Genomic DNA, 72,089 nt, shown 5'->3' with positions numbered 1-72,089 from the left:
CCATTTTCACGATGTTGAATTCGGAATTCATAAATTTTTGGTTCGCTTCGAACGGCATTTTCATTTTGTACCGTTTTTTCTATACATTAGTACATATTAAGTTCAGTTTCGTGACATTTCCGGCATTTGTTGACATTTTTGTCACATAGTGCACATACGTGGCAGACTGTCAAGAGTAACGTTTAACACTAGATAATTTATTTCTATGACTATATGATTGGATATCTAAAGAAATCATGCATTTAATTCATTCGTCATGGAAATGATTTACCTGATATGCGAAATCTTGTCAAGACATTATTCTTTCACACAATTTTAAAACCATAACCTTATAAACAGATTTTTGGCGAACTTTTATTTTTTATTGTTCAAATTCTTAACGTTCTTTCTGGATTTTTCAATCTGTTCTGCGATAAATATTTTCAAGAAAATTTATTTGCATACTTTCTATTTCAGTAGGATACTGTAGTAACAAAGGTTATTTAAATCATTTATGTGGAATTAGGTTAAGGAAAAGTGTCCAGTCAATGTTGTTAAGTTCGTTTTTTTTTCTTCATCGAATTGAAAACTGATATTTATTCAAATTCACTCAGAACAAAATAAATAAAATGGGTACTCACAGTTTATATATAGTGGTAGTTTTCTTTTCAGTTGATTGACCATTATTTCTTTTTACTTATCGAATTCTGTAATCTTACTATCATTTTATTCCACTCATGATAAAAATTAAAAATGGTTTAACTAAAAACGCGAAATCTCGCCAAGGCTACTTTGCTCGCACAATTTCAAAACTATAACCCTAAACAAATTTGGCGAAACCTTTCAGCTGAGAATAAAAGGAAAGTAAATTCTTTCTCGGTTAAACATTTTTCATTTTGTTCTACGATAATAAATTCAAGAAAATATTTTGCATACTGTCCATTCCAACTAAATGCTGCTGTAAAATATGATTAGTTAAGTTAATTTAAGATTAAAAAAAACTCATATTCTTACAAATTCATACAAAACAATAAAAAATTTTACCTGGTATAACGTTATCCAATTTTGTTAATCCAGAGTTTTCTGGTTTACGCTTCCACCATTTAATACTTTTTTGAAAGAAATAAGGAAAACTAACATTATTTTGAGAAGCTCGAGAATACTACTAAGGGACGAATTAATTTCTGTTGTTGAAGGCGTTCTTAGACATGTTGAATGCGTTACTCAGAACAAACTGACCGCGTTTACGTCAACAGATACACGTGGAGCGCAACGTGGCAATGTTTTAGTTGCATTCGCAGTTTTATAAATCACCGCAAGGTAGCGTATTCGAGCGCTGGAGTTCCGAATTCGCTGTCGACCAAAAGTTGAGATGAAGTACTGAATAATGATTTGAATGGAGGAAAGCCTTTGAAAATAAGGGATTTAAATTTCTATGACAGGTTTTAATTTCACATATATTAAGGGGTTTTAATTAATTTCTCCCGAACTAATTGATCTTTCAAAAAATCCTTTCTTAGTGGATACTTTCGTAATCATGTGGACATGCCTGCCAAATTTCAAGTCTGAGGCTTCATCGGTATTGGCTGTGCGTTGATATATATATATATATATATATATATATATATATATGTTATCTCAGGACATTGATTTTTATGTATTAAGATTTTTTTTTACTGCGCAATCACCAATTGTTGAGCCAGTTGACCGTAGTTGTTGTTTCTTTGATTTTTCAGATTGACAAAGACATTTGGATTTTTTACCATGGGGCGACGGAAACTAACTGATGAAGAACGCGTAGCTGCAAGGAAAAGAAACTTGGAAAAGACTAAACAACGTAATAAATCTGAAAAATATCGTGAAAAAGATAGGATGAGAAACCTTTTATCCATGCGCAGAAAGAGATCCGATTCAAAAACTCGTGAACATAACAATCAATTACAACGAGATCGTCGTGAAAGGAAACGCAAACATGAAAGAGACCAGCCATCAACATCTTCTTTGAACAATAGAAAGCCTCCCGTTGACCTTGGGAACATCCCGCACAACTCAAATGGTTTAGACCCTAAGGAAATTCCAGATATCGATGAACGTCATAACAAAAACCATTCTGCTATCGATTCTACACCCAACTCTCGACCCGTCATTGACTTGGACAATTATCTAAACGCACTCTTTACATAAAACGAGTCTCTTTACATGTCAAAGTTGAAGGAGATTAGCCATCAACATCTTCTTTGAGTAATAGAAAGTCTCCCGTAGACCTTGCGAACATCCTGCTTAAATCAAATGGTTTAGGCCCTAAGGAAATTCCAGATATCGATGAACGTCATAACAAAAACCATTCTGCTATCGATTCTACACCCAACTCTCGACCCGTCATTGTCTTGGACAATTATCTAAACGCACTCTTTATATAAAACGAGTCTCTTTACATAACACGTCAAAGTTGAAGGAGACCAACCATCAACATCTTCTTTGAACAATAGAAAGCCTCCCGTTGACCTTGGAAACATCCCGCACAACTCAAATGGTTTAGGCCCTAAGGAAATTCCAGATATCGATGAACGTCATAACAAAAACCATTCTGCTATCGATTCTACACCCAACTCTCGACCCGTCATTGACTTGGACAATTATCTAAACGCACTCTTTACATAAAACGAGTCTCTTTACATGTCAAAGTTGAAGGAGACTAGCCATTAACATCTTCTTTGAACAATAGAAAGTCTCCCGTAGACCTTGCGAACATCCTGCTTAAATCAAATGGTTTAGGCCCTAAGGAAATCCCAGATATCGATGAACGTCATAAAAAAAACCATTCTGCTATCGATTCTACACCCAACTCTCGACCCGTCATTGTCTTGGACAATTATCTAAACGCACTCTTTATATAAAACGAGTATCTTTACATAACACGTCAAAGTTGAAGGAGACCAGCCATCAACATCTTCTTTGAACAATAGAAAGCCTCCCGTTGACCTTGGGAACATCCCGCACAACTCAAATGGTTTAGGCCCTAAGGAAATTCCAGATATCGATGAACGTCATAACAAAAACCATTCTGCTATCGATTCTACACCCAACTCTCGACCCGTCATTGTCTTGGACAATTATCTAAACGTACTCTTTACATAAAACGAGTCTCTTTACATACACGTCAAGGTTGAAGGAGACCAGCCATCAACATCTTCTTTGAACAATAAAACGCCTCCCGTTGACCTTGGAAACATCCCGCACAACTCAAATGGTTTAGGCCCTAAGGAAATTCCAGATATCGATGAACGTCATAACAAAAACCATTCTGCTATCGATTCTACACCCAACTCTCGACCCGTCATTGTCTTGGACAATTATCTAAACGTACTCTTTACATAAAACGAGTCTCTTTACATAACACGTCAAGGTTGAAGGAGACCAGCCATCAACATCTTCTTTGAACAATAGAAAGCCTCCCGTTGACCTTGGAAACATCCCGCACAACTCAAATGGTTTAGGCCCTAAGGAAATTCCAGATATCGATGAACGTCATAACAAAAACCATTCTGCTATCGATTCTACACCCAACTCTCGACCCGTCATTGACTTGGACAATTATCTAAACGCACTCTTTACATAAAACGAGTCTCTTTACATGTCAAAGTTGAAGGAGACTAGCCATTAACATCTTCTTTGAACAATAGAAAGTCTCCCGTAGACCTTGAGAACATCCTGCTTAAATCAAATGGTTTAGGCCCTAAGGAAATCCCAGATATCGATGAACGTCATAAAAAAAACCATTCTGCTATCGATTCTACACCCAACTCTCGACCCGTCATTGTCTTGGACAATTATCTAAACGCACTCTTTATATAAAACGAGTATCTTTACATAACACGTCAAAGTTGAGGGAGACCAGCCATCAACATCTTCTTTGAACAATAGAAAGCCTCCCGTTGACCTTGGAAACATCCCGCACAACTCAAATGGTTTAGGCCCTAAGGAAATTCCAGATATCGATGAACGTCATAACAAAAACCATTCTGCTATCGATTCTACACCCAACTCTCGACCCGTCATTGACTTGGACAATTATCTAAACGCACTCTTTACATAAAACGAGTCTCTTTACATGTCAAAGTTGAAGGAGACTAGCCATTAACATCTTCTTTGAACAATAGAAAGTCTCCCGTAGACCTTGAGAACATCCTGCTTAAATCAAATGGTTTAGGCCCTAAGGAAATCCCAGATATCGATGAACGTCATAAAAAAAACCATTCTGCTATCGATTCTACACCCAACTCTCGACCCGTCATTGTCTTGGACAATTATCTAAACGCACTCTTTATATAAAACGAGTATCTTTACATAACACGTCAAAGTTGAGGGAGACCAGCCATCAACATCTTCTTTGAACAATAGAAAGCCTCCAGTTGACCTTGGGAACATCCCGCACAACTCAAATGGTTTAGGCCCTAAGGAAATTCCAGATATCGATGAACGTCATAACAAAAACCATTCTGCTATCGATTCTACACCCAACTCTCGACCCGTCATTGTCTTGGACAATTATCTAAACGTACTCTTTACATAAAACGAGTCTCTTTACATACACGTCAAGGTTGAAGGAGACCAGCCATCAACATCTTCTTTGAACAATAAAACGCCTCCCGTTGACCTTGGAAACATCCCGCACAACTCAAATGGTTTAGGCCCTAAGGAAATTCCAGATATCGATGAACGTCATAACAAAAACCATTCTGCTATCGATTCTACACCCAACTCTCGACCCGTCATTGTCTTGGACAATTATCTAAACGTACTCTTTACATAAAACGAGTCTCTTTACATAACACGTCAAGGTTGAAGGAGACCAGCCATCAACATCTTCTTTGAACAATAAAAAGCCTCCCGTTGACCTTGGAAACATCCCGCACAACTCAAATGGTTTAGGCCCTAAGGAAATTCCAGATATCGATGAACGTCATAACAAAAACCATTCTGCTATCGATTCTACACCCAACTCTCGACCCGTCATTGTCTTGGACAATTATCTAAACTTACTCTTTACATAAAACGAGTCTCTTTACATAACACGTCAAGGTTGAAGGAGACCAGCCATCAACATCTTCTTTGAACAATAAAAAGCCTCCCGTTGACCTTGGGAACATCCCGCACAACTCAAATGGTTTAGGCCCTAAGGAAATTCCAGATATCGATGAACGTCATAACAAAAACCATTCTGCTATCGATTCTACACCCAACTCTCGACCCATCATTGACTTGGACAATTATCTAAACGCACTCTTTACTTAAAACAAAGTAACTTCGAATCTGTATCGGATGGACTTGTTCATCTCTGCGACTGTTTAAGGTCCATGGATGGACTCATTGAGAAAGTTGGATAAAAGTGATTCTATCAAAAAAATCATTACTGAAGAAGAGGTGAAATTCTTTTTCTATGCTGATGATGGAAATTTTGGATGTTTTTGTCAGAGGTGCATCGCTTTCCCCATAACTTTGGACAAATGCCTGCTTTCTTTGCCAATTACGGATTTTAATAACAATGAGAGACCCAAGGAGTAGGGTTCTATCGCAATTCGTGATTGCGAAAAACATAATTTGAATTCAAGATATCAAAATTCACATTAATGCCAGGAGGGGCTAGACGTTGTATGATTTATGTTTTTTGCCCCACTAACTTTATTGGGATGATTTTATAAACCTTTTCACTCTTTACACTTTACTAGCTTTTTCCCGCAGCTTTGCTCACGTTAATATAGATTATTTTAATCGATTCAGGTTAATGGTCAACATCGCATATATTAAATCGTTACCAAAAAATGGTTGTCCCCAGTTTCTCCAGTTTCACCGACATTTCAAATTCCCCCCCCCCCCCTTTAATATACCAAAAGGACGATTAAATCTGAAAAACGGAGGGGGATGAAATGCCGGCGAAACTGGAGAGTAACCCAAAATATCACACAATATAAATCAGGAAAACATTTAGGAGTAGTAAGGAAGTTAGTACGGGTAATTCTTAAAAATTCCAACTCGAGTGAGTTCAACAATTCTTAAATAAAGTCAAACATTTCCCTTATAATCCCGATCTCCGTCAAATGGTGTCCAGCGCCACGCCAGCTATCTAAATTATTGCTTAGCTTCTTGCCAGAGAAAGGAACGGAGCTATAGTGCCTAGAAAGAGAAGTGTGCAGACCGGCGCTTTTTACCCTGCGATTCTTGAAGACGAATTGTATGAAAACCGCTAGATGGCAGTGCAGTCGAGGTGCACGTTCAATTTCGCGGTGTTTACATTAGTAGACGCGGGATTTTGTTACAATTTAGTTCCGCGTTTCTCTTTTTTACCTTTATTTCGTGAATATTTCATGAAACAGCGTTTAAGGCTTTTAATGGAGCATCAAAGTTGAACATTGGAAGAAATAAAGCTTCATCTTGTTTCGTACCAGGCTACAAAAGTGGGTACAAAACATGCAAGGAAAAAGTCACGGTTTTTAAAGCTCCATTAGATGAAAAAAAACTTAAGTGGAACTCGTTAATTCCCAGGTTAGATAAAGTTTTTTTTATAAATATTGCTCAATTTGTGCTCTGCATTTCGAAAAACATTTTACTGAAACGCATTTTAAGCATATTACTAGCTGCGTGCCCGGCGTTGCACGGGCTACCTAAAAAATGTAAGAGCAGTCCAGTTGATGCTTTTGTAGTACACTGACACTAGTTTCTAACGCGTTAAGGAATAAATAAATGCGCGTAAAGCAAGGTTTGCAAAACACCAGTAAAACATATTTTTGCCAAAACACCTCATCAACGTTAATAATCGTTATCAATGATACAAGTTATGAGTACATTTTCAGTCAGCACAAAAGGGGAAAATATATGCATTATCAACTATAATCTTTACTCACGTTAAACTGAATTACATTTGATAGACTATATCGGAAATATTTATGCACAATAACAATCCGCTTTTTACATAAAATAGTCTACTACCCGGCGTTGCCCGGGTGTTTATTAATGCAACATACCACTCAGATAAATATTTGGATGGATTCTATCCACATGGTCGTACAAGAATTACATCAATCCGTTTTCCAGGTACAAACCCTCAAAGAACTCAAATAACTTGTAAATCACTCATTTACTTTACGACGTGCACGGTCCTCCTCGAAAATGTAAGTTATGTCATGTGACGCGTATTTAACAATCAGGCTTGAACAAAAAAAAAAAAAAAAACAGCAAAATTTTGCTGCAGATTACGGCAAAATAATCGAAAAGTAAACAACTTAAACACCCTGATTACAGGAAAAGCCTTAAAACAAAAGCCTAATTTTATTTCTTTATATTCGAGAAAAAAAATTGCAACAGATGTTTCTTTTCAATGATTTTCTTCACGCTGTAAATTTTAATAAAAGCGTTCATCCGGAAAGTTGAGTTGAAGCACTGAATAATAATTTGAATGGAGGAAAGCCTTCGAAAAATATGGATTTTATTTTGAAATCTAAGAGTCATAATTAATAATTTTTAATTGATATCTCCGCTAATTATTATCGGAGGATTATGTTAAATAGCCAAACATGAAGACGGGAAGATGAAGAATCCATCGATACCTGGTTCGATGGTCAGTTCACTGTCGTTCGGGAGAAGAAGCTTGGACATAGATAGATAGATAGATACTCAGATTTTATATGTATAAGATAAATGGTGAGGAAGTTTTGATTCCTCGGGGAAAAACTTTTTTGAAAGATGAGGCAATTCCGACAATTTTCCCTAATCTGCCAACATACTTTACTAAAAAATTACCAAAGAAAAGGTCCATCAGGAATTATGCAGTTAAGAAAAATGTTCCCTATTTGAAAAAAATAAAACTTGATCTTTCCGCAGGTGAAACTGAAATAACCACGTATAAATCTATTATAAATGAAATTGTTCATATTAATTTGCCTAACGAATATTGGGTTTGTATGAAATTTAAAAAATCTCCAAATACTGTAGTTTTTGTATATAATGAAAATTATGTGGAAAATAATATTAACGATAAAAAGATCATTATTGAAGTAGACACACAGACAAGAATGTTTTCAAAACAAAATTTTACACAATTGACTCTGAAAATTTGATACTTGTATTTTAAGGCAAATGTATTATCAATCGAGATGGCTTAGGGCGCAGTTTGTTGTTGTTTTTAATGCCACTTGGGAGACTCAAGCTCCATTCATGTAGCCAGCATGAGTTTAAAGCAGAAAGAAGCGACTCCTGAGTCAATGAGGCCCCTAAATGAGAAAGAGTCCGACTTGGGCACGGTATATGGTAGCACCACCTCTACAGTTTATAGGTCTGGAGAATAGGTTGGGAATCTCCTGCAACGCTACGCCTGGTAAATGTTAGCGACCGACCATAAGACTTTCGGACAAACGGAATCAACGAGCACGTAAATTATATTTAAAAAAAAAAAATTAATTTCAGCCTTTTAAATCCTTTACGAAATTAATAATTTTTATTGTTATCGTCCCCCGTTATCGAGATAAAAGGTATTTAAGTCTCCCGAAATTTTTAGAAAAGTGGCAAATTTAAACACTTTGGGAAGGATTGAATGTACCAAATTCTCACAGACGATTTCCTCGTCTGCATGTGGCAGGACATCCATATCTACAGAGCGTGAAAGATGTCTGTCCCCATCGAAACTCGCTAAATTTGGAACAACGAGACTCGCTTTTCTTAAAATTCCCATAGGCTTTAAAATCTCATATATCGACAACGGGAAAATATTTTTTTGCGTCCAAAAACATGAATCACAATGTTCTTTTGATCGCTACTTATTTAGATTTTTTAATTGTAACACTGTCATGTTGTTTCCTGATTAAGGGTAAGGAGATTCAGAAGCTGCGCTTCCTTTTAAAAGCACATTTTAAAGCTATCATAAGCAATGTTAGACAAAGGAGAGGGACGAGGAGGTTCCCCATTTGTTTTTAGTTTTTAAGGATACATTTCTTTCGCTATTTTACATATGAGATAAAAGATAAAAATACATAAATACTTTTTTTTGACAATGATAACGTCAGATTCAAAAACACTTCTATTTCGATAATTATCGACAACAAAACCGTTTGCTGACAGGTTCTAAAGAACGTTATAAAAAAAAGCAAACTAGCAGTTTGACGTTGATAAATATTACCGAAAATTCAACAAATAATCAAGCCAGCTTTTTGCCAATTGCAGTTATTTGCAAATTAGTATGCAGTTATATACTGCCGTGTGCAGGTAAACGGCAGTATCTGCAGAAATGAGTTTTCGAGATATTTGAAGAAACGCGTTTTGGATTCAATATTAGCTATGGGGAAAGGTTGGAATTAGATGTCTTTTTCGTGCTTTTTTTTCAGTGGAAACAAAATAAACGAGCTTGTACAATAAAGATAACGTAAAACAGATGACAAAAATGCAAAAAAGTGAAAAATGAAAAATTTGCAGTTACTGCCCTTTACCTGCACACGGCAGTATATGTGATCGGAGCAAGTGGCCCTATTTTTTTTTATGTAAGGAAAGTCCTTGAAAATTTAAAAAAAAAAACAGTTCGGAGTCGGTAGGTTTTTCAAGCGACTCCGACTCAGACTGAGAAGTCCTGATAATTTTAATTAGCTTAAGAATTTAGAAGCAGTTTTATTTTGAAACTAGCGGTACCCGCAGGATTTTGCCCGGAGGAGAAAATTAAAAGGTCATTTGATTAGCTTGTATATTTACAAATAATGAATGATGAATTTCTCGCGAATTGGCTATGTTCATTCGCTCTTCCCATGTTACGGTTCCACGTCATGATAATTTCGTAATTAACTCGTCCATCTTATGATAATTTTGCTCCGGAAACTGTTCTTAAAATTGAAATTAAAAAAAAAAATCGAATTTTCGAAAAATCGCTTCGAGGTGCGCACCCCCGTGCTACAAACTAACTTTATCAAATTTTATGAAAATCGGCCGAACGGTCTAGGTGCTGTCCGCGTCACAGAGATTCAGACAGAAATCCGAGCAGAAATCCAGACAGAGAGACTTTCAGCTTTATTATTAGTAGAGAAATGAGAGATGCGCAGTTATTGAATACTTAAGGGCCATTCATTAATTACGTAAGGATGATTTTGGCAATTTTTGATCCCCCTCCCCCCATGTAAGTGTACGTAAGATTTTTCACCCCCCCCCCCCCCCGTTCTTACGTAAGATTCTATTTCGTTTTTCAAAATAACAAATCTTGGAGTCGTTACATCACTGTAATCGTTATTAAATTTACATTATTAAATTAAACCTTTTGCATAAAGAAATAGTTACTGAAAAGTTAGAATCTAAACTAAATGTTTTTTCGACATTTTTTTGTTTTGTTTTTGTTTTGACGCAATATTAATTAAAATTAAAACATGCCTTACACAATGCGACTCTTTTATTATATTTTACACTATTCATTCTTTGTAAAACAAATAAAAAAACATCTTATCCTAACACGTTTCTTACCTTCCAGACGCAAATGGAACATAATCTCTGCCAAATCACTTGACCTCGCATTTTCTAATGTGAAATACCGACTTGGAAAATATTACGTAAGATTGAGTTTGACCCCCCCCCCAGGTAAGGGTACGTAGAGGCTTTTCCAACCCCCTCCCCCTCGGGACCCTTAAGTATTTAATGAATGGCCCCTTATAGTCTACTATTTTCATTGAAGATAAATTAGCATAAGGTAATTTTATATGCTTCAAAAAATAAATGAACACCCATGTAACAATTAGCACTTATTACAGAATTTGTCTTTTGCGCAGAAATAAGTGCAATCCAAAAAAACGGGGCTTTTAAACTGCGAAATCGCATGCAATCGCTGATTTAAAACGAGTCTGATTGAGGAGCTTAACGTACTTCTCGAGCGCAGCGCCATCTGGGTTTTCCTCAGATCTGACCTCACTTTTTCCCGTCGATCGGCACACTACTCTTTCTAGGCACTATAACTATAACGGAGCTCACTAGTCATTAAATCCCGGTTATCACAAATTTGCCATTTCAACTGCGCTTGCGCACGGACTTTGCTTTCTGGGCTTTCTGTTTTAAGATTTCGTGTTGCTTGTTTATATTTAGGCTGAGCTGTCCCAACAATATAATGAATGCGATTAGAATATTTTCACAGCGATTTCGGGATACATTATATGAAACTACGGATATGAGTAAACTGATAATCTTTATAAAGAAAAAAGAAAAATGACACTTCAATATTTATTGGTTTGGAAATATTTATTTAACGTAAACATAAAACATTATGTACTTCAAAAATGATTGGAATATTACAGATATTCGTCTTTTGCGGATATTTTACGTTATATGTAAACAGCTTAGTATTATACATTTGTATTTAGGTTGAGGGTTCGGCTTTGTATTAGAAGTGATGCTGCAATTCGAGTACGCTCTTCTGAGGGTAAAAATTTGGCCCTGAAAAGGGTCTTTGTTTGATAGAAAAATCAGACTCCGAATCTATCTTCTATACATATAATAAAACAAGATGTTTGTTGTGTGTGGGTGTGTGTGTTTGTGGCGCGCATCCTGGAAAACGGTAAGGCCTAGAAAGAAGAAATTTGGTACACAGGTGCAGTTTTTGCTGAAAATGTGCACCTCGGGCTTCGATTTTTGATATTTTAATTAGAAAAAAAAGTTATTTAATGTTTTATGTTATTTTTTAGCACTTTTTAGTACTTTTGACCTCACAGATCCCGAACCAATCGCGCCAGACGGATATTTTTTTGTACTATTGTGTAGGAAATTTAATTTTAAATATGATGAATGAAAAATTTTTGAAGATAGAGCAATTTTTGTATTTTTTATAGATTTTTGAAAAAACCTTTATTTTACATTTTTTTCTGGGTTTAGTTTTTTTCGAAACCCATCCTGCGACAAGTATTGAACCCTCAATTCTAAAATTTTAGTTGGTAATAGTAAAAACATTCCGCCCCCTTCAGAAGAAAAAAGTTTTGAAAAATACGCAATAGTTTTTTTTTTTAACAATTTTTTTAATGGCAGAACACAACGCGAGCTGTTCGCTTGCCGGCTGAACGTTCGGATAAATCTGCAACGGTCTACCACTGACGTCACAGCTACGTTGCCTTATGATGTCATCGGAATGGGTGGAGCTACGTTTTCTTCAGCCGGTCTGAAATAAGCGGATTTACGTTGTTTTAGTCTCGCTGTTTTTGTTTTTTTTTTAACTCATTCATTTCTTTTTTCTTATACTTTTGTAATTTTACTGGTACGACAATGATGTGACACCTATTATTTCCGCAGGAAATAAGAGATGTGCACATGGGTGCCGGCAAGGGTGGGGGGTGCAAGAAGGCTTTCTTATACCTCACGGCTTTTGAAAAAAAAAAAAAAAAAAAAATCAAAAAACAATTTTCAAAAAACATTTTATTTATATTAACTTTTTTACTAGTTATTTATAATAAATTTAAACATATATCACTATGTTTTCTATTATATTTAGGTGTTTATATTATTTTAGGGGCATTCTTCATCCTTGACTTATAAAACTAAATTGGATTAATTAAACATATTAAAAATTTACAAAATATCTTAAAGAACTGCAAAATACATCACGATTAAAATTATTTCATCGCTTATGTTTACCTGAATTGGCAAGAAGTCCCCCCCCCCGTAACTTAAAAAAAAAGTTGCAATAATTTAAAAACAAAAACTTTTTAATACTTTTAAAATATTTTTAAGCATGTTTTTAATGATACTAAATAAGAAAGAAAGTAACTACTTTTACTGAATAAGAAAGAAAGTAAAAATAACTGCATTTTAAGCAGAGGGCAAATACAAAACTGCAGAAATATTGTGATCAGAAAAATGTAACTTTTGAACTGAATAATTAAATAGAAATACGTCTTAGAAGTCGCTTTAAGATAAATTAAATGAATAAATAATTATTCACATAATTTTTTAAAAATTGGAAAATCAATTAATAAATAAAAATTAATTTTAATTTTGACTATGTCTTTCGCAATCACGAGTTTGTGTGTGTATGTAGGCGTGTGCGTGTAAGTCTATCTTCAGACATGTTGTTGTGTGCAGGCGTGTATATGTAGGTGTGTGAGTGTGTGTGTGTGTGCAGGCGCGTGTGTGTGTGTTCAGGCGTGTGTGTGCGTGTAGGCCTCTGCGTGTGTGTAGGCTATGGATGCAACCTGGAGACGGTGTCCGCTGGAGTAGTAGTATGGGGACTGGGGAGGGGGTGGACGAGGTGGAGTCCCTCCAAAAATCCACCGGTGGTGGCAAAAATAAAATCAAAGGACGGACGGACGCCCAAAACGGTCAAGTGAGAACAATAAGTAATTCACAATTGCTGAATTAAAAAAAAAAAGTAAAATAAAAAAGTTTATATAAATATGTTTTTGAGCAATCGCGGTTGTTTATTGTTTTTACTTGACAATAATTGATTTCCTTTGATTGCATTTTTCTATACTTATGATGCAAACTTCTCTGGTGCACGGTCCTCCATGAGCGTGTCCATCTTCTTCAAGGGTGGCGCCCATGTCCTCTGGTCCTCGGGCCTCCGCGAGCATGTCCCTCCTCCTTAGGTGGTGGCGCGTCCATGTCCTCTAGTCCAAGAGCCTCCGCTAGCATGTTCCTCCCCTTGGATGGTAGCGTCCATGCACCTCGAAATCGAATTATTTATTAACGACCTTTTGGATTTCACACATCCTTTTTAAGCGAAAACATTATCCAGCACGCAACATCCAAAACATAACATCTAGTATCAAGTCCCAGGCAATCATTTGAATTTTGAAGTCAAGAATTCAATTACAGCGTTGCGGTAAAATCCATTAGTGGGAAAAAGAAGTCCATTGAGTAGGGTCCCCAGGTAAATGATACAGCGACCTTTGCATGTTCTTAACATGTGGCCATATTCTTCTGATCGGTGGGGCGTTGGATTCGCAACTGCAGGATCGCGGGTTCGATGCAGCTGGTCGGAGATCCTCCGTGTACGCTAATGGTGACAGGTTCACGTCACGTTTAATCAGTCGTGATCACGAAGACCTCCAAGTTTCCATTCCAAATTGATATCTTCGAGGGTGCTGGATCAGGGATTGCCCAGCTCCTGGTCTGGATAAAGAAACTTAACTGTTTTCAGGGTCCTATTTGACCAATGAAACCATGTGTAAGCGGTAGGTACGGGAACATGGGCGCCCATATGCATAATTTTAAAAATAGGGGGGGGGGGGCGCTCAGATATTTTTTCATGGTTTAGCAGGATATATTTTCCCCATAGAAACCGATTTCAGTGCAGATTAGACTTTTTGAAGTGTGACATTTTTAATAAATTATTCATTGATGGCTAGAGAAGAAATGTTTTTTCATTTTTGCAAAGAAAAAGTACTAAAAGCAAGGAGGTTCCAATATCTAAGGGAGGGGGGGAGTTGAGCTCCCACTTTCCCCCCTATATGGGCGCCCTTGACGAGGGAGCCTGGAGTGTAGGCTAGTGTTATTTAACACGTTGACTACGGAGGTATTGCTATTTCTGTTACTTTAATCTGCTATTAATCTATTACCAAGTATTTGCTAGAAAAAAAAAGTTACACTTCCATCTCATTTCATTCCCCCTCCCCCGAAATTTTAAACTTTTTCAATTCGATCCTATATTTACAAGTTTATTCATTTAAAAAACGTATTGCTAGCTTTATATCCTTGAAATTAAAATCAACAAAACTTATGAACTAACAATTGGCACTGGGGTGCTAAAATCAGATGTTCCGGTCAGCCGAACGCGCAGCCCCTAGTGTTTAGGTTCCAAACACGCTTGGTACTCGTTTTATCGACCCACTGAAGAAATGAAAGGCCGAGTTGACCGTGCCGAACTTTGGCATAAAACCCGGGTCTGCGGCGTAGCGAAACGAGCAGGGGACTCTTATTAAAGACATCTTAGTTTATTCCATAAAATAATACAAAAAAAAAAAAAAGAAAAAAAAAACCGAATCTTTGTCGAAAGCAGTCATTTAAAGGAGTTGGAATGCCTGAGCACAAATGCACTAAACTTCAGTAATGTATATTTTTAACACGCTTTTATTAGCTTCACCTGTATGTATGTATGTATGTATGTATGTATGTATCTTGTAACGAAATCTTACAGCTCAAATTTCGCCCACTTCCTGCGATCGGATTCTTTTGAAATTTGGCACGCGACCTCAGACCCGATGACAATGCAATATTCTATAATCAAATTAATTAATTAACTCTTTTAATTGTTAGTTTCCTCCAATTTTAATCAATATTTTAGCATAAATCCAACAATGTGAAAAGGGAAAAAATTTTAAAAAATACATTAAAAAATGCTCGCAAAAAGTATTTCAAAGTATCTACAAAAACCTTTAAATTTTCTGCATCAGACAAAATTTGTTCCAATGTTCCAAGGTAATTAGAACATGAAATATAATTGTTTTTAACTAATTTCATGCCAAAATTTAGGTGAGCCTTCAACTGGAAATTCATTGCTGATCAGACCATTGTTGAACAAACTTTTATTCAAATGCATCTCAAATTTTCAAAGTAATATAAATATGATTTCCGCAAACATACATCGATGACTCACAGTAGCTTCCAATCGGGATGTCCTTGTCTTAACTTTAAGATATTACCTCGCACTCGGTTTACAAATAATTTTGTCACCTGATAATTCTCCAACATAAGACTAAAAAACAGAAAAATAAAATAATAGTTTAAAAAACTAAAAAAAACACGCTTTTGTAGCAAAATGAACTAAAAAGTGAAAAATAATCTTTGGATGATAGTAGTTGACCAATCACTTAATTTTAATGTAATACAAAAAAGCGTGGGGGGCTTCTTATCAGTTGTCTTTAATTTCTTCCACTTGTTGTCCAAGCAAAAATTAAATAGACAGCACCCCACGCTTTTTTGTATTACATTAAAATTAAGTGATTGGTCAACTACTATCATCCAAAGATTATTTTTCACTTTTTAGTTCATTTTGCTACAAAAGCGTGTTTTTTTAGTTTTTTAAACTATTATTTTATTTCGTTTTAATCCATGCCTCTGTTTTCTCTTATTCCTTAGAAACAATTTGGATTTGGTATAACAATATTGCCCCCCCCCCTCCCCATCCTGCTCTTCCATTTTCATTGTTTTTTTGTCAGCTGTTTTACTTCACGGACTCTTAAAACCTATTGTTCCCCATAAACTTAGCTATTAAATTATCCCATTTAGCTATTAAATTTTATTTAATTGCTAAAATAAAAATATAATGGTTGAGTAACTTGATAAACTTATTTTGACAATCGTCACCACCTATTTTAAACTTTAATAATATTATTAACAAGAAATAACCAATGTTTTTTAGTACAAATAAACAGATTTTTACTGGATGTCTTTACATCCAAAAGTTCACAACTTTGAATTGAAAAAGGGGTTCCTGGAAACCCCGAAACACGTGTATTCAACAATCTATTTATTTGTGCTAATAAACGTTAGATAATTCCTGTTATTTCTCGGCTCAAAGGAAATAAATTATTTTATAACAGAAAAATTCGTGATTTTTTTTTACCATTTTTTTTTCGTATACCGTTTTATTTTACAGAAACTTAAAATCTATTTTTCCCCACAAAATGTTTCCCTTAAATAACTAAAATAAAACATATTTTGGTAAATAACTTGAAAAACTATTCTTGATATCTCCTCCCCCCTCCTATTTTTCGAATAAAATAATCATATTTTTATAACGCCAAATTTATGTCTTAAAAACAAATAATATTTTAATTAAATATGAAGTAAAACCATTATTGCTTTAAAAAATAAACTCCCTTTCTGTTTTATAACAATAATAAAAAGGAAATAAAGAGAAATAAATAAATAAAAAAATATGATCGAATAGCGAAAAGAAAAAATTATCAAACGCGAAAATCAACTTAGCAAGGAAAACGATGTGACGTCAGAAGGTTACGTAGCTCCACCCATTCTTGTGACGTCAGAGGTAGACCGTTGCAGATTTATCCGAACGTGCTGGCTGAGTTCCGAGCTTACCTCATCACGTGATCCAACTGAAATCGTTTGCCTTCTCTTCACCTTTTTTTTTTGCAAGCGCTACTTTTTGAACACTACGGAGAATAGAGTCTTTATTTTTGAGGGCTATTTTGATTAAATAAATAAAGCCCGCGATTTTTTGCATGATCTTCGTTTCTGTTACGAATTGGCGGTTAGGTTAGGTAGATACAGAGATAGATAGAGGTTGAGTGGACAAAAAATGTTTTTGTTTTCGAATTAACACTTATATAAATAAAAAAAGATTGTACTGTCAGGAGGTATATATGCGCAGATCATATAGATTGATAGATAGACAAATACAGAGTTCGATATAGCAGATGGACAGCAAGAAAGAGGCATGCCCGTCATTTAAGGAATTTCAACGGGGTGTCAGTGCCCTCCCCCCCACACACACACCATGACTTTGAAAAAACAATGCTTTCACATAAAAGTGGAAGTGCTTTTTGTTATTTTTCGACAAAATTTGCATGAAGAGTACGTCGTTTGTGTCTCTCCCTCCTTTAAAAATATTCCAAACGACGGAACTGGAGATAGATCCAGAAAATATTTTATTCAAACTATTAATGATATACATAGATATAGATTGATTGATACCGCCACGAAAATTGTTTAAGCAGCCGCCGAAAGCGGCAACATCGGTGTAAAAAGGCGAATGATAATATTGAGAAAAAAAAACATTGATTAATACCGTCGCTAAATTGTCTAAGCAGCCGCCGAAGGCGGCAACTCTGGCGCAAAAAGGCGAATGGCGTAAAAAGGTGGACCAGCTGGTCGCCGCAGGCAGCTAGTCCATTAATAATTAAGACGCAAAACTCAATCTTTACCGAGGCGTAAAAACTAAATCAAAGAAAGCTTTGTAATTTCTAATTTTTATCTGTTGTTATCTCATATTTATCAACAAATTTAAAATGTTTTTAATTAGTTTAAGCAAGAGTTTTGAAATCAGCAAAGTCCGTGCTCAAGCGCAGTTGAAATGGCAAATTTGTGATAACCGGGATTTAACGTCGAGTACGGAGCTCTGGTGACGCATGTCTCTCTTGAATAGATAAGGAAAAATACGCCTAAAACGTTAAAGGCAATAGTCCCAAAATAGGGTCAAAACAGTCGCAACGAATTCTGATTCTAATAACGTCCCTTTAAAGTGAGATCATCAAACTTTTTAAAGTTCCCATCAGAAAGAAATCAAGCGTTTCTAACTAACGTCAACGGTCCTGTTTAAAATACCAAAAAGTTCAAAGTAAGCACAACAGTTTTTTTTTTTTTTTTTTTTGAGCAATCTCGATTGCTTATTGTTCTCACTTGACCGTTTTGGTGTGCTATCATTTTATTTTCCCGCCAGCACCCTCTGCAGCATCACCGTCGACCGACACCTCACGATGCTGCTCCTCTAGCGAAAACCGTCTCCAAGTTACGTCAATATCCTACATACACACGTATACCTACACGCACGTACAAACAAACACATACACACACATACAGACACCTACACATACACACACTCATGCCTGCACACAGACACAAACACATATGCCTACACACACATACACATTCCCCCCCTACACACACAAACACTCATACACACAACTACCCACACACTCATACCTGGTGACACAGATACAAACACACACGCTTACATACACACACACTCGTGGTTGCGAAAAACATAATTTGAATTCTAGATGTCAAAATTCAAATTATTATTATTATTATTATTTTTTTTTTTTTTTTTTTTTTTGAGCAATAACGATTGTTTATTGTTCTTACTTGACCGTCCTTGATGTTGTGGTTCCTTTTTCAGCTTAGACCAGGGCCTCTGCAACACCACCGCCCACCGGCGCTGCTCCTCTCGTCCTGAGCACTGTCCCCCAGAATCCACTTCTGCTGGATGGTGGCGACCATGTCCTACACACGCATGCTCATACATATTCACACTCACACACGCGCGTGCCTTTACACATATACACACACAAACACCTACGTGCACACACTTAACTTGCGCCTACACACACACTCAACTTTACGCACGTAACAAACCAGGAGGGGGGAGGGGCTGTTTCTAGAAACAATAAGTCCAATGAGTAGGGTCTTGTCGCAACTCGTGATTGCGAAAAACGTAATTTGAATTCAAATTAGAATTGATTGGTGGAAGTGGGGGTCACAGGTCTTCATTTTTTTTTAAATTTGAAGTTCCCATTTATGAGGACAATAGTACGAAAAACTTCACATTTCGGAAAGAAAAACATTCCCTAAAGCCTCTATTAGAAAGGTGACATCAGCGTTTTCAAATAACATCGACCTTCGCTGAAAATCTCCGTCATGATTAATTCCAAAAATCGTCGTCAGTATAGGTCCCATAGCATAAAAAACAAAGCAAAAAAAAAAAGAAAAAAAGAAAGAACAATGTTCTCCATTGTCGCCATTAAAATAAGGATATTAATTCCACAAAATTTTAAAAATCATTAATCCTTAAAAACACACAAAAAGAAAGAAAGAAAATTAAACGTTTTATACAAATTTTAAAATGATTCGCCAATGCTCTAACAGAGTCACCTGGCGAGACTGGAGATAAAAATGGATTTAGCAGATGAATTTACATTTTAAAAGTAGTTTTAATTGTTTTGAGTGCGTTGTTTTACCAATTTGGCGGATTAATTTTATTTTCAATATCTTTTAATATATAATGATCTTTTTACCAAAATTAATTTGGCGGAATTTTTACATTTTTATATAACTTTTGTAACGGCTGTAGTGCCAAGATTTTTGAACATTTGTCACGACCACGTTATCTTAATTCTGCCCATTAAATAAATTTCGAAATTGTCATTTTGTTTAATTTTATTTTCTGTTTTTGCAAGAGCTTAAAATTTCCTTCAATTTAATATGCTATTTTGTTATATTTTATTCAACCGATCAAAAGTTATAGAATTTCAAACACGCACCTTCATGGCAAAAAATGGAACACTTGCCATTCACAAATTTCAAATTAACTCGAAAGGATCGCGCAGTTCATCTTTCCTCAATGAATTCGACAATCCTTATGAGCAATAAAGAAGTATTTGCGGATTACTACAACACAAACGATGTTTAAGAGAGAGGGGAGGGGGGGGCTCGTGAAATTGTGACAAGTGGGAAGGAGTAAGAAGTGTGACATCGAGCATTCTTTAATAAAATGAATATATTTATGAAAAGTAACTTGAAAGACGTAATTTGTGACAAAGGGGGAGGGGGTAAAAATGTTAATTTAATGGACATCATTTATGGACAACCCTTTATCAAGGAATCGGACGAAGATTTGCAGAACTACGTATATGCAGTATAATTAACTCCATAGCCATGGCATTGTTTACGAAAGTGAACTGAGGAAGTGCAGAAAGCCAGCACTTCCTCAGTAAGAAATTTGTTAGAAGTAATTAATAAGTAAACATACTGAAGGGCCGTGGTAGCCCGATCGGTAGAGTGTCGGATTCGGGGCCGGAGGGTCCTGAGTTCGAACCTCGATGGTCGAAGACCCACCGTCGTCATTAAAGGGGACTGGGCGACGTTAAATATGCTCGTGGTCTCAATGTCCTCCAAGTAAAACGATACCTCTGAGGGTGCTAGCACCAGGTAGCTATTAGCGCCTAGACTATTCTAAATTCTCATTAACTGTTCGATCCGAGAAGGTGCTGCCATCTATCGGTATAAAAAAAATAATGGAGGCAAGGCACTTAGTATGCAGTCCTCGACATAAATACAGTTGTAGTCAGTTGTAAATAGGAAACATACTGAAAATCCACGACTCTCGAGGGGGGGAGGGAAGTCAAAGGTGAAAGGGGGAGCCAAATTTTGTGATTTTCAATTATATCTCGGAAACGGCAGGAAAAATGTGTTCCGAATAAAAATGAAAGTTAACTAAATTTATTGTGAAATTGTCCTCTTGTGAAATTTATTGCGAATTCCTCTTTAATAAGGATAGGTAAATGTTTTAAATTTCAAAAAGTTTCAACTCAAATATTAAAACAAACAAATAAAATATTAAAAAATGTTTTTTTAATTCTTAAAACTATTTCTACAAGCTTGATTTGCACTATAAAAGTATGAAATTTTCCAGCATGAAAAAATATTTTCAATCAGAAGGCACACAAACATATGATTTGATCATGTGTTGTTTTAGATGCGTTGCGGTACTAAATGCTTCCGAACAACATGCACATACTCTCTGACCACGAATTGTATGGAAAGACAAACATCCGTTTTACAGCCGGAAATGGACAAATCCATTATTTTTTAGCGATGCCAGCTTTTGCAGAAGCAGAGTCTCATTCAAATGAGCAGAATACCGACATCAAATTTTTACTTTTCCCCCTCATTCAGATAGATTCGTCTTATCTGGATGTTTGAAAATTCCATACAATCCGTGGTTGGACAGTACAATGGGTTTTTGAGCCAGTATAGATTTTCATATGTTTTTTTTTTTTTTAAGTTGCAGAGTTAGTTTTAAAAAAGTTAGTGTAAAGGCTTTGGAGCAATCTTTACGAAGGGTTTCCCACCAGGGACTCCTATATGGACTCTCATATGATGCTTCCAAGTATCAGATTCAGTAAATGCTGTTGAACAATATTCACACACATAGGGTTTCTCCCCAGTATGGACTCGAATATGTCGTTTCAAATTAGCTGATTTAGTAAATGCTGTTGAACAATATTTGCACAAATAGGGTTTCTCGCCAGTATGGATCCTCATGTGTTGTTTCAAATTTGCAGAGTCAATAAATGCTTTTGAACAGTGTTCACACGAATACGCTTTTCTGTCTGAATGGATTCTCATGTGTTTGTTAAAATTGGCAGAGTTAGCAAATGTCTTCAAACAGTACTCACAAGAATAGGGTTTCTCGCCTGTATGAATTCTCATGTGTTGTGTCAGAACAGTATGTTGAGAAAAAGCTTTTGAACAATATTCACACGCATATGGTTTTTCGCCAGTATGCACCCTCGTATGCTGTTTTAAAGCTCTGTGTTGAGCAAATGTCTTTGAGCAATATTCGCACGAATAGGGTTTTTCGCCAGTATGCACTCTCATATGTTCTCTTAAACTTACAGATTGAGTGAATGCTCTTGAACAATACTCACACGAGTAGGGTTTTTCACCGGTATGGATTCTCATGTGTTTTTTAAAATTTGAGGAGTTGGTGAATGCTTTCGAACAGCACTCACACGAGTAGGGTTTTTCGCCAGTATGGACTCTCGTGTGTTTCTTCAAGGAGGAAACTTGAGAAAAAGCCATCGAACATGTATCGCACGAAAAGGGTTTTTCGCCAGTATGGCATCTAATATGTTGTCTTAAATTCGTAGAGTCGGTAAATGTTTTTGAACAGTAATTGCACAAATAAGGTTTTTCACCAGTATGGACTCTTATGTGTCGTTTTAAGTCTGCAGATCGAGTAAACGATTTCGAACAATGCTCACACGAGTAGGGTTTTTCACCAGTATGGATCCTCATATGAATCTTTAACTCTGAAATGCTTGAAAATGCCTTAACACAGCGACCACACGAGTATGTTTTCTCACCGGTATGGGTTCTCATGTGTGTTTTGAGGTGTCCACCATGAGAAAATGTTTTCTTGCAATACTCACACGTATATGGTTTCTCACCAGTATGGATCTTCATGTGTTGTTTTAAGTTTGAAGCACGAGAAAATGCTTTTGAACAGTGTTCGCATGAATGTGGTTTTTCCTCAGTGTAGTCCCCTTTCTGAGTCTTCAGTTGGGAAGGGTCAGAAAATGCCTCTGAACAGTTTTCTTGCAAATGCTGCGCTTCACCAGCATGGATTTTCAAGTCGTGTGTCATTGCTGAGCAGCAAAGATGCGCTCGGGAAAAACTCGCACTGTTATACACTTTCAAGGAAAAGTGTATCCTACCAGGAAGTGTTCTCTCAAGTCACCAACTGTTGGAAAATATTCAATCAGACAAAAAATGAGACTCCGCCAAGCTCACAAGAACAGCTCTGCTTTCTCTTTCGGGTGTGTATCAACAAAAGAGACAGAGTCATGCAATCCAGGCTGCTTCTGAAAAGAAATGAACAGAATAAGTGATTGAAAAGCTCTCTATAAGGGGTACAGAATGTTTGCAAGTAGAGCATCGAAAAAAAATACACTCTATAGCTCTATTTAAAAAATATATAAAAAACTTTCAAAAAAGAAAGAATTGAAAATGAGAAAGATGGAAATTCGCAACTCCAACAAACTATAGGGGGCACTGCAGCCACCGTCTAATGGAGGATGAAAAGGTAAAACAAACGCACGCCACAGAGTGGTTCAAGGGCGGAAAAAATAGCCATTTTTAAGTTTTAAGATAAAAAAATATTTCATACCGTAATTACTTAGCCCTTGAGTTGTAGTAACTTACTTCATAAGAGTTTTTTGAAAAAAAAAAAAAAAAATCCTTTTTCACAAAAATAAGGCAAGATTGTTGAACAATTATGTTTTTACTTTTTTCGGACGTACGGCTTATACTTTAGTTTTAATTCATTCGTTCAATAAGGAGGACTAAAATTTAATAAAAGTCACTTTTGATTGGTTTTTCACACCTATAGGATGCCTATTACATCATAGTTAAAAATTAGAAATTCATGGAAATTGAAAACTACCTGAAATAAAAAAACCTTATTTTCTAAAAAATATAATGAAAAATATTGTGGAATATACTTTTATCGGCGGCTTCCGGTGAGCTAAAATTTACATATATCAATAGTTTAATCCTTCCTGTAAATAAACAACAACATTTTAGCTGCGACCACATGCGACTGCAGTCGTGGCAGATGTTTTTGTTTGATTTTTGCTATTTAAACACCAATATAGTAACCTAGAAAATTACCTGTAAGGGTATGACGGGGGTAAATTGCTTTTTTTTATCAAAGAGATTGGTCATCAAATTTGACTAACGTATGTCACAGGTTCACTACTTCGCAGGAGAGCCTAAAAACGTTTGTTTACTGTTTCCGAAAGTTGAAACATTCATTAATAAATATAGAGGATTTTTTTAAACAGATTTACGTTGTTATGGCTTAATGCGGAGCATTATTCTACATGCAATGCAGTAGTAACCCGAAAATAATAATTTTCGGACCCTTTTCGTATGGCTTTAAAGAAGATACATTTGAGAAAGAAATTTTGACAACTCGTACAGAATTCTATATAAAAAGTTAAATAACCATTATGTTCATAAAACAATGAAATTAGAAAATCATCCAAAGTTTAAATTTTCTGATTTCCTTTTCGAAATCATTCTAGTATAAAGCTGTTCTCAGCTTGTCAACATTGCCAGAAAATATTGTTCGAGGGTATCAATTGCAATAAACAAACCTTGCGTGTGGCATACAACTGATTTAATTTATATTTTTCGCTAAAAACAGAAATGAAATTGAACTATAGAGAAACCCAGATTTCACTTTTCTCAGTGGCCTGAATCAAACATAAAATGCATAAAATATGGGAAAACGTCAGTTCAAATTTAAAAAATATATAAAATATAGCAAAAAGTAAAGTATGAAAAATGTATAGAAAGCAAAAATCAAATAAAAAAGGAAACAAAAATAATAATAAAGGCTGCTATGATGACGCTTTTATAAAAGGTAAAAAACGCGATATTTTACGAAAGAACATTATTGTACATACCAATTTAGATTATTCTAACACATTAAGTTACGAATCCGGGCGTTTAGGTTGAAAATAGTCAGTAATAATGAGTCATTGAATTCATCCAGGATTGAAATACTTTGCAAAGTTTTATCCTGGTCTTTATGACAACGAAAATAGTCTTTCACTAAAAGTAAGCTCTTAAATGCAGTATTGAAAGAAGAGACGAGTTTTGTTTCCTCTTCTTGTTCATCTTCATTCGCGGCCGAAGGGTCCACAATGTCCGCTACGGTTGGAGCATTAGCATTTCTGTTTTCATGGATTAACTTTCAACAAAGTGGATTATGTTTAAAAATGCACGGAAGGAAACACGTTGCTTAATTTTAAAACATTTTTCTCTTTTTTTTTTAACTGCCAAGGAAAAACGTAAAATGCGGGAAATTCATAAGTAATTATCTTGCCATCCGGGTTAAATTAATATTATTAGTACTACAACAGAAAAACTGGGACCTGATGATAAAAATCGTAAAACGTGGGGAAAACGTTGATTCGGGGGAAGTAAAATCGGGGTTTCGCAGTGAATACGATCAGCCAGCAGGATGATAAATATTACCATACAACAATTTTAACCATTTTCCACAGCATTTTTTGAGAGTATTCGAAGTTATTGAATTTTTTCCGCTTTTTTGTCATTTTGAACCACTGTGCGTCGTATAGCTTTTAAAATGATAATAAACCTAGTAATTTTTGTTTGTATGCATGACTTTTTTGTTTTCTTCTTTTTAAATTAGTTTGTAAAGCCTTGTGGATATTTGGTCCACGTAGAAAGAAATGAGAATTCAAGAAACATTACTAAACGTTAGAAATTAATGCAAATTTCGTACGTAGTTGTAAGCAGCCATTTACCCGATGTTGTATTCGATATTTATCAATTCTTGATAGAACTACGTTTTCATTGTGGCCATAAGAACACTAAAAATATTTCATGTAACAAAACCTTTAGTCCAGTCAATGAACAATTGCAGGAATATGCGATAATTTTTGACTTCAGGGTATTGTTAGGGGTAGTTAGTAAGTAAACATACTAAAAGTCCCCGAACTTGGGGGGTGAGCTAAAGGTAGGAGGGAGGGGTAGAAAAGTTTGGGGTTTTCGAGAAAATGTCGGAAACGGTGCCAAAAATGCGATTAAAAATAAAAATTCAAGCTAAATAAACTTTCAATGAAACTGTTTCTACACATATTTGTCAAATTTCCAATAACTTTCCAGGTAAATGTTATAAAAAATCGATGATTTTTGGAAAAATTCTCTTTTTGTTAAAAATTTGCTTCTTGTGTCTCCCAGGATCAGTATTCATGAAAATTGTCGACGGCAATCTTGTAGAGCTTTAAATTTCCTTCAATTTGATATGCCACCTTGTTATATTTTATTCAACCAATCAAAACTTACAGAATTTCAAACACGCACTTTCATGGCAAAAAATGGAACACTTGCCATTCACAAATTTCAAACTGACTCGAAAGGATCGCGCACTTCCTCTTTCTTCAATGAATTCGATAATCCTGATGGACAGTAAAGAAATATTTGTGGATTACTGCAACAACTTACTGTCGTAAAATTTTGACTTTGTGACAAGGGGGAGGAAAAGAGTAAGAAGTATTATCAAGCATTTTTTAAACGAATGTATATATAAAAATTAGTTTATGAAAAGTACTTTGTGACAAATGGCGAGGGGGTCAAAAAAATAGAAAAAAGTGTAACATCATTTATGAACAGCCCCTTACCAAGAAATCGGACGAAGATGTGCAGAACTACGTATATGCAGTATGAATTGGTGGACTGAGGCAACACCTTCTAGACTTGGAAACAAGCCTACCAACGGGTTGCTTTCAGCTATGATTGCACAACGTAAGTAGGCTGACGAAAAACTATGCAGGGTAGCTATTTTTCAGAAAAAATCCTAATCCGATAAAAAGAGCCAGCTTGGCAATATTTTACTGCTCAAGCATGCGCATTGCGCATGCTTTGCTCAGATTCAGCCAGGGCAAGCGATTCAACTATTTGGCGAGGGATACGTGGTTGCCAACTTGGGGGTTTTCCCCCTAAATTTAGGGGGGAAATTTTAGAATGGGATTTTTTTAGGGGGATAAAATTTTTAGGGTTAAATTTAGGGGTTTTAATTTTAGGGTTTTATCAGGTAAAAATGTTTTTCTTTTACCTTTGGAAACGTAATTTTTCGATTGTTTCATTTATTTTTTTACTTACATACATTTTTTGAGCCTTTATAGCCCATGGTTTTGATCAGAAATGACATAAAAATGATACAAATGCCTTTACTCACTCAGCAGCGAAAAATAGCAATGGTCACGTGACCTTTTAATCTCACTTGTGACGTCACAGTCGAAGGATCACGTGACTTTCTGACGTCATTTAGGGGTTTTTCAGAGGTTTTATGAGTTGCGTTTAGGGGGAAACATTTTTAGGAGTTGGCAACCCTGGAGGGATATTTCCGTTAATGTTTACCAACATGTGCTTGTCGCTCTCTTACAGAAAGACAAGTTGTGCTAAAAAAATACAATTAATCGTCAAGTTTCAAACTACAAGATAATACTGATAAAAGAGTCGAAAACTTTTCAAGTGTGTTGTGCTCAATTGCCGAATAAATTGTGAGGCAACGGGCCTCATTTGGATTTCCAAAAAATTGTGAGGTTCGCCAAAAGAAGATCGCTACTGTTCCAAGTAATTTGTAAATCACAAGAAATTCAAGAGTAAGTAAACTTTTTCGTAGCGTGTCATTAAATTGAATTACGTTGAATATATTTTATACGTATGCAAAATTTAAGCTCAATGAATAAAAAAAAGTACAAACAGTTACAGAACGGGATTTAAAACTGTCAGATAAAATTATGCCTGTAATTAATTGTTTATCATGCTGGTTATCGGTCCACATCAAAATTCCCAGCAGATTGTCCTTCATACAAATCATTGTTGTCAAGGTATATTAGACCCAGGGTTGCCAGACGTCCCGGATTTCAAGGGACAGTCCCGTATTTTGAAAAATTGTCCCGCGTCCCGGAGACCTTCCATACGGGACGGCTAAAGTCGCGTTTACCAGTTGATAACAATATTTTACAGAACGAGACATTATTTTAAGGGAAAAAGTAAAGCTAACAAAAAATATGAAATAATGAGTAATAAGAAAATCATGTGGAGCAAGCAAAAAAATTGTTTTCGTTTTGATTAGGTTTGTATGTTTTTGTTATGGCGGCAGATCATGAGGATCCAAATGGTTGCTTCCTCTTTGTTCAGTGACTAATATTGGAAATATATCTTTACGCATGAGTCGTCATTCGAAACGAAAACGATTTTTATACCTTGATAGGCAACATTTTGTGAGGTTTAATAATTTTATGAGATTGAGTTTACAGCAACGTCTCAAAAATAAGTCCACACCCCCCCCCCTTTTTTTTTGCTCCTAGAAGCCTGTCCCGTATTTACTGTTCCTAAATCTGGCAACCCTGATTAGACCATACATTTTCATGTAAATGATATTTAAATACATCATCAAGTTCGATGAGGATTAAAATATCTATCAGATGAAATACCTATCGAATTAATATATTTCTAAATGACTAGTGCAAATTAATAAATCGCAGCATTTCTTATGCGTCCCACACAAAAATGAATGAGAGAAAATTAAAAACTCTAACGAAATGAAATAAAAATCAATTTTTTTGCACAAACTTTCTTTTTAGAAATTTTATAGTGAACACCTCTAGATATATATTCCAAGAATTGTGTTAAATTTTTTCATTCGCAACTCCAACGAACTATAGGGGGCACTGAAGTCACTGTCTAATGGCGGACTTAAAAACTAAAACAAACGCACATGGTAACGAAGAAAATGCTAAAAGTGTTGTGATTTTTGTTCGTACGTATGATTTTTTCGCTTTATTCTTTTTAAATTAATTTTCAAAGTCTTGTGGATATTCTGGCCCACGTAGAAAGAAATGAGAATTCAAGAAGCATTACTAAACGTCAAACATTAATGCAAAATACGTAGTTCGTAGTTCTAAGCAGCCATTTCCACGATGTTGAATTCGATATTTATCAATTCTTGATAAAACTAAATAACAATTGTGGCCTGACAAGAATAACAATTAATGGTAGAAAATTCAATATGACATTACAAATTGTTATCGAAAGAAGATGATACTTTTTTGCCTTGCTTGGCTAGCGCTTTTTGTTTTCCATTTGTAGCTGAGTTATTTCTCTCGAATTCCCGAATCGGTTAATTTAAAAATGTTCTGTTTCGATTTTTCTAATTTCTGAGTTACGATTTAATTGTGTCATGTTATGCAAATCATCAACAAAATTCTCACGGATATATGGTGGTAGTTTTCTTTTCAGTTGATTGACCATTATTTCTTTTCACTTATCGAATTCTGTAATCTTACTACCATTTTATTCCACACATGATAAAAATTAAAAATGATTTAACTAAGAACGCGAAATCTCGCCAAGGCTACTTTGCTTGCACTATACTAAAACTATAACCCTAAACAAATTTGACGAAACCTTTCAGCTGAGAATAAAAGGAATAAAGTAAATTCTTCCTCGGTTATTCATTTTGTTCTACGATAATATATTCAAGAAAATATTTTGCATACTCTCCATTCCAACTAAATGCTGCTGTAAAATATGGTAAGTTAAATTAATTTAAGATTTAAAAAAAAACCCATATTCTTACAAATTCATACAAAACAATAATTTTTTTTACCTTGTATAACGTTATCCAAGTTTGTTAATCCAAAATTTTCGCTTTCACCAATTATTAAGGAAATAATGAAAACTAACATTATTTTGAGAAGCTCGAGAATACTACTAAGGGATGAATTAATTTCTGTAGCTGAAAGCAAACTAAGACACATCGAATGCGTTAATAAATACTCAAAACAAACTGCCTGTGTTTACGTCAACAGACACACGTGGAACGCAACGTGGCAATGTTTTAGTTTCATTTGCAGTTTTGTAAATCACCGCAATGTAGCGTATTCGAGCGCTGGAGTTCCGAATTGAATTTTCAATGCGATAAAAAATTTTCTACCTGAATTTCTTAAATTAATGTCAATTTATCATTTCTAACAATAATAAGTTATTTTATATTGCTCTAATACTTTTACCGCAATATTATAAATAACAATGAGGACATTAAATCCTGATCTCAGTATTAATATATATATATATATATATGCGCATGTTACTAAAAAACATTTTTTTATATTTTATTTTAAAATTTTTTGTTGCCTATCCTTATTTTTTTTTTTTTTTTTAAAGGAAAGAAAGAAGAAAAAAAACTGTATGGACTTTCATTTCAATCTAAATGTATTGCGCATAAAGAGAATAGCTCTTTTTTTCCCCCATAAATCTTTTCAGTATTGCTGGTTTGTATGCTCTAATTTTAAAACAATTTTTTTCAAGTATAATGAAAAAATAAAGCTTTTAAAAATGCCCCTTGAAACTGATTTGTTAAATTGATTGACAGCTCATATGTTCATTTTTTCATTGTTCATGGCAACAATTAAAAGCAGAAGTATTTAAAATTTATAATTACTATTTTTTTTTCATTGTTTCTGGCAACAATTAAAAACCGGCAGCAAAACAAAGGAGTATGACAAATAATGAAAGCTAAGAAATAGTCTTTAAATAAATAAATAAATAAAAACATTGAACGTACATTACACTGGTAATTTTTCAGGCAATGCATGTATAGTAAAACTATTCATTAATTCTTTCATGAAAAAAAAAAGAAAAAAGGTAAGTAATACTTTTTGAAGCGAATAAGTATTACTAATTTTGAATTTTATTTGAGTTGAAAACTTGCTTCTTTTAATGAGCAAAATACATATATAACCGCGATTCTAAAAACATACTTGTATAAAATTCCCAGAAAAAGTTGTCAAGGAATGAACTATGATCGCGAGAAGCGATCAGCCAATCTGCCAAGTAAAGACTATTCCATCTGAATGAATCTAGCAGTTAAGAAGGGAAAATAACGATGGGATTTTGATGCACGCATTTCATAATGTCACTAGTGCCTCATTCATTTATTGCATTCGCTAAAATAAAATAATGGAAAACAAAAATAGTTACCATGGAAACAACAAAAAGAAAAGAAAGTATTTTCATTTCGTTCAGGAAGGTAAAAGCAAAGTGGTAAGCTCAAAACTTTGTTGTGAGTAAATAAATCAATAAATTTTTGCCGTGAGAATATAGATCGAATATACTTTAGATTAAAAAAATGTTGCTGAGAGCAAATTTTCATTTTTACAAAACTAAGGCTAAATAATAGAAAGGCAAACGTGTACATCTGTAACAACCCAACTAACACCCCTATAAACGGTATAACTTTGATATACACCCCCAAAAATTACGCGCCAAATCTGGCATTCCCTACGGACTTTTTAGGGTTGCTGTTCCTTATTTTGGTGTTGCCAATTTAGGTTTTTTCAGCTTTTAGGTTTTTACTGTTGCCAAATTTAGTATTTTCATGTATTTTGTATCATTTTTTGAGTTTTTTAAAAAGTTTTGTGGCAACAATTTTGTGGCAACAAAGTTTTGTGTCAACAAAAACAAAAAAAGTCGCCAAATTTCCGATTTGGGGGGGGGGGGTATATCAAAGTAGTTCCCTATAAACTAATAGATACGTTCATTTCCGCCCATAAACCGGATATTAGCCTCTTCATGTAATCGATGGTCAGACAGTAGTTTATAAATATTAATATGTAAAAATTAAAATGCGCTAACGTATCTGCTTACTTCCTGGTTTATTTATTACCCCTGCTTTAGGTTTGTAATTAGTAACCGTTAACAATGCGAATGAACTACCCTATAAATACCAGCTAGGGATGTGTATCCTTTTGATACTCGCGACGCTGGGGCGGGAGGGTGGGGGGAGGAGGCATTCCGGTGTCCCGGTTGAACAATTCAGAAATCTGGCATGCCTATTTACGCAAGATCTATTGGTAATATTGTATATATATAGTGCTGTAGCTGGAAAAAACTTAAATAGCTTAATTTTTTGACATGCTGAAATGGAGCCTGCAAATTTTGGAATGGAAAACATGTCTTACCATTCGGCAACTGAGAAATACCTTACAAAAATTGACTATAATTGCTTTATATATCTAAACCTGAATAAAGTTTTTTTGATTCTTTTTTATAGGCATATATTTTCTTACGGTTAGATCATTTTTGTTATTTTCCCTTCAAAGAATATGACTGATCTAATGAAACATTTTGAATATACGTGAGTATGTCGTGCAGAGAGATTACCAGCAACTTTTTTAAAATGAACGAAGTCGTTTAAATGAACGAGTTAAATGAACGGTTCAAAAGAATGAACGATTATCTGATGAACGGATTATTAAAAAGAACGACATTGCCCACCTCTATTTCATAGTAACAGAAAAATAAACGAAATACATAATTTGGTTTTTAATGATGCATTTTAATCTTTTTTTTCCTTCTAAAATCATACTTACATTTGGGGCTTACTGCTGGACATAGGTGCCCGTGTGTGTAATTTTAGAGGGAGTGGGGAGGACTAATGAGTTTTTATTTGTTTTAGGGCTTTAATTTAAAGAAAAAGGACTCATATTTTTTTTTTTTTTTTTCTGTTTACGCGGCCAAACAGTCCTTCGATAGAAGAAACACTTGGAATGAGGAATAAAAATTTTAACAATTTTTTTTTTTCTTTTTGTAAAAATACTCATAAGCTATCCCAATATTAATTTTTCAAGTCAATGTTTCAAATGAAAAAGTTAACCTTTCAGAGTTTTCACAGTTATTTTTAGACTTTTTTGGTCATCTGTAGTAAAATTTATCTTTTACCGGGACATGGAGTAAACCGGCCGGAACACCGGGCTTTTATCCAAAAACCGGTACTGTCCCCGTCAAACCGGGGCGTCTGGCTGGCAAGCCTATGTATAACGAAACTAGTATGTTGTGGCCATCACGAAACTTTCTTCTATATTTTTCCTTTTTCTTTTTTTTCTGATCCCTCCCCATGCTTGACGATGAAGCAATATTCCCAACAAAAACAAAATTACACATGCAAAAACTTGACGACTATCCCAATGTCTGAATTATTGCAAAAGCAAAGCAAAGAGCGAAAATTGAAAGTTATTTTAAAAGCCTTGCTTGAATGAATTACAAATATTTTATTTGTTAACAAACATAAGATGGCAACAGTTAAAAATTTTAAATCATTGAGATAATATTTCCGATCCATAGACTAATAATAAGGGTAGACCGAGCTTTCTCATTCTTGCTGATAAAGAAAATTGGTTCATAGATGTATCATGTGACTAGTGGAAGGGCTTGGCGAAGACTTTGGCAGCATGGTTGCTAGATGGCAGCATTATCTATAGTTTGGCACTCGACATGTATTTTAAGACAATGTGTTTTCATTAAAAAAAACTTCCAAGTGCAGAGATTGAACTGTTTTTCTTTTAGTTATGCATTATTTTGACATTAGTAATAGTTTTTGATCAGTTTTCGGTAACTTTTATTTCATTTGGAGCTGTCAGCGTTGGCGTGAACGAAATGGCGTAAACGTTTTGCGTTAACGCAAAAATGTACTAATCGGTATCTTAAATTGAAACTGTAGGTAAAAATCTTACCGTTTGCTGATTCTTCTTGGTCGCTTGCATCTTTTATTGCTTAGAGAGTTATTGAAATTGACTAAAGAAAATGCGCAATGCTATCTAAACGAAAAACTCACTATATTAACAAAATATTTACAACTTAGAAAAACAAATTTACAAATCGGGCTCCATAAAAGATCATTCTTCCGTGTTTCATCAATTCTATTTATTTTATTTCGCGCTGGCGATGATCGTCTGCTACGATTAACGCCCGCTGTTGCTAGGATATCCACCAGTCACATGGTTTGGTTTATGAGCAGCAAAAGGGTTGCCATAGCTCGGTCTACTCTTATTATTAGTCTATGTTCCGATCATTTCCATACAATTAAAATCACGAGAAATACGCAGACGACAATCTATTACGATTTATCTTTCTTATTGTTGCATTAATAAAAATATTTTTATTCGCAATAAAAAAACTAGTATGTTGTGGCCATCACGAAACTTTCTTCTATATTTTTCTTTTTTTTTTTTTTTTTTTCTGATCCCTCCCCATGCTTGACGAGGAAGCAATATTCCCAACAAAAACAAAATGACACATGCAAAAACTTGACGACTATCCCAATGTCTGAATTATTGCAAAAGCAAAGCAAAGAGCGAAAATTGAAAGTTATTTTAAAAGCCTTGCTTGAATGAATTACAAATATTTTATTTGTTAACAAACATAAGATGGCAACAGTTAAAAATTTTAAATCATTGAGATAATATTTCCGATCATTTCCATGCAATTAAAAGCACGAGCTGAACGCAGACGACAATCTATTACGATTTATCTTTCTTATTGTTGCATTAATAAAAATATTTTTATTCGCAAAAAAAAAAAAAAAAAAAAAAAAAAAAAAAATCAACACCTCTTGGAGCGATCGGCGTCAAAATAGAACCAAAGCCTGTTTACATATGGATTCACATATATTCCAAATTTCAACCAGAACGTAGCATTACTTCTTGAGATAGGGCACTCAAAATGGAAAAAAAGAACGGGTGATTGCGCTGCCCCCTTTTTAGCTGTTGACACAAAAATAAAATCAGTTCTTATACCCACTAAGGGCTATTTGCCGATAAATTTTTCTTTCATTCCGTTCATTATTTCTTGAGATACAGTTGTCACAATTGACGACAAAAAAACGTTCTATAGCTCAACCCCCGTTTGAGTTATTGACACCAAAATTGAATCAGCACCTGTTCCTGTTAATACCAACATATGAACCAAATTTTGTTTGATTCCGCCAGTAACTTCCTGAGGAATAGCAAGCACGCGTAACTCGAAAAACGTCCCATTGCTCCACCCCCCTTGGAGGAATTCGCGCCAAAAACTAATGGGCACAAGTTCACATAGGGGCACATATGTGTACTAAATTTCGTTCGATTTCATGCGGTAGTTTTTGTTGTAGAGCGGCCACAAAAAACTGGTCACACACAGACGTGACACACATACATACACACACACATACATACATACACACACACATACACACACACACACAGACAGACAGACATTTTCCAAAAATGGTCGAAATGGAATCAGCACACCTCAAAACGTTCGAATCCGTCAAAATTCGAAATTCGAAAATTTGCACGAATCCAATACTTTCTTTTATATATTAGATATAGAAGAAAGTAAAAAAAGAAATCAACACCTCTTGGAGCGATCGGCGTCAAAATTGAACCAAAGCCTGTTTACATATGGATTCACATATATTCCAAATTTCAACCAGAACGTAGCATTACTTCTTGAGATAGGGCACTCAAAATGGAAAAAAAAGAACGGGTGATTGCGCTACTCCCTTTTTAGCTGTTGACACAAAAATAAAATCAGTTCTTATACCCACTAAGGGCTACTTGCCGATAAATTTTTGTTTCATTCCGTTCATTATTTCTTGAGAACCAGCAGTCACAATTGACGACAAAAAACGTTTTATAGCTCAACCCCCGTTTGAGTTATTGACACCAAAATTGAATCAGCACCTGTTCCTGTTAATACCAACATATAGACCAAATTTTGTTTGATTCCGCCAGTTACTTCCTGAGGAATAGCAAGCACGCGTAACTCGAAAAACGTCCCATTGCTCCACCCCCCTTGGACGAATTTGCGCCAAAAACTAATGGGCACAAGTTCACATAGGGGCACATATGTGTACTAAATTTCGTTCGATTTCAAGCGGTAGTTTTTTGTTGTAGAGCGGCCACAAAAAACTGGTCACACACAGACGTGACACACACAGACAGACAGACATTTTCCAAAAATGGTCGAAATGGACTCAGCACACCTCAAAACGTTCGAATCCGTCAAAATTCGGAATTCGAAAATTTGCACGAATCCAATACTTTCTTCTATATATTAGATATAGAAGAAAGTAAAAAGTAACAACAAATTTATCGGTAGTTCAGCCAGATTACTTAATTTTAAATAAAGACTCACTTAAAAATATTAAGGAGCTCAAAATAATTCCACAGTGCCGATGAGAACAGAAAAAAAAAAGCAACACTTTTTTAAATGGGGAAAAAAATTAGATAGTATAAATCTCTACATAGTATAAAATGAAGTCCTCAAAAAGCGTCTGTTTGTTTGAACTCGCAAAACTCGAGAACTACCCGGCCGATTTCGCTGAAATTTTCAATTTGTTCCTTTAAGTCCTGAGAAGGTTTGCAGACCAGTTCGAAAACAATTCGATGAATAGTTCTTTTTTTTATTCCAATTTAGGCCCAATTTTCACATAAATTCCCGAATATGCGGATGAAAAATTACTCGCAATTAGTAATATAACATATCGTTGGAAACGGAAGAATTTTCCGCGTTCTACGCAATTTGTTCCAACGCTCTAACTTAATTGCGGCGGCAGTTATTTACGTTTTTAGCTCGAATTTGTTTAGGCTTAGCTGAAATTTAGGCACTACTTTCTTCATTAAATTTATCAATAAAAAGTGAAGGAATTGTCCTACAGTTTTCTTTTTGACGCCATTGAAAAGAGCTACCTTTTTTACTCCAGATCTGAGTTAGATCTGGAGTCTAACTCGACCATAGGTCGAGTACGTCGAACCGTAGGTCGAACAGTCCCTCTATCTCCATTAGAAAAAAAGTTACGAGCGAATTAAATGAAGTTCAAAAATCTGTTCTTTATTCAAGTTTTCAACCATTTTATTTTGCGTTTCCACGGTAACGTTTTTTGAATCCATTCGGAACTGCAGCGCTCGAATACGCTACCTTGCGGTGATTTACAAAACTGCCGATGAAACTAAAACATTGCCACGTTGCGTTTCCACGTGTGTCTGTTGACGTAAACACAGGCAGTTTGTTCCGAGTATTTATTAAAGCAATCGATGCGTCTTAGTTTGCTTTCAGCTACAGAAATTAATTCGTCCCTTAGTAGTATTTTCGAGCTTCTCAAAATAATGTTAGTTTTCCTTATTTCCTTCAAAAAAGTATTAAATGGTGGAAGCGTAAACAAGAAAACTCTGGATTAACAAAATTGGATAACGTTATACCAGGTAAAATTTTTTATTGTTTTGTATGAATTTGTAAGAATATGAGTTTTTTTTCAATCTTAAATTAATTTAACTAATCATATTTTACAGCAGCATTTAGTTGGAATGGACGGTATGCAAAATATTTTCTTGAATATATTATCGTAGAACAAAATGAAAAATGTTTCACCGAGAAAGAATTTACTTTATTCCTTTTATTCTCAGCTGAAAGGTTTCGCCAAATTTGTTTAGGGTTATAGTTTTGGAATTGTGCGAGCAAAGTAGCCTTGGCGAGATTTCGCGTTTTTAGTTAAACCATTTTTAATTTTTATCATGAGTGGAATAAAATGATAGTAAGATTACAGAATTCGATAAGTAAAAAGAAATAATGGTCAATCAACTGAAAAGAAAACTACCACCATATAAACTGTGAGTACACATTTTATTTATTTTGTTCTGAGTGAATTTGAATAAATATCAGTTTTTCAATTCGATGAAAAAAAAAAAAACGAACTTAACAACATTGACTAGACACTTTTCCTTAACCTAATTTCACATAAATGATTTAAATAACTTTGTTACTACAGTATCCTACTGAAATAGACAGTATGCAAATAAATTTTCTTGAAAATATTTATCGCAGAACAGATTGAAAAATCCAGAAAGAACGTTAAGAATTTGAACAATAAAAAATAAAAGTTCGCCAAAAATCTGTTTATAGGTTTATGGATTTAAAATTGTGTGAAAGAATAATGTATCTTGACAAGATTTCGCATATCAGTTAAATCATTTCCATGACGAATGAATTAAATGCATGATGATTTCTTTTGATATCCAATCATATAGTCATAGAAATAAATTATCTAGTGTTAAACGTTACTCTTGACAGTCTGCCACGTATGTGCACTATGTGACAAAAATGTCAACAAATGCCGGAAATGTCACGAAACTGAACTTAATATGTACTAATGTATAGAAAAAAACGGTACAAAATGAAAATGCCGTTCGAAAGCGAACCAAAAATTTATGAATTCCGAATTCAACATCGTGAAAATGGCTGCTTCAGAACAACTTACTGTGTGTTCTGCATTAATTGTTTACTTTCGTAATACTTTTTGGTTTCTAATCTCTTTCTATATAGAGTAAGAGCCCATGGGTGCCAGACATACATCATAGTATAAAGGCCCAAAATTTTACTGCGTAAGCGCACTGGAGCAGGCATGAAGGGTTCGCTATTAGTTAAGCTGACTCACGCTGGCTTTGGCGGGCAAGAGGTAGCAAAGGCGCGAAAAAAATGGTGAAAAAAAACATCATAGTATAACGCGTGATTTTTTAATATTTTATTAGGGGTACTATTACAAGTTAAACCTTACAAAGCCAGACACTTAGCACGCTGGCTTTGCGCAGCCAGACACTTCAAAGCAGGGAAAAAATGGAGCACAAAAACATCATAGTATAAAGCGCGATTTTTTTTTATATATTGTAAGGGGTGCTACTAGGAGTTACGCCTTACAATGCCAGACACTTCGCACGCTGGCCTTGCGCAGCCAGACACTTTAAAGTTGGGAAAAATCGTGTCCAAAAACATCATAGTATAAAGCGTGATTTTTTTTATATTTTTGTAAGGGGTGCTACTAGGAGTTATGCCTTACAATGCCAGACACTTCGCACGCTGGCCTTGCGCAGCCAGACACTTCAAAGTTGGGAAAAATCGTGTCCAAAAACATCATAGTATAAAGCGTGATTTTTTTATATTTTGTAAGGGGTGCTACTAGGAGTTACGCCTTACAATGCCAGACACTTCGCCCGCTGGCCTTGCGCAGCCAGACACTTCAAAGTTGGGAAAAATCGTATCCAAAAAACATCATAGTATAAAGTGTGATTTTTTTATATTTTGTAAGGGGTGCTACTAGGAGTTACGCCTTACAATGCCAGACACTTCGCACGCTGGCCTTGCGCAGCCAGACACTTCAAAGTTGGGAAAAATCGTGTCCAAAAACATCATAGTATAAAGCGTGATTTTTTTTATATTTTGTAATGGGTGCTATTAGGAGTTACGCCTTACAATGTCAGACACTTCGCTCGCTGGCCTTGCGCAGCCAGACACTTCAAAGTTGGGAAAAAAGTGAGCAAGTTTATGTATTTTTATGAAATGTGATAATACCTTTTATTTCTTGGCACTAATACATAACATATTTAATCCTGTTCTAACTTGCGGGAAGAGTGCAATTACTGAGTATCTTTTTTAGTTGTATAGGTACGGCTTCTGCCGTACAGGGTCGTTCCTCAATTTGTCGCACTTTTATTTAGACTTACATAGACTCTTTATCACATTTACGAGGAGCGACTCAGACATGAAAAATCGTTTTACTGGTCAACCTTTTCGTCAGTGGCGGATACAAGGGAGGGGGGGTCATGGGGGGTCATGACCCCCCCCCTCAAACCCATGACAGTTTTTGAATGTTTGCTTGAAAAAATAAAAAAAATAATCGAAATAAAAAATTTCGAATTCAATTTTTTTGGGCAGAACAATGAAGGGAAGTGGATACAAGGAGCGGGGGGGGGGGGGTCATGACGGTCGCGACCCTTTCCCTTAATATGCGACAATACTTTGCAATCATTACAAGGTTCATTGAATTTGAGTAGTGAAAATGACTGCTTGAAAAAAAAACCAGAACGAAACCATAAATAAAATTTTTGAATTCCTTTTTTTGTGGCATCATATGTCATTTTTCTATTGATATATAGCTGCACTTGAGACAGTTTTTCTACGGCGCTGTTCATCAGGCGCCGAAAAATGAAAAGTAACAAAGAAGTGTCTGCCACCCGATCGCTATGATAGTTATTGTAAAACTGCAGGCAATTAATTGATAAAACATTTGAGTGTGTAAATATTTTTATGTAAAGTATCTGTAAATTATTATTCCTTTCTGCCGTGATCTTTAGATGTTTTTTGAGAGTTTTTTTGCGCTATTTAATTAAATGAATGAAGCTCCTAATAGCACCCCGTACAAAATATAAAAAAATCACGCTTTATATTATGATGTTTTTGGATACGATTTTTCCCAACTTTGAAGTGTCTGGCTGCGCAAGGCCAGCGTGCGAAGTGTCTGGCATTGTAAGGCGTAACTCCTAGTAGCACCCCTTACAAAATATAAAAAATCACGCTTTATACTATGATGTTTTTGGATACGATTTTTCCCAACTTTGAAGTGGTCTGGGCTGCGCAAGGCCAGCGTGCGAAGTGTCTGGCATTGTAAGGCGTAACTCCTAGTAGCACCTCTTACAATATATAAAAAAAATCGCGCTTTATACTATGATGTTTTTGTGCTCCATTTTTTCCCTGCTTTGAAGTGTCTGGCTGCGCAAAGCCAGCGTGCTAAGTGTCTGGCTTTGTAAGGTTTAACTCGTAATAGTACCCCTAATAAAATATTAAAAAATCACGCGTTATACTATGATGTTTTTGTTCACCATTTTTTCGCGCCTTTGCTACCTTTTGCCCGCCAAAGCCAGCGCGAGTCAGCTTAACTAATAGCGAACCCTTCATACCTGCTCCAGTGCGCTTACGCAGGAAAATTTTGGGCCTTTATACTATGACGTATGTCTGGCTATCATGGGCTCTTGGACTAATATGTCTCAAATGTAAATAATTAATGCAGAACACACAGTAAGTTGTTCTGAAGCAGCCATTTTCACGATGTTGAATTCGGAATTCATAAATTTTTGGTTCGCTTCGAACGGCATTTTCATTTGATATTTTAAAAGTTTTGAGGTGAAACGCGTATAAAGGTAACTTCCTAAATAGGCTTTCATTGATTTTTTTTTCCTTTTTCGAAATCATGCTGCACAGTAATGTGGGCTGAAAAACATTTTTTTTTTTTATTTCGATGATAAGTTGTGCGGAAATTGTGCCATTGGTGGAGCAAAGTGCACATAAAAAATTTAAATTGTTTTGCACAATTTCTTGATCTACCGCAATGGGGTCGTTTCCGAAATTTTAAAAGTATTTTTTCTGAAAGAGCATGCTTAAAAACATAGGATCTGACTATTTTTTAAATCATTTGTTTAAGTTTAATATTTGAAGAAAAATAATTAAATCGGTGCGCTTTCATTGTTTATGCTTCTGTCCGATGACATCACAAATGATGAAATGCCATTCAGTTTTGCCTTTCACAGAGCAAAGTATTTAATTCTCATCTTTATTCACGTGTATTGGCAACGATATGGTTGATAGCAAGCGTAAGAGATAATGACTTTGTATTTATTTTTAAAAAGTTTACCAGTGATTAAGAACGAATTCTGCGTTACTCCCGTTGGTTTTGAACGCAAATCAAACCGGGAGCTGCACTACTTTTTCTAATGGCATATTTTAAATTAAAAATGTATGCACAATAATTAGGCATCTAAAAATGCATCACGTATGATAAAAGTATATAATTATGGCAGAGAAATATAGTTTTTGCTGCATTGTTGCTTGGCAATCAAAAACTGCTTGTTGAAAAGGCTTAATCATCAGTCAGGCTTTGTGATAACCATGAAAACGCGATGTATGGCGAATTTTTATTATGCGACATAGCAAAATAGAGGGATGACTTTTGGTTTACATGGTCGTATTTGGCACACCCACCTAACATACATATGGATAACATGGACACTTCGAGGCACCCCTGCCTCTTCCTACGGTACCCCAGAGTGCCGCGGCACCTAGTTTGAGAACCCCTGTTATAGAAGACAAAAGGGTCGCCACAAAAGTGATGAAGGGTATTTTTTGAAATAATTTTGGCGACAGAAAGCGTGAGAAGGCTTTTAGCAGGTGCGTGGGACTGGAAGTAGAATGTCCAAACATTTTGTTAGTAGCCCAAACAAGTTACAAAAGACATTACTAATGGATAGATTGGAAAATTACGAATGAACTGCAAAGAGTAAAGAAAAATGACGAATAAAGCATATAGTAAAAAGATTTAAATGAATATATTGTACTGCACTGAGAAAAAGCACATTTGAGAATGATTGCGAGTTAAAAGTTTAAAAGATAAATGTAAGTTTTTTTACAAAAATTCGCTTTTATCACAAGTTCATCAATGCAATATTCCAAATTGCTCACCGTTCTAAAGAACAGTCGTTCATTTTTTAAGTAAACGAACGGATTCGTTCTTTTTGACCCGTTCGTTCATGAACGACACATCTCTACTGTGAAAGTTAAAATTGAAGGAACGTGATCAAAGGCACCCTTACGTTAAATCTTTGGGAGGAGAGAAATTCTAAACTTACGGAATGAAATTCCAAATTTCCCCGAACAATAATATATGAGCAATCACACACTCCATCTAATCGACATCCTACATTGCGTCGAATGACAAAGAGTACTGTGCATCATAAAAAAAAAAAAAAAAAAATCTATTGTTATGTTACCATGATGTCGCAAAATTTGTCGACTCGACAGCAAAAATTGTAGAATAGGGAAATTTTAGGATGTCACAGTGACCTCGTGCGACCTCCGATCGGGGCGCAACTCAATGTGATCGATATTTTTCTCCATCCCGTTTTCCGTCTCGGCGAAATTGGATGGACGGAAAGAATTGCACACGCATGTGTCTTTTCAAGCGTACAATGTCAGAACAGACATTTTTGTTCCCAAAAGCAAAAACTTCACATACAAGAGTGCAATGAAAAAAAAAAAAAAGCGCACTATTTTTATCGTAAACATGTTTATTATATCATTGAAAAAATGGTACATTATTGATGAATAAATATTAAAATGAATAATTTTTTGTTGCTTTGGAAGTAAAAACTGAAGAAATGTGATCTGATTGTCGTTCCGTCTCGGCGAAATCGGAGGGACGGAAATCCGTCTCGGGACGGAAAGTCTTGCACACGTATCTCATGTGTCTTTTCAAGCGTCCAATGTCAGAAAACGTTTTCTTACAATAATCACACGAATGCGGCTTTTCGCCATTATGGGCGCTCCTCGCATGTTTCTTGACGTACGAAGCTGAACGAAAAGTCTTTGAACATATTTCGCACGAATGCAACCGTTCGCCAGTATGGACTCGCATATGCACCTTCAAATGCAAAGCTCTAGAAAACGCTTTTAAACAATAGTCGCATGAGTAGGGTTTTTCGCCAGTATGGACTCTCACATGTTCCTTCAAGGTCCCCTGCTGACGGAACGCCTTTGAACAGATTTCACACGAAAATGGCTTTTCGCCAGTATGGATTCTCGTATGATTCCTTAAGTGTGAAGCGTTGGTAAAACTCTTTGAACAAAATTCACATAAATGGGACTTTTCGCCAGTATGGATCTTCATATGTGTCCTTAATCCTGAACTTTGAGAAAACGCCTTTAAACAATAGTCACACTTGTATGGCTTTTCGCCGGTATGGACTCTTGTATGTTTCTTTAACTCAAAATTTGTAGGAAATGCCCTCGAGCAATGTTCGCACGAAAAAGGCTTTTTGCCAGTGTGGCCAATTATATGCGTCCTTAAGTGTGTAAGGTCAGAAAATGTTTTTGAACAATAATCGCACGGATACGGCTTTTCGCCAGTATGGATTCTTATATGCGTCTTTAAACTGGAACACGAAGAAAATAGCTTTGAACAAGTTTCACACACAAACTGTTTGCCGCCACCATGGATCTTTGAACGAGATGCCATTGCTGAATAGTAAACTTTTATCTGTTCAAAATTTACAAAAAGTGTAGATTTTGGCAGAAGTAAATAGTGTAATGTCTTTTAGTGGGAGGAAAGTGCCTTTGACCAGAAACCGAAAGATATACACTTTTGCCACTATGAATTATTTATTTGTTGATACGGAAAATGGCAATCAAAAATAGTTTTCATTTTGGCGAATGCGGTGTGCTGAGAAGAAGAACGGTTGATTACACAGCAGGATAATTTGTTTCAAAAACGGATGATCTCAGATTCTTTTCCAAACATCATGTTTTTAATAACAACGTTTTTAACTAAGCAGAATGTACTAAGACATATAATTTTTACATAATTAAAAGTCACGTTCTTTTCTAAAACCTTCTTCAAATTCAAACTGTTCCGACTATTCTAATTTGAAATTATTTCTTCGATGTAACTGAAATAAGCAAACATTCACTGAACTTTTCGATGCTCTTAGTCCAGGTGGAACAATATAAAAACAGCAACAAAAGAATTTTTATTGTGATGATGACTCACAAGCTGGTAAAATGTTTGAGAGATCGATCAGTAGTCTAGAATGGCGCAGTCACTTTGCTGCCTTTAAGCAGCACTTTTTCACGAAATACTCCGAGGTCTGTTGATTAGCAATGACTTTGCTCGAATAAATCTCCTTTTCCTGAGAGATGAGTTGGTTAAATGTTTGAGAGATCAATGACAAGAGTTGGTTTAATATTTGAGATGTCAATGACAAGTCTAGAATCAACTATTCACTTCGCTGCCTTTAGCAGCACTTTTTCACGAAATGCTCCGAGGTCTGTTGATTAGCAATGCCTTTGTTCGAATAAATCTCCTTTCCCTCAGAGATAAGTTGGTTAAATGTTTGAGACATCAATGAGAAGACTTGCTTTAATGTTTGAGGGATCAATGAGAAGTCTAGGATCAGGCAGTCACTTCGCTTCTTTTAGCAGCACTGATTCCGGAATACCTAGAGGTTTGTTGATTAGCAATGACAATAAATCTCCCTTTAAATGAGAGGAATTAGAAAACTCGGAGATTCAGGGGAGGAGGACAACTTCTGATGTTATTACTTCCGTCTACTAAATTTGGGCCATCATATAATCAAACCAGCTTAAAGTTTAGACAGCATCTTATTGGATGCTTTACTGCATCTCCCTCTACACGCACAACTGATAAATTATTATTATTGAAGTGGAATTAGTGAACAAGTTTCTGCTAATGATATTTGAATGAATAGATCTTTATCTAGCAAAAATGGCCGCCACTTCCGAAGCCTGACTTGGATTGCTGAGGTTACGAAAAGAGAGTCTGGTCTTCTGTCACAACGTATATTTCGGCACAGTCACTACAAGATTCCCTTATTTGTTGCTCATGACTGGCATGGCTAACCAACATGCAGTTCGTCACTTTTAAGTCTTAAGCACTAAAGCGTGGAAATTTGTTAAATTTTTTTGCCCTTCATTTAGTTCAGAAAAAATTCTTTTAATGGATGTGCATATGGAGGAATGTTATATTGAAGAGGGACAAAATGCTTCTTTAAATCCAGTGTCACTTAGTACAGGTTATGGCTGAAAATAAATGAAAAAAAAATCAGTGTGTGTATTTAAAAGCAACTATGTAAGAGAATATGTAGATAATTTTAAAGCCGTGTATCAAAAAAAAAAAAAAAAAAAGAAGAAGTGATTTTGATGATAAGAAAATGTGAATGGATAAAAAATAAAAAATGTAGTTACAAAACATAAAAATATATATACACACAAATTAATATGTTTCATAAATTTCAACCATTATCCACCCAACCCCTTTCTGGATGAAGTTTTTTTTTTTTAGCTACCATGGGGATAATATTGCGCAGCAAATACTGAAATACTGATAAATGTATTAAAAACTTCATCATTTTCTTCATCTTCATGAATGGACAGATACTTTCAGTAGATCTAAGAAGGTGGTGAAGAATAGAACACTTAATATTTAACAATCTGTAAAAAAATAAATATGACACAGAATGTGCTAAGAATTAGATACACATGCATTGAGCACTTGCTTTATGAGCAGCAATATTCAATCGCGGAACAAATATAACATAGAGAGAGAGAGAGACAGACAGAGAGAGAGAGAAGAAAAACAAAAAAATCAGAGCAGTTGTTCGCTGCCAGAGCAGAACGGAACCACGATTATACAGATAAAAGTTAGTTTTGATAGAGTTAAATAACAAATTCTTCCACTCATTCAAAAGTTTTTTTTGCTGCAAAACCCGTTTAAGTAAAATATGGTTGAAAAATGCACCAGACGAATGAAGTTCAGTCGTTTTCCAACAGTCACATTGACAAATTGAGGCAGTGATAAGCAAAGGGATGTAAGAGGCAAAATTAAGAATTTCGAGGTAACCAGTACAAATGGTAGGTGAACCTCTCCCCTGTCTTAGGGCAAGAGGTAGTACTGGTAGCCCTGGTAGGTGCAGCTATACAGTAGGGTGGGCGAAAAACATTTTTTTAAAAATTTATTTCGATGATGGGTAGTGCGGAAAAGGTGGTATTGGTGGAGCAGAGTGCGCATAAAAAATTTTGAATTTTTTTGCACTATTTCTTCATTTGCTGCAATTGGGTTGAAGTTTCAAAACTTCAACCCAATGCTGTTTCTTCATGTTTTTAGCCAAAATTAGTAAAAATAATAGGTTTCAAATTTCGATGATGAGTTGCGCGGAAAAGGTGCCATTGGCGACACTAAACTTCCATAAAAAATTTTGAGGTATGTGGTATACTTCATTCTTTTGCCACAAATGAGTAGAAGTTTTGGCAATTTTCAGTTTTTTTAACGTTTTAAATAAATTTTCTCAAAGAGAAAAATTTTGCTGTCGCCATATTTCTCTGCCATAATTATATAGTTTTATCATACGTGATGCATTTTAGATGCCTAATTATTGCGCATACATTTTTAATTTAAAATATGCCATTAGAAAAAGTAGTGCAGCTCCCGGTTTGAATGCGTTCAAAACCAACGGGAGTAACGCAGAATTCGTTCTTAATCACTGGTAAACTTTTTTAAAATAAATACAAAGTCATTATCTCTTACGCTTGCTATCAACCATATCTTTGCCAATACACGTGAATAAAGATGAGAATTAAATACTTTGCTCTGTGAAAGGCAAAACTGAATGGCATTTCATCATTTGTGATGCCATCGGACAGAAATGTAAACAATGAAAGCGCACCGATTTAATTATTTTTCTTCAAATATTAAACTTAAACAAATTATTTGAAAAATGGTCAGATCCTATGTTTTTAAGCATGCTCTTTCAGAAAAAATACTTTTAAAATTTCGGAAACGACCCCATTGCGGTAGATCAAGAAATTGTGCAAAATAATTTAAATTTTTTATGTGCACTTTGCTCCACCAATGGCACAATTTCCGCACTACTTATCATCGAAATTAAAAAAAAATGTTTTTCGGCTCACATTACTGTGCAGCATGATTTCGAAAAAGAAAACTAGTATGTTGTGGCCATCACGAAACTTTCTTCTATATTTTTCCTTTTCTGATCCCTCCCTATGCTTGACGAGGAAGCAATATTCCTAACAAAAACAAAATTACACATGCAAAAACTTGACGACCATCCCACTGTCTGAATTATTGTAAAAGCAAAGCAAAGAGCGAAAATTTGAAAGTTTTTTTAAAAGCCTTGCTTGAATTAATTACAAATATTTTATTTGTTAACAAACATAAGATGGCAACAGTTAAAAATTTTAAATCATTGAGATAATATTTCCGATCATTTCCATACAATTACTAGTATGTTGTGGCCATCACGAAACTTTCTTCTATATTTTTCTTTTTTTTTTTTTTTCTGATCCCTCCCCATGCTTGACGAGGAAGCAATATTCCGAACAAAAACAAAATTACACATGCAAAAACTTGACCCAATGTCTGAATTATTGCAAAAGCAAAGCAAAGAGCGAAAATTGAAAGTTATTTTAAAAGCCTTGCTTGAATTAATTACAAATATTTTATTTGTTAACAAACATAAGATGGCAACAGTTAAAAATTTTAAATCATTGAGATAATATTTCCGATCATTTCCATACAATTACTAGTATGTTGTGGCCATCACGAAACTTTCTTCTATATTTTTCTTTTTCTTTTTTTTTTTCTGATCCCTCCCCATGCTTGACGAGGAAGCAATATTCCCAACAAAAACAAAATTACACATGCAAAAACTTGACCCAATGTCTGAATTATTGCAAAAGCAAAGCAAAGAGCGAAAATTGAAAGTTATTTTAAAAGCCTTGCTTGAATTAATTACAAATATTTTATTTGTTAACAAACATAAGATGGCAACAGTTAAAAATTTTAAATCATTGAGATAATATTTCCGATCATACAAAGCTTGGTTTATAAACCGTGATTTTGTCCCTTCAGCACCAAGAGCAGAGTCAGTGGCTTTGTTTCGACTTTTAACTGGCCATGACTGTTTACCAAAACATCTTTACCGCTTAAGGATTGTGAAGAGTCCCAATTGTCCCCTTTGCAATTCAAACGAAGAAATGGACATTCGTCACCTGCACACTTGCACCCAGCTTTCCAGACGTAGCCTGTGTGACCGTTATTGGGAAGCAAGAGAGCGTATCGGCAGCTAAATATTTCACCCTATTGTTTCTGTATTTTTCCTTGTTCTGTGTATTGTGTTTGTTTTGCTATTTTGTTCTTTGTAACCTTTTCTTCCTGCCAGCCATTGGAAATAAAAAAAAATATTTCCGATCATTTCCATACAATTACTAGTATGTTGTGGCCATCACGAAACTTTCTTCTATATTTTTCTTTTTCTTTTTTTTTTTTTTTTCTGATCCCTCCCCATGCTTGACGAGAAAGCAATATTCCGAACAAAAACAAAATTACACATGCAAAAACTTGACCCAATGTCTGAATTATTGCAAAAGCAAAGCAAAGAGCGAAAATTGAAAGTTATTTTAAAAGCCTTGCTTGAATGAATTACAAATATTTTATTTGTTAACAAACATAAAATGGCAACAGTTAAAAATTTTAAATCATTGAGATAATATTTCCTATCATTTCCATACAATTAAAATCACGAGAAATACGCAGACGACAATCTATTACGATTTATCTTTCTTATTGTTGCATTAATAAAAATATTTTTATTCGCAAAAAAAAAAAAAAAAAAAATCAACACCTCTTGAAGCGATCGGCGTCAAAATAGAACCAAAGCCTGTTTACATATGGATTCACATTTATTACAAATTTCAACCAGAACGTAGCATTACTTCTTGAGATAGGGCACTCAAAATGGAAAAAAAGAACGGGTGATTGCGCTACCCCCTTTTTAGCTGCTGACACAAAAATAAAATTAGTTCTTATACCCACTAAGGGCTACTTGCCGATAAATTTTTCTTTCATTCCGTTCATTATTTCTTGAGATACAGCAGTCACAATTGACGACAAAAAACGTTCTATAGCTCAACCCCCGTTTGAGTTATTGACACCAAAATTGAATCAGCACCTGTTCCTGTTAATACCAACATATGGACCAAATTTTGTTTGATTCCGCCAGTAACTTCCTGAGGAATAGCAAGCACGCGTAACTCGAAAAACGTCCCATTGCTCCACCCCCCTTGGAGGAATTCGCGCCAAAAACTAATGGGCACAAGTTCACATAGGGGCACATATGTGTACTAAATTTCGTTCGATTTCATGCGGTAGTTTTTGTTGTAGAGCGGCCACAAAAAACTGGTCACACACAGACGTGACACACACACACACACACAGACAGACAGACATTTTCCAAAAATGGTCGAAATGGACTCAGCACACCTCAAAACGTTCGAATCCGTCAAAATTCGAAATTCGAAAATTTGCACGAATCCAATACTTTCTTCTATATATTAGATATAGAAGAAAGTAAAAATCAATGAAAGCCTACCTAGGAAGTTACCTTTATACGCGTTTTACTCAAAACTTTTAAAATATCCACTTACATCCCTTTGCTTCTCACTGCCTCAATTGGATTTTTTTTTTTTTTTGAGCAATCACGATTGCTTATTGTTCTCACTTGACTGTTTTGATGTCCTTTGATTTTATTTTCCCACCGCCATCCTCCACACCATCACCGTCGACCGACTCCTCACGATGCTGCTCCTATAGCGAAAACCTTCTCCAGGTTGCATCCATGTCCTACACACGCACGCACACATACACACACGCATACATACAGACACCTACACATACACACAACTACCCACACATTCATGCCTGCACACAGACACAAACACATATGCCTACACACACATACACATACCCCCCCCCCACACACACACATTCATGCCTGCACACAGACACAAACACACATGCCTACACACACATACACATACCCCCCACACACACATTCATACACACAACTAATCACACACTTATGCCTGTACACAGACGCAAACACACATGCCTACACACACATACACATACCCTCTACACACAAACACACATACCCTCTACACACAAACACACATACCCCCACACACATATACACACACACTCGTGATTGCGAAAAACATAATTTGAATTCAAGACGACAAAATTCAATTTTTTTTTTTAACTGCAGCTTAAAAGAACAAATAATCAAACCAATCAGCTTAAATTTTTTTAACTTGAAAAGCTGAATACTTTATTACGAGACATTTAAATGGATTAATAGATGAAAGAACATTTCGTCCCTATTCCGTTCCGTCCCACGCTTCGTACTCAAGTAAACAACTATTTTGTGACTCCAACGAAGTTATGCAATAGGAAATGAAGCTATATATGCACCCTTATTTATATACAGTAGAACCTCTACTAAGGGACACCTTTATTTAAGGGACATTTTTACTGGTCCCAGTCCCTTTGAATAGGGACTTCCATGTATTTACCTCTAATTAAGGGACAGCTACAAAGCAAAAAAAAAAGCATGAAATAATGTATAAGCGCAAAAGAAAAGGTGAATTTACTGGAATTCAAGTTTCACTTTTCCTCTAAAAATTAATTGAGGTAAGTTTGACATAAACATATGTGAAGGAAACAAGTTATGTGTTGTAAAAAAAAAACTTGCTGGAATTAGCATGCATGATTTGCCCTCTTAACAATTATTCAAGTAGGCTCAGGTTTGACGGAGAGTGCACAACAACTAATTTACTTTGTATATAAAAGTCAAAATTTGAAGATTAATTGTAATTCACATAGTATTACATTGTAAATTACATAACAAAAAGCAAATACAGTAGTACCTCCTGTAAGGGACACCTCCAAATAAGGGACACCTCTATTTAAGGGACATTTTTTCTGACCCCAGTCCCTTTGAATTGGGACCTCCATGTATTTGCCTCTGAATAAGAGACACTCTATTTAAGGGATAGTTACAGAGAAAACTTACAACAATTAATGTATAAATGCATCATACAAAATATTGAATTTACTGGAATTTAAGTATCTAAAATTCAACTAATGAAAGTTGACATTATCCTGTACAAATATGATGTATTGTGAAGTTCTTGCTAAAATTTGCATGTATGTTTAATGCCAAAGGATAATCAACGGCCCATGAATAGCTTCGTGTAAAAAAATTAACAGGTGAACACTGATTAAAATTTAAGTCAAATTAAATTTTAAATTCCATGAAATCAAACAAGTTCATGTACATTCATGTTCAGTCATGGGAACTGCTTCAAAATAATTCATGTGTGTTCCAAAACCATACCATTGACAAATTTTTAATTAAATTTTAATAATTAAAAGAACAACATTAGAAATTTAATTACTTTTGAATATCATTCAGTATAAACCATTTTCAGCATTTTATCTTAAATGCTAATAGTTTAAGTTTAGTACAAAATTATACCGAGTTAATATATTGTATGCATCATTTCATATACCTCCGAAGAATATTTAAGGGACAGAATTTCCCCCTCTATTTAAGGGACAGAATTTCCGGTCCCCTTAGTGTCCCTTATTGAGAGGTTCTACTGTATATGCAAAGAATTACTTCAAAATTATTTCTGTGTTTGCCACAAAACTTTGCCATTACGAAATTGTTGATTAAATTTTAACTAACAAAGTACTATAAACATAGAAATTTGAACAATTGAATTTTATTTAGCATGTATGAAACATTTTCAGTATTTAATCAAAAGTGTTAATAATTAATGCTTATTGTGATATGATACTACCTAGTACACGGCATGCATCAATTCATCCACCTCCGAATAAGGGACACCTCTATTTAAGGGACAAAATATCTAGTCCCCTTAGTGTCCCTTATTGAGAGGTTCTACTGTATCTCTAAATGCATAAAGAAAAATATGGTAAAAAAACATGATCTAACTTATTTTATGTGTGTGCTGAAGTATCAAATTAAATTAAATACAAGAAAATGATGAAATTTTGTAGGAAAATGATGAACCAAACATACAGCAAAATGCAGTTTCAAAACGTTGAAAAAAAAAAATGGTTTTATGCAACCTTCATTTGATTTATTTTTTACCTTCAAAAGCTGAAATAAACCAAACAATTGTACCTGTTACATGAGCATTTATTTTTCCCCACCAAGTAATATTCAACAATTTTTCTATTTAATACATACAGTACATTACAATATTCTTCAATTTTGCCATGAATTATCAATCTTGTAAATTCAAATGCTCACCTTATTACATAAACTGAACTTTTTGTTTTTTATCTTTATTAAAAATTTCAAAAATACAAATAATTTACAAAAAAGAAAAAAAAATCATTGTAGAATATTTAGTGCTGTAGTTGAGAGCGAGCTCGAAATATTTGTTTTGTATTTTTTTTCTCTGTAAAAATAATGCAAATGTAATGTAAACTGGCTTCTAACTAACTTTTCTTTTGCTGAATTCCTCCAAAACCACAAGATGAGTCCCTCCAAATGTTTTTTACTTCCTTTTCCAAACTAGTATGTTGTGGCCATCACGAAACTTTCTTCTATATTTTCTTTTCTTTTTTTTCTGATCCCTCCCCATGCTTGACGAGGAAGCAATATTCCCAACAAAAACAAAATTACACATGCAAAAACTTGACGACCATCCCAATGTCTCAATTATTGCGAAAGCAAAGCAAAGAGCGAAAATTGAAAGTTATTTTAAAAGCCTTGCTTGAATTAATTACAAATATTTTATCTGTTAACAAACGCAAGATGGCAACAGTTAAAAATTTTAAATCATTGAGATAATATTTCCTATCATTTCCATTAGAGACGTACCGAGTACTCGGTAACTACTCGGTACTCGGCCTACTCGGCCAATTTGCCGAGTACTCGGTACTCGGCCAAATTCTGATCAGATACTCGGCCAATACCGAGTAGTTGCAAAAAATTGAATATTGTCCAAGACAGATACTAAAATTTATAAAAAAAAAGAGCAAGCATTATGTTCTGCAATCATTTACAATTAAAATTTATAAGTCAAATTTAAATTTTGAGAAAAATGAAGTTTGTAATGCTTCAATGGAATAAATCTTTATTTTTATGTCCCCAAAATTAATAAAACTTTATTAAAAATTATGCAAAAAAGGTAAGTATAGAAAATATGGAATTTTTATGTTAAAAATGGATTTTTGCTACAAACAAAAATTAGTTATAAAAAATATAAAAATACCTTTGCTTAAAAAATAAAATTAAATAAAACAATGTTAAAAGCACAATGCAGGAACACTGCAGACACGTGTTTTGGCGTTACAAGGAATTTCTTTTTTAATGCACAAAATGGGAGCTCGTGGATTTAAAGGCATCCGACAAAAGTCGGATTTTTTTGTTGTATGTCTTTACATTCTTTAGCTCACATGTTTTGCACTGAAAAAGACATTCTTTGTAACGGGGGGGGGGGGGGGGGGGGCGAAACACGTGTCCGCAGTGTTCCTGTACATTTGTTTTATCTGCTTTTAAAAATTATTTATGTTTGGCAGACTAGAACTATAATTGATTGGTTTACAGTGAAACCCCTCCTAACGGACACCCCTCTTATGCGGACAATTTTTAATTCCCCAGTTCCAATGCAAATAACATTATTAAACCCCTGTCCTGTGGACACCTCTCTATTGCGAAGAAAAAAAAAATTGTCCGCATTAGAGGGATTTCAATGTAATTTGTTTTAATTCCAACTTGATTAATCATACCTTTTATTTATTTATTTTTAATTTTAAAAATAATTTTTTTGTAAAATTTTTGACACAAACAAAATTGTTTAAATATAATGCTAATTAAATTTCAGCAGGAATTTAGTTTTAAAAACTATTATATGGACAAGGAGGTCTATACTACTATTCCAATAAGTTCAAAATTCATCACATGTGTGTAGGTGGTTCTTCTTAAAACATAATTGGTACTTGGTAACTCGGCCGAGTAGTGAAAGGCCGAGTACTCGGTAACTCGGTACTCGGCCGAGTAGTGAAAGGCCGAGTACTCGGTACTCGGCTACTCGGCCAAAGTGCTACTCGGTACGTCTCTAATTTCCATACAATTAAAATCACGAGAAATACGCAGACGACAATCTATTACGATTTATCTTTCTTATTGTTGCATTAATAAAAATATTTTTATTCGCAAAAAAAAAAAAAAATCAACACCTCTTGGAGCGATTGGCGTCAAAATTGAACCAAAGCCTGTTTACATATGGATTCACATATATTCCAAATTTCAACCAGAACGCAGCATTACTTCTTGAGATAGGGCACTCACAATGGAAAAAAAAGAACGGGCGATTGCGCTGCCCCCTTTTTAGCTGTTGACACCAAAATAAAATCAGTTCTTATAATACCCACTAAGGGCTACTTGCCGATAAATTTTTCTTTCATTCCGTTCATTATTTCTTGAGATACAGCAGTCACAATTGACGACAAAAAACGTTCTATAGCTCAATCCCCGTTTGAGTTATTGGCACCAAAATTGAATCAGCACCTGTTCCTGTTAATGGCAACATATGGACCAAATTTTGTTTGATTCCGCCAGTTACTTCCTGAGGAATAGCAAGCACGCGTAACTCAAAAAACGTCCCATTGCTCCACCCCCCTTGGAGGAATTCGCGCCAAAAACCAATGGGCACAAGTTCACATAGGGGCACATATGTGTACAAAATTTCGTTCGATTTCATGCTTTAGTTTTTGCTGTAGAGCGGCCACAAAAAACTGGTCACACACAGACGTGACACACACACACATACACACACACACACACACACACAGACAGACATTTTCCAAAAATGGTCGAAATGGACTCAGCACACCTCAAAACGTTCGAATCCGTCAAGATTCAAAAATTTGCACGAATCCAATACTTTCTTCTATATATTAGACATAGAAGAAAGTAAAAAGGAAGTATTGTATTCGCAAAAAAAATTTCCCTCAAAATTCGGCCTTAAATTCCATTTTGCTCACCCCCGAATTAATGTTGAGTTTTTTTTTTTCAACCTGACCACAAGCGGATAAGTGCCTAAGAACGTACAAACACCCAAAATATCCTTTTTGACATTCCTCGAGTTAAGTACAACTTTTCTCGTGACGTCCGTATGTATGTCGCATAACTCAAGAACGGTATGTCCTAGAAAGTTGAAATTTGGTACGTAGACTCCCAGTCGGGTCTAGTTGTGCACCTCCTCTTTTGGTTGCATTCGGATGTTTCTAAAGGGGTCTTTTGCCCCTTTTTTGGGGGAAATCATTGTTAATTTCGATGTAAACTGAAGTGGTGTTATAATTTGGCGGACACTTGGCGATATATTGCCAGTCTTTTGGTCGCCAAGTTTTGCCGCCAACTTGGCGATAAATTTGGCGATTTTTTTTTTAAAATCTGGTTTCAATTTGTCCATAAATTATTTGTAAATATACAGGCGAACCAAAAGACCTTTTGATTTTTCTATTACGGGCAAAGCCATGCGGGTATCACTAGTTTAAAATAAAACACAAAGTTAATCATTATTATGAATGGTAATTTGAATGTGGTTGAATGAATATGCTTTGCTGTTACAATGTTTGAAACAGGTTTTTCAGCAATACAGTAGAATACCTTTATAACGCCGACCTATATAACGCAATTCTCTATAAACCGCACAACTTTTCAGAAGTAAACAATAGGTTTTGAAGTTTAAAAAATCCCTTTGTTTTGCCTTGCTAACATAAAAATTGTTAGGAAAATTAAATTTTGAAACAGTTTTTCATCTTCCCATCATAATTCAAAGCTTTTAAATGAAATTATTCATAGTAGAAAGAAAATACCAGATGGCTCTTGAAAAGGCAGCTGTTACGCAAACCATGAAGCTACCAGAAATACAAGATATTTCACTTTCATTTGATTGTGAGACATATTTATTTGTGAATAACTAATTCTATAATTAGTGCCTAACTACTCATTGCTGATAAAACCCACACTGTAGTGCTAATAAGATATATTCTGAATATTAGTTTCAAAATTTGTGAAATGACCCATATAACGCCAAAACCTGTATAACGCAAAAGCTCTGGTCCCAAGGTGTGCGTTATAATGGTTTTCTACTGTATCAGTATCTATAGTGAATCAAATTGAAAGCCAAAAAAAAAAAATTCTTCCATCCCATGCTGCAGAAGCTTTTGCAGCAGCTTGAGAGGAGGGAAGAGGCCGTGGTCAGCTATCAAAGGGAACTAAGAGAAGAAGGACATTAGAAATATACTACGGAAGGGCAATATGAATTAATATACTCAATTATTTATGCATTTTAATATTAAATTTGGATAATATCTCTATAGGTAGTTAGTGATGTTCCGGATATCCGAGGGAAAATAGAGATCTGTATCCGTATCCGTTACATTTTTGACGGATCTTAAACGGATCATTTCTATTCTAAAATTTTTTAAATATTTGAATAAATGCCCTATTTAAATTATAAGATATCATTTCAGGAGCCAATTTGTACCCCCTTCCCCCCCGTTGTAAAAAGGAAGGGGAAATAAGTTTTACAAGTGTGTATCAGTGTGTCTTTTTGTGGCATCGCAGCTCCTAACATCCCCTTTTCGTTCAAAAGGGGACTTGATCTAAAGTTTTCTTAGCTTGGCATCGTTTTTGTAGAATTTTTAATTACTGGATATATTAATTAAAAACCGATTTAACGTTTTTCACAATTACGGTAGTAAAAATTTACCCGTACGTTGAAATGTTGGCCCTAATTGAAAGAACGAAGTTTTCTGCATCTGATATTTATTTAAAAATGCCAACTTATATACAGTAGGAGCTATAATCTTGTTAAGTAAATATTAAAGAATTCTAAGCCTTTATACACGTGATTGGCAGCGATTTAATAGTTGGAAGATAAGGAGAAAAAGCTCAATGATTTAAAATTTTTACCTGCAGTCAGTTCATATTTGTTAACAAATGTGTGTTCTGACCCACGAAATTCATCTTAAAATGAGGTCGGCTCTCTGGGACATGTTTTGTTTTTTGAGCAATCACGATTGCTTATTGCTTTCATTTGACTGTTTTGAGGTCCTATCATTTTATTTTCCTGCCAGCGCCCTCTGCAGCATCACCATCAACCGGTCGCCTCACGATGCTGCTCCTCCAGCGAGCAAAGTCTCCAGGTTGCGTCAATATTCTACACTTACACTCATACGTACACGCACGTACACACACACACATACACAAACACCTACACACATAAAGACACCTACACACAACTACCCACAGACTCATGCCTGCACACAGACACAAACACATATGCCTACACACACATACACATTCCCCCCACACACACAAACACTCATACACACAACTACCCACACACTCATACCTGCATGCAGACACAAATACACATACAGACACCTACACATACACACACACACAACTACCCACACACTCATACCTGGACACAAACACATATGCCTACACACATACACATTCCCCCCCACACACACAAACACTCATACACACAACTACCCACACACTCATACCTGTAAGCAGACACAAACACACATGCCTACACACATACACATACCCCCTACACACAAACCCCCCACACACGCCTACATACACACACACTCATGATTGCGAAAAACATAATTTGAATTCAAGATGTCAAAATTCAAATTAATTTTTTAATTTTTAATTTAATATTAGTTTTTGTTATTGATTTGAGGCTTCTGTTATTCTTCATTTTTGTTTTTCTCAGCATCCTTCCAAAAAAGTGAGACTAAATTCTCTATTGTATTTACTTTTTGTAAAGGTGTTTACGGCTCTGTATTTCGTCGGTCGTTGGTAGAATGGGTCAGCGCTGCATTTATGCTGAAATAAAATGCGAAATATTATTCCTAGCCTGTGCAGTAGCAGCTTTATACTCTTGTTCCTGTATCCTACATCTACCGAGCAAGCAAGAAATAATTTTTCACATTCCATCTAAGCATTAATGCAGGGCTGGCTCATTCCTTCCAACTCTCCCTCAATTTTAACGGAGATTTCTTTAAAGAGTAAATCATAGTCTTGATTATATTTTTTCGGCAGTTGACATTTTTCGAAGAAACTGCCATTATTCGGACGGGAATACCTTCCGTAACAAATTTTACACGTGGATAGTTGAAATGGGTAAAAGAAATTGAGATCCGTATCCGTATCCACAGATCTTGACACTAATGATCCGGATCCGCGGATCTACTTTTTTAACGATCCGGCACATCACTATAGGCAGTGTATGTATGCTATAAACTTTAGAAATGTGTTAATAACTTGTAATGTCTTATAAGTGATTTCATTTGGAATAGGCAGTTAAGTTTTAAAATTTAGCTTTGTCGACAGAGTCGTGTTCAGCGGTTGATCAAGGTTTTTATTTTTAGGTTCACATTTAAAAAAAAGATTTTCATGGACTTTTTTTTCGGATATTTTTTGTGAAAAAGATCCTGTCATATTATGTAGAGCACATTTAGCTATGACAAATCTAACTTGAACTCCCTTCACTTCACTGGAAATGACTTGGAAGCTGGAGGGCATTTTTTTTTTACTGATGTTTCTCAGACAAATGGATTGAGCTTACAAGTGACGAAAGAATTGTTTTGGCAAATGAAATTTTGCAAAAGGTCCAATCTTAAGATAGGAAATTTTGTGAAGTGGCCGCTTTTACGACATGGAATTTTGTGAGGGGACTGCAAAGCAGACCAAATTTTAAGCTGAAATGACCCCTGGCAGTGGTTAGGAAGTGACCTCCTAAGCACAAAGGCACAGGTTCAAACCCAGCTCCAGTTGATGGATTGTCAGTCAAGATACAGAAAATCGACAGCATCCATGCCGTATGATTATGCGGCCTGGATTGAATTATGAATGAAGATTGATTGAATACTCATTTTACTTTGAGTACTCTTGGCAAAACTCCTAGTGCAGTTTTGCATCTAAGGAAGCCCAAGTGCCTCCATCTAGGAAGGAAACTGGCTGTCAAATTCTCGTGGTAATGGCATCTGCAAATAGTGGTGCTACAGGACAAAATGATTGCTATATCAGAGGATTGTAGGTCTTTAAAAGGCAAAGTCTATAATGCAACCCCATCAGAAAGAGAAAAACATATGAAAATTTAAGTTTTCATGATTTCATGAGTAATTATAATTTTTATAGCCATATTAGTGCATAAAAATGCTATACAGTGAAGCACCGTTTATACGTTTCTCTTTTATACGTTTTTATCAATTATACGTTTTTTTAATTTGGTCCCTGCAAAGTCTAATACACATTAACCTATACCTCTTATATACGTTTTTTCGTTTGTACGCTTTTTTCATACAGTCCCATCAAAAACGTATAAACGGTGCTTCACTGTACTTAAAATGTACAAGGGTAGTTATAACAACTGACAGCATATTTAAAACCGGCAAAATCAATTCGAAAAACATGTAAAAATGATTTAAAAAAAAAAAAAAAAACAATCACCAGATTTCAATCAAGATGATTAAAATCAATGAACCCAATCATTGCTTTCACATAATAACTGCTTCACTTTATGATTGCTGTAGCAGACATTTTTACTATAAAAATGATTTTCGCCCCAAGGGCTATGACTTGCTAACTGAGGTGTGAGATATCACGGAACAAGAGTTTCTCATATGTCTTTCCATTTCCGATCTGCGAGTGAACTCTTTCCTGCAGTAGTCGCACGAATGAGGCTTCTCGCCAGTATGGGTCCTTATGTGTCTTTTCAAAGTTGACGCTTCGGTAAACGTCATCGGACACATGACGCAAGCGTACGGCTTCTCCCCGGTGTGACTCCTCCTGTGTCTCTCCAGGATGGAAGTGAAAGAAAAAGACTTTGAACAGAATTCACAGGTATATGGCTTCAAACCATGATTGAGGTTGATATGTCTCTTCAAACGTGAAACTGTTTTAAACTTCTTGGAGCAATGATCGCACGAAAACGTATCGCCGGGGGACAGACTCGTACGCGACTTGGAGCTGGATACTGTCCCCGAGCGACCAGCACCTATTCTGCCGGCATGCACTTTATTATGTGCGTTTAGTTGGTACCAATCGTAAAACGCCTTTGGGCAGTAGTCGCACGAATATGTCTTTTCTTCTGCAGTGTGGACTCTCATATGTTTCTTCACGTATGAAGCTTGAGAAAATGCTTTTAGACAGTAACTGCACGAAAAAGGCTTTTCGCCGGTGTGAACTTTTATGTGTTTCTGTAAGTGTGAAGCTTGCGTAAATGTTGATAGGCAATACCCGCAGGAGTATGGCTTTTCGCCGGTGTGCACTCTTATGTGCTTTCTTAAATTTGCAGCTTGAGAGAAACCCTTTGAACAAGATGCACACACGTAAGGCTTTTCGCCGGTGTGGACTCTGTTGTGTCTTTTCAGCTGTAAGGCATCAGGAAAACTCTTTGAACAGTATTCACACACATGCTGCTTGACGTCACCATGGATATTGGAACAATACGCCATTGCGGAGCAGTGACGGGGTTCGTAAAAGAATCACCTAACTGCCGATTCTTGCAAAAACGGATTCCTTGATGTTCTTGCGGCAATCAACAGAACCGTAATGCCTTCAATAAAAACCACAAATTAGAGTATGATTCTTCAGTTCATATTGGATTCAATTTTCAATTTATACTGCAGAGCATTTCTTCAATACGAATTTATATACTTGCTGTGATAGGAAATTTTAATCAAAACAGTTCACAAGCACAGGTCTGTGGTGACTGTTTTTGTGCTGAAGAAACTTCAGACTGGTATTAGGATAAATGATAGTTTGAGTTTGTCATAAGAATGCTTACTTTTGTCTGTGTGTGTTGATTAGCATACTCTGCATTATCAACGAAACAATTATGAAGATGGTTACAAAATTAGCAAAGCTAATATTTTGAGGTATCGAAAATTGACTCATGATGAAAGTTTTCTGTTAAACCTAATGTATATATAGAGCTTTAGATACATAGTTCAAACTTTTTCAAAGGCCTTCTTTCCAATCTTCTTCAGAAAATGACATTGTGTTGCTGCTAACCTTTTTTCACTTCAAAACTACTAAAATTCAAATTTACCGTCACATTTGAATTTTTAACCCACTTGCACCACCTTTTATTATTCCCTCAAAACATACTTGAAGCAATGTAATTGTACATGAGCCAACGTTCCCTGCATTCAATGTTGCAATTGGTTCCCTAAGCAAAGTGGGAAAAAACAAAGACTGCAACAAGTAGAGATATTATCATTCCATACCACCGAAGACAATTCATAAATTGGATTGTGAGATCAATGAAAAGTCAAGTCAGTCGTAGACAGTCCTGTGGCTGCCTTTTGATTAGCAGCACTAAGTTCTGAAATATTAGATGCCAGTTGATTAGCAATGTCTTTGCTCACATGTCCAAAAACTGAGAGCGGGAAGAGAACTGGAAAAAAAAAGACTTCTGGTTGTTACTTCCCTCAACTACTGAAGGATGCGGCCATCAAAAAAACAAACTTGTTAACAGCATCCAGTTAGCATCTTTTATGTGTACATTGGTTAAACACTTATGATAAAAGTGAGCTTACTTGGCAAGTTTCTGTCAATATGAAAATGAACAGATCTTTCTCTGCGAAAAGTGATCTTCTTCGAGAAATTTGAATAGAATCGAAATCCATGATTTAACTATCATTGGTGGCATCACAAAAACAGAAATTAGGCTTGTAGAGCCATACATCTCTGCCTTTTCAGTCTTGAACTTAATAACTAAGAAAAATTGTACTTGCACTTTATTTTCCATTTACTTTGAAGCAATTCGTTGCATCAATGTGCATGTGAAAAGCATGACTGATGCAGAGATCAAAGCACCATGCTTCTTTAAACCTGATGTCATGCAGTACAGGTTATGACTGAAAATAAATGAAAATAATTAGTGCACACCTAAACGTAACAACATAGGGTAGATAACACTCAGTTTCAATGCCCAAAGAACTATTTTGATGGCAAAAAAAAGTTAAGTGTGCAAAATAAAATTACTATCCAGTATCAAGACAAGCTATTTCTTAAGCATAATTTTCAAGAACATCCAACCTCTGCTCATCTTATTTCACTTTTCTGTACAAAACAGTCCGCTGCTTTTGATTTCTTATTAATGTCCACAAAAGCATGAAGATGAAACAGGCCAACATGTGCAGTAAATTGGATATAGTTACAGGGCTCGAAATTAACAGTCGTCCACGGGTCCGGGACCCACAACTTTCTAACTTGACACACATTTATGGAAAACCTTACGAGTCGAAATCCAATTGCCATTCTAGTCCAATTTGGCTACCAACATTTTTCCATATTGAGCTGTTCTCGGAATTTTACGCTGTGGTTTCTCCGTCAATCAATCTTTTACTGGAAAGCTCTTTCACAGAATTCTATCCTTTATCTAGCGGAGTCAGATACCATACTCTGTGCTGTTAGTACAATTCTAAAATGCTAGGAAAGGGTAAGATAAATGTACCCGAGGGGAGTCCTCTAGAAAAAGAAGGCACCATGCAGGGTTCGTACTCAATTTCAGAAATAAAGTGAAGGAGTTTTGGAGGAGTAAAATGAGATTTTGAAGGAGTATGAATAGATTGTCATTTAATGATGTCACACTTTTTTTTCAACATATTTGACCCTCTGCCCCCTTTATCACAAACTATCATGCTTCACCTAACTCCTCCACTTGTCACATGTCATAATTTTTACAAACATTGTTACAACAACTGTGTGGTGTCACCTCTCTCTTCTCCTTGTCACAATTTCATGAGCCCCGTCTCCTCCTCAAGGCATGATATCGCTTCTGGATGACTTTTTTTACAATATCATAACTGTGATTAACTAAACAATTGCTTTTTTAACAATCACTTAGAATAGTACATATACTTATGTATTTTTAAATATTTAAATAATAATTAGACAACCTGACTTTTGCTGCTGAGAGTGGTGGAGGGAAAATCAGTAATCATGAAAAAATAGCCAAACACCTTTTAAACCATGTTTTACTTCACTTATGAAATGTATTAGTCTTCTAATAAATTTTCACCTTCAACTTTTATGAATTAAACTACGATCAATTTGTAAATCGAAAAAAATAAATGCACGAAATAACTACATTAAAATTGCCTTTGTGACGAAGTTAGTTCCAATCGAAGTATTTTTAAGTTACTGTCATAGAGGAAGATTATGTAGTCTTGAACTCTAAAAATGAAGGAGTTTTAAAGGAGTTAAAACCAAAATAAAGGAGTTTGAAGGGCCCTTCAAAAAAAAATTCTTAAATGAAGGAGTATTGGAGGAGTTTTGAAGGAGCGTACGAACCCTGCTATGATATTTTGCACATGCTGCTCACATGTTGAGAGCAGGACATTTTTAACAGACCTGACAGACAAGAAGCTGTTTTTCACCTCTTTTCAAAAATAATGGATTTATTGCTCCCAAGGTATTCAAATAATAATTTAGTTACTTTATTATGTACTTTTCAAATAAAGAAAACGAAAAGAAGATTTATTTACTAGAATTAATATTCATAATGTGAATGTTAACATTAGTAAATAGGTGATACAGAAACTCTTTAGGAAATAAAATACTGGCAATAGAACCTCAGTGAGTTGACATCCACTTAAGTCGACACGTTTTCACTGTATGTCATAGACGAAGTGAATATATCTTGAAAATTGCAAGCAGAGTGGAACTCATAACAATTCACTGGCAGAGCAAATATTTTTAGGCCTCTCCAGTTAACTTTCAAAAGCCAAAAGAATTTTCACAAAGATAAACAAATTTTATAAAATACTGAAAACTGAAAATTAATTATCTCTGCTATTTATCAAATACTGCATGGTATAAGCACTAACTTACACAATTTCTTTTTGTCAGTCAAATAGATCTCTTGGGGAAAAAAAAAACTACAGAGAGCATACCTATTACTTTAGAATACAGGGGTGCCCAACTAGCGGGAAGGGGGTGTCATGGCAAATTTTTTAGGGGGGGGGTGGATGTTTTGAGCATTATATTTCCTTTGCTATTTTAGGGGAGAAGCTTTGTGATATTTAGGGGAGATGCACCCTTGCTCTTAGGGGGGGGGGTATCCCTGCTAGAATGCATTGTACGCAGAGTGAAATTCCTTACAGTGGTACCTTGTTTAATGCGGAGCAGAGGGAGGGGGGGGGGGGCACGAAAGCATTGTACACTTAAGGACAGAATAGTCATGTTAAAATAAGGGCTAGGTTCCATATATAAAAAATACTTCATTCTAGAGACAAGGACAAGTATGTATAAAAAATTGCATGATATTTCAATATATATATGACAAACGTGCATAAGAAAACTTGAATGAACGTACTGTTTATTTTTTTAAAAACAGGTACTCTGTTGGAAGTCGCTAATCATTTTTTTCTGAAATTCTTTGTTGGGCATTAACGCTTTTTCTTCACTCATCTTTTGCAATTGTCATGGAATGTTTGTAAATTTTTGATAAGAAAATTTTTGGTCCACAATGTATGTGACCCGCAGAGCTGATCCACCCAGTCCATTGTTCTGTATCCTTGACATTGCAGGGGCCAATCCAGCATTTTTTTTTCGCTACCTATTTTTGTGAAAGTATTGCATCATTCTATTTTTGTGAAAGTTTTTTTATCATTAGCACTATTTTGTGAAATTTTAGAAAGAGACATCCTCAAACTCATTTTTGTAAAAGAGAAGTAGAATAAGTGAAATTTTAGTTCCAAAAGTGTAAATGTCATCTAGTATTATTTTTAACAGGTTTCGTTTTTTTTTTGGGGGGGGGGGGGGGGAACTAAAAACCTAAGAAGTACAAAAAATACCATCGTAGTTTCAGCTTAATGGGCTATGTACTGTGTACAATATAGGAAATTATGAGAAAAACGGTTTCCCAAAACAAATGTTGAAAGATTGCGATAATATTGCATAAATACACTTTGGTGAGAAACAGCTAAAAATTAGTTAAAATACTACAAAAAGGTTTCTATTTAAGCGATTGTTTCATATAAACCAGCTTAGAATTTTATGAGTAAATTTTGTTTTAAACAGAAATTTTATATTTTAAAATGTGAATTTTTGAAATTTTTGATGTTTTTATGAAGCTACTGATTTTATTACTTAATTTTTGTGAAAGTACCGATTTCAAAACAAGATTTTTGTGAAGGTACCGAAAAACTGTAGCAAAATCAGCCTGTATTGGGCCCTGCATTGGTATCCTACCACCCATAAGCCTGGGCTGAGGCAGAACTACATACAATATACCAAACAGCCCGGTTATCACATCCTGGGATCTCAGGATATGATAACAGGGCTGTCTGGCATATTGCATAAATATATTTTTGCTTTAGGAAAATTTAATAATTATAGAATCTGAATTATAAATGAAAATTTCGAAGCTTGAGGGTACACATTATCTGTCTAAAAAAATGTTTGAGAGCATATGGCGTACATAGATCATAGGGAACACACCTGATATAACATTTCGTTTGTAGAACGGATATTTTTAAAAGTCGTCAGTGGAATGGATCTCTCGAAAAAATATCATAAGTCAAGCATATTTGGAATGCATCATATGTAGAGTGGATTGTTTTCAGACAGTCGCACCCAATTTACAGTCCATTGGCCACATATGGCCCGCGCAGCTGATCCACACAGCCCCTCGTTCGGTTGGAATTACAAACTATCAATCAAAATACTTGAGATGTTCTTCAAATGTTCATGAACATTACTCATCAAATATTGGAATGCAAACGGATATCTGGTTAACATGCTACGGAACTACTTTGATATACCCCCCCCCCCCCCCCAAATCGGAAATTTGGCGACTTTTTTTGTTTTTGTTGACTTAAAACTTTGTTGCCACAAAAATTGTTGTCACAAAACTTTAAAAAAAACTCATGAAAAATGGTACAAAATACAAGAAAATACTAAATTTGGCAACAGCAAAAACCTAAAAGCTGAAAAAATCTAAATTGGCAACACCAAAATAAGAAACAGCAGCCCTAAAAAGTCCGTAGGAAATGCCAGATTTGGCGCGTAATTTTTGGGGGTGTATATCAAAGTTATACCCATGCTACATCCAGTTAGTATGGCAGATAATTTGCCAGACATAATACAATTATCTGGCAATAAACAAGATCAGAAATGAAATAATTGAGAAATACAATAAATAAAACCAAAAAATAGCTATATGTACTCCCTCATTTAAATAATCTATTAAAATAAAAAGCAATAAAATGTACGAAGGAAACCCATTTTGATTGATACTGTCGACTTCACGACACTGTGTTTGGTAAAACCCTCTCCGAAACAAGTATCGTCAAGACCATGATGAATAACTTAAAAACTTTTTTCAGTATAATATCGAAAATGTTGGAGGGGGTTGAACCCCCCCCCCCCCCCCCCCAAAAAAAAAAACACCCTTGAACAGGATCCTGATCGCGCTGTCTTTTTAAATATCGGGCTTTTTTGATGTCCCCCGACAAGCACGACTTTACGAGGGACCCGCACTTTAAAGTTAATTTAGATATCTGGAGGGTAGAAGGGAAAGATAAATACAAAACTAAGACTTACATGTATTGATGACTATGTTAAGTTACGGCAGGTTCAGTCCTCTGTCAACGACATTCTCTGTCGTGGCTGGCATTTTATCACTTACAACAAAAATCATAAACGCAGACAAAATTTGAAAATCTGTTCATTTTTTTAGTCTTAAGTAGAAAAAAATTTTTTTTTCAATTCTTCGCAGCATCTACCAAGAGTAAAAGTCACAAAACATTTCCAATATGATGCGTCGTAGCTTAAACAACCAGAAACAGTTTTCATTTTATGACGGTTGCAGGTAAATAGCTCAGACAGTAACATGGTTGCGTTCGCATATCACAACTGGTCGATCTAACCGTAGCATTCTATGGTTGCGTTTGATGGCTTCAACCGGTATACCGGTGACTAACCAAAAACTACCGAAGCGTTCTTGAGAGCAACCAGTTATCCGGTTGCTACAGATGTCGTTCCTTGAGCCTCACCAATTGATCTACCGATCGACCACAAGTTAAGCTGATTGATTGAACTACGTGACACTTTTGACCAATTATAAGTATTTTTCACATGCGTGTTATTCGTCTACGCAAGTAACTGGTGATCAACCGAAAGTGTTCTGGTTGTGTTCGATCGTTACCGTCGCAACAGACGGTAACGGTCGTGTTGCGACGGCATCGGTTCGATGTGCGATCGGTAGTTAACCGGTCGGTCGTTCAGATGACAAATAATGCCGTCATCTCCAATGCTTTAGCATTGGCTGCCGTCATTAGCAGTCACGTGATCAATCAACTGGTCGCTACCAGTTCGTCGAACGCAAGCTTGATGAAGAATTGGTTGGTGAGCAACTGGTAGTAACCGCTGACGTCAGAGCTGTCATATGATCAACTTACCGGTAACTACCAGTAGAGATCGTTAAACGTAAGCTATGAAAGTCGTTTTATTGCCTCACCGTAGATCTACCAATCGGTCGCAATTTAAGCTGATTGATTGGTTGATGAACCGCAAGCGTCGATGAAGCATTGGTGCGAAATGGAAAGATTGGACGCCAGGGACATTGGGCGCCGGAGCATTTTGGGCACCGGATATTTTGGGGCAATGTTTCCGGCGCCCAATCTTCCTAGACCAGCATTGGTGCCCACCTGGGGGGGGGGGGTAGAGTAATGGCGTACACTACCACATTCAAATGTTTAGGGAGGGCGGATATAAAAACAATTTTTAGAGGGGGCTCGAAAATTTAATCGCGCAACACTCTCCCCCCCCCCCCCCCCCACCATACAATAATTCATACCAGTTTTCATGACTTTAATTTTTTTAGAAGTACTTAAACATTATGCACTAATATGGTTCAGTCAATGAGTGCTCAAAAGAAGGGTTGTCGTGCATGGAATATGCGGTAGTTTTTGATTTCTGAATATTGTTAGGGATAGTAAGTAAACATACTAAAAGTCCACGCTCCAAGGGGGCGAGTTAAAAGTGAGAGAGAGGGGGAATCAAATTTTGGGTTTTTCGAGAACTAGTTAGAAACGGTGGGAAAAATGTGTTTAAAATAAAAATTCAAGCTAAGTAAACTTCCTATGAAACTGTTTCTACACATATTTGTCAAATAATTTTCTGGGAATATGTTATGCAACATCGATCATTTTCGGAAAAATTCTTTCTTTTTGTCAAACATTTGCTTCTAGTGCTCCGCAGGATCAGTATTTATGAAAATTGTCAATGACAAAGTTATAGAGCTTTAAATTTCCTTGAATTTGGTATGCTATTTTGTATTTTATTCAACCAATCAAAAGTTACAGAATTTCAAACACGCACTTTCATGGCAAAAAATGGAATACTTGCCTATGAGAAATTTCAAACTGACTCGAAAGGATCGCGCACTTCCTCAATGAATTCTAAAATCCTGATTGACAATGAAGAAGTATTTGTGGATAACACAAATGATGTAACGCTTCCAGGGGGGAGGGGGTTTCGTGAAATTGCGACAAGAAGGAAGGAAAGAGTAAGAAGTGTGACATCAAGACTTTTTTAATACAAATATGTTTATGAAAAGTACTTTGTGACAAAGTGGGAGGGGGTCAAAAATGTTGAAGAAAAGGGTAACATCATTGAAGGAGAACCCCTTAACCACAAATCGGACGAAGATAAGCAGAATTACGTATATGCAGAATTAATTAGTTCTATAACCATGGCATTGTTTAACGAAAGTGGACTGAGGAAGTTCAGAAAGTCAGCACTTCCTCAGTAAGGAATTTGTTAGAAGTAATTAATAAGTAAACATATATACTGAACGTCCCCGACACTAGAGGCGGAAGGGGGAGCCAAATTTTGTGGTTTTCAATTATATCTCGGAAACGGGAGAAAAAATGTGTTCCGAATAAAATTTAACTAAATTTATTGTGAAATTGTTTTTATACAAACATGTCACATTTCCAATGGATTTTTAAGTATACGTTCTTGAAAACAAATACTCTTTGAAAAAAAAAAAAAAAAAAAAAATCGTTCTTTTTGTCTCAGAGTGTCTGCGCCAAACAGGCGCTCAAGGGAACTATAATGTTCAGCAATTATGTGACAACAACCCTGGCGGTTTTCTGTGTCTCTAAAATCCACCGGCTGAACACTTCAACTGCGGATTCAAACCTGATACCGAAGAAATACGAAGCTAATGCCCAATAAATGCGACACCCAGCTGACAAGCAATCAAAAACTATGAAGTTCTAGCATGTGCACTCAATTTTATTATTCTTATTGAAATGAATCTGTGACGATAATGCTAATGAAAATTTAATAATAGAAATTAATGCATGCTAATGAAAATTTTAATAATAGAAATAAGGTAAATGTCTCTTACCGGCAGCACATTTTTGTAATTATAGTTTTTATTACCTTATTACTAATCATATTTTTAAAATGTTTATGTGGAACATAATATGGACTGACAGTAATTAGAAAGTGAAAATATCATGTTTAAGGTGACATCATGGTTTTATTCTGAGGCAGAAGGGTCATGTCATCAGCAGTGGAAAACTTGTTCTAAGAAATTGGTAATATATTGATGTCATCGTCGTTCCTTTCGTCCTGGATAAATACTTTGAATTCGTTGTTGCAACTGCCCTTGCAATGCGCAGCATTAAAAGCAAAATGATTCAGCTGTTCAGGTGGTAAAGATTTGTGAGAAAGGTCAGTTATGAGAAACAAAGCTGGTCAAACGTGACCTTTAAGATTTTCAATCACAGAAATCACAAAAAAAAAAAAGGAAGACAGGGTAATAAGGAAGAAGGTAAAAAAGCATATTATATTTGAAGATAATTGTTTTAAAAAAGTAATCGCAGCTCAACAGGTTTTATTTGGAAACACTATTACACTCATATACTTAGAACATTTATCTCTTTTCACAAAAAATATTTCTGCGGGAGTTGAATGTAAAAGTTCATGACTTTCTATCTGAACACAAAGAAAAAGAAAAAAAAATATGAAGAAACCGATTAATATTTCATAATCACTTACACATAATTCAAAGCAGAAAGTGTGATATTTATCCTAGAGACAAATGAGACAGTAAGAAAGGGATGTTAAATGGACATTTTCAAGTTTTGAGTAAAATGCGTTTAAAGTCCTAGGTTGGCTTTCATTGTTTTTTTTTTCTTAATCATGCACTATAGCAGCACCTACCAAGGCTACAAGTACTATCTCTTGCCCCAAAACAGAGGAGAAAGTTCACCTACCATTTGTACTGGTTATCTCCAAATTTTTAGTTTTCGCACTTACATCCCCTTGTTTCTCACCGCCTCAAATGTGATTGTTACTGTATTAAGAATTGACAAATTCAGATTGTCAATTGAGTCTCAAGCTGTTTTCCTTCAGCATCAAGATTTGTATTACCTCAGGACAGACTTTTTGCATTTAACGTCTCTGAGAATAGTTTTGCTCTCAGCCGCTGATGAAGAGAGATCATGAAGGAGTTCCATGTCTATAAATGAAGTATCAGGATGGTAGGTATTCATAACTAATGGTATGCTCTGAAATTTGTTGCTTAAGTTTCTGTGGTGCTATTGGGTCGAAAGGTCGGAAGGACTTGGATGATTTTTACTTCAGCCGTCTTTACCAAGAAAGCAAGCAATAAGTCAGAGCTAGTAAGTCCGCCATTTCTGATTGTTGTGTATCTACTATCTTGCCATTATCAAGTTCCTCAATAGACACCATAGTAACAACAGGGATTACATTTCAATCAGAGTATTCAATGAATGGAAAGGCTCATCCAGGCTCAAAAGATTTACCCTCCAGCTTTATTGGGATATCACAAGCCGTATTAAATTCGAACATTCTAGCCAGGATTTTCTGCTAGAACCCCCTTTTCCCCAAAAAAAACCACCAAGAGAAACAAATATTAAATTGAACTTAGTCAAACCTTAGTCAAAAAGAGAAGATCCCAATATTCTTAAACAAAAAGGTATTGGAACCACTGAAAGGCTATACCAAGGTACCTAGGGGATTGCATATCCCCCCTCCTCCGGGGCTTCCCAGATAAACTCCTCAATAGAGGAAGAGCAGGTAAAGCTCAAGACTAGGAACTCTCAATAGTAGCCAATAACCACCAAAGTCACAAAGTAGGTTAGTCACTTTTTCACTTTTATTAACCATTTTCAGAAAGATTATGTACACAGCGCAAAAAGAAATAATGTATTCGCTATTAGTAAAATTAATAACAAATTAAAAGATTACAATACTGTAGGAAAAAATAAACCAATTTCAATGGATATATTTTTTAATATAAAGATATAAGCATACAACAAAAGGAAATATTCAAAATTTTTAAATGTAATACTAACATAGACAATACATACCTGAATAAAAACAAATGCAAGAACCCATACATTTTTTTTTTTTAATTTTTATTATTACTCAGAAAATTTCTGCCACCTGACATGATTATTTTTCTGGGAGTTTGGAATTGCAGAGGTCATAAACACAAAAACAATCTTTTATCGGAAAAAAAAAAGAAAAAAAAATGCGATCGTAAAAACGGACGAAAATGTTTAAATACGAGTGAATGTAAAAACTTCAGGAATCATTGATTTTGTTGCTTTAATTAAAGGAACAATGAAAAAAAAAATATTTATACAAAATCAACATAACGAGTACTGGATACTCAAGCAGGGCTGAAACATTGCCGACATATAAATTCATTTTGAGATTGAACAATCAAGTATGTATACTTAATGAGACGGATCAATTGGAAGCTAGCCATTGTAGCGCAATATTATTTTTTAACAAATAAAGAAACACACAGTCGCCACTTTTGGCAACCGGGACTTGATTCTTTGGCAGCCATTTTCAATGAAACGGTCGACTGTAGGTGACTGGCGACTACTAATTTATAGCTTTAGAAGCAGGCATCTTGTTTCTTCTCAACATCAAGTTTGCTCCAAAGAAGGTATGGAAGTAGGCACCAATACAAAAAGAGTACAGGCCTGATAGCTTCAAGTTTCACCTGTAAGCTATTGGCGATTAAGGAAGCTGTAACACTCTACCTCGAATGTTACAGGCCGCTGGTAATCTTTTCTGACTGTAAATCGGCCTTGGATGCAATCACCAATAGGGACA

At 35.4% G+C, this 72,089-nt stretch overlaps 2 protein-coding genes across 3 annotated transcripts; both read right to left on the bottom strand.

The window, feature by feature from the left end:
• Positions 1 to 21,102: 21,102 nt before the first annotated feature.
• Positions 21,103 to 66,686, bottom strand: LOC129223955 (zinc finger protein 271-like). 2 transcript variants are annotated; one of them, XM_054858338.1, is made up of 2 exons: positions 66,522 to 66,686; positions 21,103 to 23,084 (listed from the first exon to the last, which is right to left on the bottom strand). In XM_054858338.1, the coding sequence occupies exon 2, from the start codon at positions 22,864 to 22,866 to the stop codon at positions 21,526 to 21,528; it is 1,341 nt and encodes a 446-aa protein (XP_054714313.1). In that variant the 5' UTR covers positions 22,867 to 23,084; positions 66,522 to 66,686; the 3' UTR covers positions 21,103 to 21,525. The 2 variants fall into 2 exon arrangements, 1 of the variants encoding a protein (XP_054714313.1); XR_008580666.1 differs by lacking the exon at positions 21,103 to 23,084 and adding an exon at positions 44,943 to 45,057.
• LOC129223956 (zinc finger protein 492-like) lies at positions 42,550 to 43,882 on the bottom strand. The gene has a single exon (XM_054858339.1). It carries the CDS (start codon positions 43,475 to 43,477, stop codon positions 42,575 to 42,577), a length of 903 nt encoding a protein of 300 aa, XP_054714314.1. The 5' UTR covers positions 43,478 to 43,882; the 3' UTR covers positions 42,550 to 42,574.
• Positions 66,687 to 72,089: the final 5,403 nt, after the last annotated feature.

This window comes from Uloborus diversus, chromosome 6 (genome assembly GCF_026930045.1).
Source record: "Uloborus diversus isolate 005 chromosome 6, Udiv.v.3.1, whole genome shotgun sequence".
In the NCBI taxonomy this organism is placed as follows: Eukaryota; Metazoa; Arthropoda; class Arachnida; order Araneae; family Uloboridae; genus Uloborus; species Uloborus diversus.
Note: the sequence above shows the minus strand (reverse complement) of the source record. Positions and strands in the feature narration are given on the sequence as shown.

Coding starts and splice junctions, on each gene's coding strand:
- LOC129223956 (XM_054858339.1), bottom strand. CDS start 43,477: ATGGCATCTCGTTCAAAGATCCATGGTGGCGGCAAACAGTTTGTGTGT.
- LOC129223955 (XM_054858338.1), bottom strand. CDS start 22,866: ATGACACACGACTTGAAAATCCATGCTGGTGAAGCGCAGCATTTGCAA.